The following is a 72,089-nucleotide window of genomic DNA, read 5'->3' on the forward strand; positions in this document are numbered from 1 at the left end:
GTTCAAGTCCCACTACTTAAAAATAAAATCTTTAAGGGGCACCTGCATGGCTCAGTCGGTTTAGCATCCAACTCTTGATTTCGGATCAGGTCATGATCTCTGGGTCGTGAGATGGGTTCTATACTGAGAATGGAGCCTACTTAAGATTCTCTCTCACTCTCTCCCTCTACCTCTCTCCTTGCTCAAACTCTCTCTCTCTCGCTCTTAATATTTTTTTTAAAAATTGGTTAGCCTGGGTGGATCAGCGGTTTCGTGCTGCCTTCAGAGGACGTGATCCTGGAGACCCAGGATCGAGTCCCACATCAGGCTCCCTGCATAGAGCCTGCTTCTCCCTCTGCCTGTGTCTCTGCCTCTCTCTCTCTCTCTCTCTCTCTCTCATGAATAAATAAATAAAATCTTTAAATTTTTTTAATTAAAAAATTAAAAATAAAACAAAATCTTTAAAAGGAAAACAGAAAGAAATCAAATCTTCCTGGCCTCATGGAACGTATTTGTTAGATCATAAATGCGATTCTCTTTATAAATGTAAAGCATTCTTCTTTGTTTCATTTAATGCTCTTTGCCTTGGCTTTAATCTTGTCTGACACTAAGTGAAGATTCATACTTTCTGTTAACTTACATTTGCCTAGCATGCCTTTTCCCAGGTTTTATGGTCAACCTCTATGAGCTAGTTTATTATAAACATATATCTTTAATCAACTGATAGTTAGGTTTCCCTTTGTAATCCAGCCATATTTTCAACACCTTGATAGGTAGCCCATTTACAGTTATTTTTTTTTATTTTTTATTTATTTATGATAGTCACAGAGAGAGAGAGAGAGGCAGAGACACAGGCAGAGGGAGAAGCAGGCTCCATGCACCGGGAGCCCGACGTGGGATTCGATCCCGGGTCTCCAGGATCGCTCCCTGGGCCAAAGGCAGGCGCCAAACCGCTGCGCCACCCAGGGATCCCCCATTTACGGTTATTGACACATGAGATATAATTAATCTGTTTCCTCTGTGATGATGAAAGTCTGGGCTTCTGAAGGCAAAGACCTGACTACAGAAGAGATGCACACCCCAGCAAAGATTTAGAATAAGCATGTAGTCAAGATGATTGCACTGATAAGATTTATAATGTGTAATACTCCTTGGAGCACATAACTTCTGGTATACTGAATATTTTAAAGATCGTTCTCATTTATTCACGGTTCCATCGCAGAATTCCCTGAAAGAAAACCACATAAGAAAAATAATTTAAAAACCACAGTGCTTTCCTTCCTCTTTTCTTTTTCCAACGTTCAAAGGAGCCCTCAGGCAATTAGAGCGGTGGGATTGTGTGCTTCTCACACACCAAGTGGCACCCCCATATTTCTCAGCCGCTGGCTGTCGAGCAGCTGGCCCCGATTTCCTGAAGTGGAGAATTCAGGCATGTAACAGTGGGGACTCAACTGCTGCCCAAAGCAATTGGAAAAACCTACTCCGATTTTATAGTCCTGCCACTCACGCTGCCAACAGGCAGAAAGGAATCATGAGAAAATTGCCTCCTTATCTCAGGCCTTCTGCTTCTTGGTCCTAAGTAGGGGAGATTAATAAGGGAGAGGATTGTCATTCCTCAATCCAATAACCCCTCTCCTATTATATCACGGACCCTGAATTCACTCCCTTTCCCCCTGTGCGGTCCAGGTCCCGTTTAGATAGAGAGGGGCAGGAATAAAGGGGGAATCTACTGCCAGGAAATATTGAGAAGGAACAGAAAAGCAGAGCATCTCTTTGGCAGGCTGTGGCTGGGATAATGGACTCCCCAGCTGAACTTCCAGGCACCTGGGATGGAAAGAAACATCACCTCTCCTTCCACTGAAGCTGAAGGGCTCAGAAGGATCAGGTCACCCTGATTCCAGCCAACCCAAGCTGGCGAGGACCCGAGGCTGTGTTTTCTCAGCCTTGGAGGCCAGCTGTGTTTTGTACAGCACAGCCCAGTGAGGCAGCGAGCCCAGTTACTTGAGCCTTGCTTAGGTCTCCTATTAGGTTCCAGTAGAATCTCCAGACCGACCAGAAGGCAGGGATTCAAGTTTTAGTTTTTCAAAAGCCCTTCCTTGGGTCTTAAGGAGTATATCTTTGGTGAACAGAATATGGGGTTTGAAGTCACACAGAAGTGGATTTGTTTTTGTTTTTGTTTTTGTTTTAATAAATTTATTTTTTATTGGTGTTCAATTTGCCAACATATAGAATAACATCCAGTGCTCATCCCATCAAGTGCCCCCCTCAGTGCCCGTCACCCAGTCATCCCCACCCCCCGCCCACCTCCCCTTCCACCACCCCTAGTTCATTTCCCAGAGTTAGGAGTCTTCATGTTCTGTCTCCTTTTCTGATATTTCCCACTCATTTTTTCTCCTTTCCCCTTTATTCCCTTTCACTACTTTTTATATTCCCCAAATGAATGAGACCATACAATGTTTGTTTGATTGGAGCTCCAGTGGCGCAATCAGTTAGTGCGCGGTACTTATACAGAGGTGGATTTGAATATTGTCTCTGCCACTGAGTAGCTTTATGAACTTGAATAGTGTTTTTAAGAACAAAGTGAGAGGGAAAAAAAAAAGAGCAAGGAGAGAAATGCATGGAATACCTACTGTGCCACTGTACTCATTGAGATTCTCCAGAGAGAGACCAATTTGTTTTAAAGAATTGGCTCACATATTTGTGGGGCTTGGTGAGGCCAGTTCAAGTTCAAAAACAATCGCCTGGTGAACCAGGGGGAGACATGTTGCAGAAGAAGTCCAAAGGCCATCTGCTGGCCGAGTTCCTTCTTGCTCCAGGGAGGTCAGCCTTTGGTTCTCTCCAGGTCTTCAACTGATTGGATGATGCCCACCACATCATGGAGAGCAGTCTGCTTTATTCAGAATTCTCTCCCACTCCTGCCTCTGATTCTTGGTCCAATAACTCTTATTTCTTCCAGATATCCTACTCCTTTTTCTCTGTCTGGGCCCTTTGTCCATTGAAAGACTCTGCACTGCTGAATGAAGAGCATGTCCCAGAGATGCTTGCTCATGGACTCTTCTGCGTGTGCTTCCCATTGTTGTCCACTGCTGTCCCGATGACCCCCTGTCCTTTACTGTACTCTGCTCCTCCGGGTTCTGCTGGCGTAGGCCCCCAGCAGACATGTATGTGTAGTTAAGGCCACCTGACTCACATTATGTACAGACCCTCCCCCCACATCATTTATCTCCTTCAGAGGAAATCAGGATGAGTAAAATAAGAATATTCACGTGCAACAAATAGCAAAGACTGAATGTAACATTTTCTTGACAACCACCCATTTCAGATATTCCTGAGTTCCATTTCTTTTATATTTGGCTTCCTGGTCTCTGTTATTGAGAAAATTGAACAATGGTATCCCCTCCTGATTCCTTTTCCCCTGTTCCTCCCCTCTTTGGCCAAATCAGTGGAGCTTCTTATGCAAAGCTTTTCAGGGACTTTTTAAAGTAGTTGGTGGAATAAATGGGGATTTGCTTACCAGCAGCTACTGACCAATTAACAGAAAAAGGGATTTGGGGAAGAGGGAAAAGTGTTTCTCAAAAGTATAAAACATGCAAAGATCTTTCTGCACAGATTAATTGATTTCTAAGAGATAAATCCTATGGCCATATTTACAATTTCTAAACTGGAGAAGGATCATTTCTTGAATGCACAGTTATTTTTTTAAAAAGATTTTATTTAATTATTCATGAGAGACACACAGAGAGAGGCAGAGACACAGGCGGAGGGAGAAGCAGGCTCCCTGTGGGGACTCTGATGTAAAACTTGATCCCAGGACCCAGGGATCACGACCTGAACCAAAGGCAGATGCTCAACCACTAAGCCACCCAGGTGCCCTTGAACGCACAGTTATACAGAGCCCCACCGTGGGAACCAGGAAGATGCCCCAAAGAGAAAGAAGGCCCGAGAAGCATAGATGCATGGAACCTGAGAAAATTTTAAGAACACCTTAAACCACCAACCAATGTATGACTAAAAGAGTGGGAAAAATGACAAATAAACACCCAGAACCTTGTTAGATGCCCCTCCTTCTCTTCCCGGAATATCTGATTCCTACCCCCGGATCAAATTCCTCCTCATTCCTTAAAGATCTCCCAAAGCACTCCAGCCTACATGCTATCACCTCGTCTCCAAACTCTTGGAGAAGTGTTCTGTAATGCCCTTCCTCTGGTGCAGCATTGTGCTAGCTGGTAAACTGGTGCAGCTTTGCTTTGCTATTGCTCAGCTTTTCCCCACTTGGTCTTTTTTATTCTCTTTGGACTGAAACATGCTTGAGGGTGTTGTGCGCCCAACTTCCTTCTCTATATCCCTCGCAGAACGTAACACAGTGATTCCAATGATCACTTAAGAAATATGGTTTGAGGAGCACCTAGGTGGCTCAGTTTGTTGAGCGACTAACTCTTGATTTTGGTTCAGGTCATGAGGCCAGAGTTGTGAGATCGAGCCCCTCACCAGGCTATGTGCTCACCATGGAGTCTGCTTGTCTCTCTCCCTCTGGTCCTCCCCTCATTTTCTCTCTGTCTCTGTCTCTTTCTCTCTCTTAAATAAATAAATGAACAAAATCATTTTAAAAAAAGAAATATGGATTGATTCATTAAGATGTGTCCTATTTCATTTACATCATCAGGAAATAATCAGAGAACACGCATGTACTTACTCAGCAAAGATAACAGGATTTTTATTTTTAAGATTTTATTTACTTATTTGACAGAGAGATAGACAGGGATATCAAGAGAGCATGAACGGAGAGGAGAGGGAGAGAAGCAGGCTCCCACTTGAGCAGGGCCCCAACTTGGGGCTGGATCCCAGGACTCCAGGATCATGATCTGAGCTGAAGGCAGATGCTTAACCAACTAGCCACCCAGGTATCCCTCAGCAAAGATAATAGTACTGCGGCTGGCAGGTACTTAGTGCTTATTCTGAGCTAAGATATATTTTCACCCACTTAATACTAAGCACTTACATTTTAATACCTCTAATAATTAGTAGCAAATACGTGAAATAAGCACTTTTATTATCCCCATATTACAGATGAAGAATCTCAGGCATGGTGAAGCCAGGTCTATAGTTAATAAGCGAGCCAGTTTTTGAACCCAAATTAACTGGCTCTAGAGCCAGTTAACCACTATGCTGTTTAGAAATAAACATAGCTGCCAAAAGCAGACAAATGTGTCTAAACCCTTCCAGGACACTTTAAGAACTAGTCTATGTGTCCGGCACACAGAATTATACATGTTAATGTGCCAAATTTGAAAAATGTGGATGTTTTTCCACTACATACAGCATAAAGTCTAAACACCTCCATCTTCCACCAATAACCCTTCAAGATTTTCCCCAACTTAGTCTAGATCCCTCCTCACCATCTTTCTTCCCATGCTGGACTACTCATAGGGTCCTGAACACTTTCCAAACTTTCCCTTGTGGCAACTTTGCCTAAATCTTACTGCTGGTGGACCCCGCTCCCCAGAGCTCTCTGCCCAAGTTGAGAATGCCTTTCAAGATTCAATTTTGATCTGTCCTATCCAAGAACTTCATTCAATCCCTTTCCTTCCCCAGCAGAATTTACCTCCCTCTTCCTATAATCAGATGGTATCTGTGATAACATTACCCTCATGCCTTGCATTCAAATAACCTTCCTTTGCACTGGTGAGAAAGGTGTGGGGTCAGAGCTGTCAAGCTGGTTGCCATACATCATCCTTCACTATCCATCTTACTTACGCCTCTGCCAGAATGAGGCAACCATGCCTTCTATTGGTCCATTGGGGTGTGAAAAAAGAGACCAAAAAAAAAAAAAAAAGTTATGAACTCAAAAGTTTCACACTCATCAATAATCCTAGAAAATTTATGAAGGATTATTCGAAAAATGTCTGAATCCACTGAAATTTACTTTTAAAATAACTCTTCCCCATTTATTACTTTATTAGTAGCAACAAATCGCTGATGACACCTTTCACAACTAATTGGACCCAGCAGAGCGTGTTAAGAGCAAAGCTGCAAATGCCTCCTCTGGTCTGAAAGGCTCTGGAAGGCACAGACTATGTCTTATTCATTTAAAGAGCCTTACCCTGTGCTTCAGTCATAGGAGAAACGTATTATCTGGAATGGCATTGACCTGGACTGCCTTCTCCAGACTCCATCGAAGGTTTGATTCAGGCTAGCTCCCAGGGTAGAAGACAGGGTACACAGAGAAATTGAAAAGTTGGTAAACAAGCCTTTACCACACCCCCTCTGGGCACAAAGTCCTGCAAGTTAGACACTCCAGATAATGCATAGTGAAGAAGGGGACCATGCCCACCCTTTAAGGAGGGCGTATGGGAGACAAGAGCAACAAATATGTAATCAGCATAAACACGCAGAGAAAAATACAGTAATTCCCAGAGTATGTTGGGGGGGAGGAATGAATGGGTTAGGTGGGAGAAATGAACCACAAGATCACTGGGAGAGAAGACACTGGTTGTTGCGTCTCTGCTTACCTAGTGATTAGTACCCAGAGAAGAAAACCCCAGAGAGCAGTCTGGAGTGGACCTGGGAGCCACATTTCCCACTGCTGGGAAGGGCTGGGGTCAGCAGAGCTGGGCTCCAGACCCGTTAGAGCTCACTGTGGAATGTGGGGCTGTCAATAGCCACCAGCCTCCCATGCATGGGTGGTCTCTCCTCTCTGTGAGCCCATGCTGGGCTCCCTCTATGGTTCTTTCTAGAACATTCACATGGTTGCCTACTCTTCTTGGAAGGAAGCACAGTTCCACATGGAATATTTCCTAGCTGTGGATGACTGTCCACCTCTTGAGCTCCTTGTTACCATCAGTTTTGATGGATAAATCATTGTGAGGAACATGGAGACCCAGCTGGCCACTTGCTGCCTCCCTAAGTCAGTGGTGGGTATCCCTCTCAGAGAAAGACACTCAATGACAAAGGAAGGTTAGAAGATGCCATGCTGGCTTCCCCCCAAGTTACAATAATTGGTGATTAGGTGAAAAAGGAACCTTTCTGCTAATAAGCTGTCTTCCCCCAAATCATTTATATCCACTATAAATCTCAGTAAATGTTATTTTATATGAAAGATTCTTATTAATTTCTTGCAATGTCATCTTAATGGACTGGGCAAATCAGCAGGCTTCCCCTTCTATATGAGACTATCCCAAGAATTCTCAAATGATACAACTTGGCAATGCTTCAGCATGGTCCAAAAAACTGGAAAAATCTGTTCTTAAAGCATTAAACCATTCCATCGAGCAGCTTTGCAAAAACTATGTAAAATCCCCTAAAGATCTAGGGTTGCTGTTTTTTAAAGTAATCTCGCGAATTACACTTGTGGGGGGCGTTGACTTGTAAATTCACATTTTCAATATCGTGCTATATCTGTTTTTATGAATTTCAGTGCTATAGGGCGAATGCTTGTGGCCCCATCCCCATATTCATATGTTAGATCCTAAGGCCGAATGTGATGGTAGTAGGAGGTGGAGCCTTTGGGAGATGATGAGGACATGAGGGGAGAGCCTCGTGAATGGGATTAGTGCTTTGTAAAAGCTTGCCCCCTCTGTCATGTGAGGACACAGCAAAAAGACAACCATCTATGACCAGGAAAGGGACCTCACTAGTCACTGAACCTGCCAGGGCCTTGATCTTGGATTTTCCAGCTTCCAGCACTGGGAGAAATAGTTTGTTGTTCACAAGCCACCCAGTCTATGGTATTCTGTTAGAGCAGCCCAATGCACTAAGATCATCAAACTTTTCTAGCATAGATTTGTTACTGTTTGATCAGCAACAATAGGATAGGATATAAATATCCCTAATATTTACAAAGAGATCCTGGATGGACCACTAGCCAGCTGTGCAGCGGGACATGAGTCTCATCAGCTCCTGGACTTTTTCTCCCACTTTCGGAAGGGAGGTAAAAGCAGTTCCCACACAGAATTGTTGAAGAGGTCTAATAGGAGAATGCCCATGGATCGCTTGTGATGGAAGAGATCTATCGATGTTCAGCATAGTACTGCTGCTGGTGTTTCTACCCTCCCTGTGATCACAGGGGTCTGGCCACCAGTTTGGAGAGGGTCATAAAAATCCAAATCTAGCGCAGCCCGGGTGGCTCAGCATTTAATGCCACCTTCGGCCCAGGGCATGATCCTGGAGACCCGGGATTGAGTCCCATGGCAGGCTCCCTGCATGGAGCCTATGGAGTCCCTATGCCTGTGTCTCTACCTCTCTGTCTCTCATGAATAAATAAATAAAATCTGTAAATCACCTTGTTATATTTTTAAAAAAATCCAAATCTAGGCTTCAACAAAATCCCACTGCTTTCATCAGAACATCAGAGTGTGGCATTTGATCATTGAGCTTTGAGCCTCAGAAATGTGCTTTGGTCAAACCAAAAAGGACAGAAGATTCTTGATTAATATGCATGCCGTCAGTTCTTCTTTTTATGAGTGTTTCTTTCTGTATCCAAGCAGCTAAACTTTTAAAAAATTCTTCCTTAAGGAATAAGGGCGAGTTGTCATCCACTCCCATGTTCATTTCTCCTTCTGACATCATGTGAGATTGGCACTTTTTCACACGTGTAGGATGGGCTCGGCTGCATCTGATCCAGAGAGAGTAAGAACATTACTCCAGAGGAGATGACAGTAAAGCTGTCATGTTCTCACCCTTATCCTTATATGTGACTGGGTAACCCACACAATCTGCCTAGTTCTGTTTTTTTTTATTTCACTCTAGAGTTAATACAATCAGTTCAGTGGCAATTCTATTAGCAAAAGCTAGTACAAAATAATGGTAGTGCATCAGCAGGAAGACTCAAGCTTCTAGGGCTTGTGTGGGTCCCCCGGGAGAACCCAGATTAATCTCTGTGCTGTGAAAGGAAGATGTATAAAGCTCTTAGGACAATACCTGGAATAGAGAAGCATCATGGACATTTATGTCTAGTGCCCTGGAATTCTAACTTTCAAAGCCCTTCCAAGGAAGTCTAGGGGTCCCCAAAGAGTGTCCCCTGCGGTACCCCTGGTGAGTCTCTTGGCCTCTATGTGGGACGTGTTTCTCAGGCGTCCTGCACAGACTCACCCAGCAACCTTCCAGACTTTGGACACACCCTTCAATACTAGGGTAAATACAGTATCATTTGCCAAATTAGGACCTGGCTGAATTACAGTAGGTCCCCACTGGGAGACAGTGCGGCACATAGAGCCAAGCTTTTGGAGTCAGACTGAGCCAGAATCAAACCCAGGCACAGCCACTTAGTACCTTTGTGACTCTGAGTAGGTTGATTGACCTTTCTGAGCCTTGTTTTCCTTATTATTCAGAGCCCCAAAGATTTTTTTTTATTTTATCAAGTACTTATACATAATTTTCTAAGTACTTATCAAATGTCAGCTTATTGAATTCTCTGAACAAGCCCATGAAAAAGGGGCTATATTATCCTCATTATATAGAAGAGGCCATCGAGGCACAGAGAGGTCAAGTAACTTGCTCAAGGTAACACAGCCAGTTAGTGGCAGAGACAGGATTCAAAGCCAGCTACTCTGGCTACTAAATCTTTATTCTTAACCACCAACCTATCTCCTCTTTAGTAGTCAAGCAACATTACACGGTTTGAAACAAAAAACCATTTTAATTCGTATTTCCCTTCGGTTGTAATTAAAAGAAATTGTCATTCTTTTTTTTATCTTGTTTACCTCGTTGGCTAAATTTAAATAATTGCCTTTGGTTTTCTTGCACCATCAAAAAGATAAGATGACGGGTCTTCATTTTAGTTCAGCACTTTTACAACGCCATCTTGGACATTACTTGGTGCAGCTGACTGAGTACTTTGACTTAATTCATTGAATTTTTCAGCAACCTTTTAAGACAGGCAGTGAGATTGTTATGATCCCATCTTAAAATGGTCAAATGAAGTTCCGAGAGCTTAAAGAAACTGCCCAAGTTCACACACCTCATAAGGGATGTCATATATCAAAATAAAATTTGAGTTTTACAGTTTTTAATTGATTTATTCCCTGGATAGCAATATAAGCGGAAAAAATAGCAGATTTTGGAATTCGACAGACTTCAGTACAAATCATTCTTCCTCATATGTACCACTTTACACAGGTGATTCTGAGCTTCGACTCCTCATCATTCAAATGGGCAAGTAATACTTATGTCACAGGTTTATTGCAATGATTATGTTTTAAATATTGCATCATTACATTTTAAATTATTACATTATTCAAAATATTATAAATATTTTGTATGTCATCTAGTATATACCCAATACATACACGTACAGAAGTGTGTGTGTCATCCAATACTGTGACTATCCCCCAGCAGGTGCCCATTAAACATAAGTTCTCCATTCCTAGATGGGAGCAATCAGAAGAAAAAGTTCCCTAAATACTTAATAGTCACCTGTAGTACTTCCAAATCTCCCCAAACCTTTCCAGGGAGAAGGTACTGACCTGAGTCCCCGGATGCTTTTATTCTTCCCCCAAATTGTTTACTTCTCTGGTTCCCTGTAGCCCCATCATCCAGAGAATGTCCCAGACTTGTTCTATTACATAATGAAACTTCCCTACTTTGGACTTGGCACATGGCCTGGTGCAGAGTTGGCATTCAATATATTTTTGTTGAATGGCTAAATGAATAAATGAGATTATCTAAGCATCTAGCAAAGTATATGAATTATTACATTTTGAAGAAATTTGTGAGAATTCTTTTCCATACATGTTCAAAGTCATTTCCACTGGTGCTAATAGTTTTTTCAAGTACTAGTACTTTGGAAACCCCTTTTATTATTATTTTTTTAAAGATTTTATTTCTTGATTTGACAGAGAGAGAGCACAACGGGGGGGGGGGCGGGCAGCAGAGAGAGAGAGAAGCAAGAAGCAGTCTCCCCGCTGAACAGGGACCGTGATGTGGGGCTCAATACCAGGACCCCAACACCATGACTTTAACTGACTGAGCCACCCAGGCACCCCTGGAAATCCATTTTAATGCACAGAGAGTGATAATATTGAATCCACAGATTCATCATGTTTTACAAGTAGATATTTTTTAAGTAAACGAGAAATTTACTATTTTAGTTTGTCTCTCATTCTCTTTATTCTCACTTTTTAAAAATAAAGAGTATGAAAATAAACATCAGCCTTTGTCTATCTACATAATTATAACTCTGAGTTAGTGAATTATATAAAGTTGTGTTGTGACTAATGCTTTACGTTGAAATTGGAATCCATTTCCGGGCCGAGATAAGAAGAACAAATGGTCCCCAACTTCCACTTGTAGGACCAGCCCACGGGCAGAGCATGTCACTTTGCAGAATGAACATGTGCAATGAACTCCTATAGATCTAGCTCTCAACTGCCTCCTTAGTTGAGCAATGACTGTTCCTTAAGCCTCTTCTTGGCCATCCTTCCCTAGTTTCTTCGCATAGTGTCCCATGGAAAGTGATGCTCCTCCAGCATCCTTCTGCCTATTCTTCCCTGAAGAAGGCTGCAGTCCCACAAAGCTTCAGTTCAGGGCATCTCCACTGATGGACTATCTCTGGGGAGAGGAAGGGGTACAGTTCAAGATAACAGTGGCCTCAAGGCACAAGGGTGCCCTGGAGTGGAGGGAAGGGGCGATGGGTGGCCTTCATGTTGGTAGCTGGCATGGTGAATTTGAATTAAGAAACCAAAATTCTAGGTGAGTTCTATCATTAACTGAAATCTTCCTCCTCTGTATTAAAAAAAAAAAAATCTAACCTCAGGGTTTTCTGTGACCTCAAATATCATCCTGTCTGACTCAGAGGGAATCACCACGGCCTAGTGCAATAGGTTTAAGTTTCTTAGGTTGAAATCTCTTGTTTCAATAGTCTGATAGTGACAGTTGGAGATAAAGGAAAATGACGTGAACCAGGCCTGGCCTAATTATTTCATGCTCAGAGCCTTCCTTCGTGTGCTGCATCAGAGGGGCATGTCCTGACTTTGCTTCTTTCAGAAAGATTGAGATTCCTGATGCGAAGTTGGCTACCATCGCTAGTGCTTTAAGATTCTGCGATTATTTTGATGGATTGGGGCCAATGGCTCTCGGTAATGGCAGGAGGCCAGAGCTGACCCTACAGCTAAGGCCCCCAGACTCTTCTTGCTCACTCTGCTACTGCAAAACAGGACGAAAACCTTCAGAGAGAAACCAAACCAGCAGGTACATTTGAGGAGTGGCTGGTAAGAATGGGTGCTGAGGCTTTGCAAGAAGCAGCCAGTGGAAATTCCCTGGGCATTTGTTGGCAAGAAACAGAAACGCACTCCAGCTAGCTTCCAGAGTGAGAAACGGATTTTAAGGTTGCACAGACGTTGCTTGCAAAGGGTTAAATATGATCCCCTTGAAAGGGAATAAAGGGGAAAGGAGAAAAAATGAGTGGGAAATATCAGAAAGGGAGACAGGACATGAGAGACTCCTACCTCTGGGAAATGAACTAGGGGTGGTGGAAGGGGAGGTAGGCAGGGGTGGGGGTGACCGGGTGACAGGCACTGAGGGGGCACTTGATGGGATGAGCACTGGGTGTTATTCTGTATGTTGGCAAAATGAACACCTATAAAAAATAAATTTATAAATAATCAAACAAACAGATAAATAAATAAATATGATCCCCCCACCCCCCCAACCCCCCACCCACCACAGGTCACTGGAGCTGAAGGCTGGAGTATCATCAGGGACTCAGGCAGCTTCTCTCCACACACCCCTCTCTGGGGCCACATGTTAGCTTGTCTCTGCTGCATGACCACCTCATTGTCCTTCCTCTACCCTGGCTCCAACTTCCGTACCCACTCATTCACTCACAGGGGGCGCCCCATGCCTCAGTTTCCAATTTCTTAATGTCTCTGAGATGACCCATCTAATTTAGCTGTCTGCCAACAGTCTGGACCCTATCAAAACGACCACATCACCCGGTGGTCTTCTCCCTTCTATGCACAGTCTCTGTGTTGTAACTCACTAATTTAAACCCTGCAATAGAGCAAACATACACATAAGCCAACTCAAGGCATTTTTAAAGTGTAGTTTATTACACAGGATATATGTTCACTTTGGAAAAATTAGAAAGCACAATGGAAGATATAAATAAACCATAATCTAGGAAATTCTATGTATCTCCTTTGTGTGTATAAACATAGATACTATTTTTACAACATGAAATTATATTACACTTACTATTTTGTGACCTCTTTTCACTCAATAACATATTATGAGTATCTTTCAATTTATCATCCTTTTCAACTAAAGAAAAGGAGACTTTGATCCGGGGTTGTTAACTAAGATTTACTGAACATCCAGCTTGTGTGTTTTTTTTTTTTTTTTATATCCTTTAGCTACATTTGCTTATTTAAACTTCACAACAACACGAGATAGGAACCATTATGAGCCCTATTTCGTAGATGGGAAACCAAGGCACAGAAAATTTAAGTGACATATCCAGAGCCATTCAGAGAGAGAGTGTTAGCACCATGCCATTGAGCAACAGAGCCATAGTCTTCCTGCTACATTATAGTGACTCCAGACTCCTCTTTCATCTCCCAGAGTTTTGGAGATGAGGAAGAGAGACAAGGCAAGAGCCAAGGAGGAGAGTACAAGACAGAGACACCAAGATTTGTGGTGGGAAACAGAAAAAGGGTGCAAGGAAGAAGCAATGTAAAAATGCAAAAGAATAACATAACAATAATAAAGATAACGACAACATGGTGGGGAAGTAAAATATTGAACTGAACTCCATTAAATTGCCATTTTTGTGAGTCAAAACCAATTGAGCACTGGTAATTTCATGGAACTCAGTTTATTAAATTCTATCACCAGAGGAGATGTGCCTCCACTAACCTCAGGGACATTTTATGTTCCTTTCCATCAATTATATATGTTTGGCTGATAAATGACCAAATAAAAGCATCCTTGTTTCTGGAGAAACTGGTGAATTTATCCACATCTGAGATATTCCAACTCCTGAACATACCCTGGAGCTCAAGGGTTTACTTGGAAAAAAAAAAGGAAGTCATCAAAGTTGAGTCTGTTGGTAAGACTATCGGAGAAATAGAATATATAACCTCCAAAGAGTTAAATACAGGGAATAAACAGATTAAAGAAAATTTACTTAACTTAAAGGTCAAAAATAAGGCAAGGAAAAGGGACAGAGAGCAAATAGAAAGTATAATAAACAGAAAAAATAGAATTCTAAACATTAGTCCAAATAGAGCTTAACAGAATAAAGGCACATGGATTACACCAGAAAAGTACTGATCAAAATAAAGATGCTCTAGCCACATAAATGTCAGATAAAATAGACTTGAAAAGATATTATTTAAGGACAAGGAAGGTTATCACATAATAAACCAGAAAAATATAAGAAAGCAGAGACGGTGAACATTAGCAACATAGCCTCAAAGTACCAGGCTGAGCCACATGAAATTGCCAATATTTGACTGACCTACAAAAGCAGTGATTTCATATAAAGTAGAAGTCAACAGAATTAGGAAAATTTGGACTTCTTTTTTTTTTCTTTTTTTTTTAAATTTGAACTTCTTAACGTATGATTTTAACATTCATCTATTACAAACTAATCAAGTGATCAAGATTAATAACAATGTTAGAAATTTGAATAACATGATTAAGATATTTGATAAAATCCACATGTTTAGAATTTTGTCTCAACTCCTTGATAATTCACATTCAAGTCTTCAGCGAATATTTCCAAAAGGTGGGCACATGCTAGGCCACAAAGGACATCTTGAATAATATCGAAGTACTTTTTAAAAGATTTTATTTATTTATTTATTTGAGAGAAAGGGAGGAAGGGGCAGAGGTTAGAGGGGAAGCAGAGTCCCCATTGAGCGAGTAACCTGACTCAGAGCTAGATCCCAGAACCCTGAGCTGAAGGCAGGCACCTAACTGACTGAGCCACCCAGGCCCCCCAATATCAAAGTATTGATAAAGCATACAGACTATATTCTCTGACCACAATATAATAAGAACTCAATTCTGCCCCCCTCACCCTCTTCCCCCTGCCAAAAAAAAAAAAAAAAAGCTAAAACTACCTTTGCATGTTTGGCAACTAAATAGATTCACACATGGTCATGCTGGTAAAACTAACACAGTAGATCTCAGGTACCAAGTAGCCTGGTTTTTAGTGGGAAAAAAAAAAACTATAAAGTCTTAAATGGTTTATTTATTTTATCCATTTGTCCACAGATCTTGTGTCTAGGTTTTATTTAGTATGTACTCCATTTCTTTCCCTGGGATTCATCTAAGAAGCCCCCCTTTCTTCACAGTTGAAAAACCTACAGGTGCATCACCTGTGTTGGGCACTTGTCATGTGACCCCAAAGCTGTCATCACCCAAAGCCCTACTGCCAACTGTGGGGATGGCTGAGAAAACACCCTTGGAAGTATTTACACAGACAACCAGATGACGTCTCAAAATACCAGCTGCTCTCACCCATCACAAATAGGCTTCCTATTCCATAATATCACTTCTGGATTAACCCCGACCGGCCACCTTGTTGAAATAAATAGGTATCTCCCCTGCTCAAGGATGTGGACAGATCTGATTGTGTCTCTTTAGAGCTCTAAGCACGTGGGGGCACGTGAACAGGCAATTGCTTTGAACAGCACATGCTTCCAAATCAGAGCCATACCCATGAGAGCAGGGGTATGTATTTTGCTTCAGAGCACATTTTCCAACCCAAGTAAAACACTGCCTTAAAATGTCACGAGCATCTGAAGACAAAAGGGAGAAAGCATGCAGAGGTAAGCAAAGCTCAAATCTCTTCCCTAGGACTCCCGTTAAAACAGGCCCAGGGATTCCATCTGCAAAATTCTTCCAGGAACATCATAATGTTGACATTCTAAAGGAGGCTAGAGCCCCCCCAAATCAGGGCCTATGATGCCAGAGAAAGGATGGAGAGGGATCCTTATGAATCCTGGGATTTTGTATAAGGGCAAAGGCTAAGGAGTAGGAAATAAAGTGTGAAATCCTACCAACACACTGTTGAATCTGGACACCTTCCTAAGAATGTCCCACTTCACTAATTGGAAGGTCTCCCAAGTAAGCAAAAGCTTGCTGCCGTATGACAACGTCAGGTAACCAGCTCATCTCTCTCTCTTCCTTTATGTCACCAGGGACAAGTTCTGGCTATGGGCACCACTGCCTTTCTTAAGCACAGGGTTTAGCCAGTCTATCTCCCAGTATTTTAACAATATGGATAAAGAAACCACAAAAAAGTAAATGTCTTAGCAATATGTAGAAGGGATATGGATATTTTTCTGTATTAACTTACTTCAATGTTATTATATTAAGATGATTTAATAAGTAAAAGTAATGACTGTATTAAGTTAAAGGCATTCACCCTCCCTAATGTGATTCAGCGGCTCTGGCACAAAGGTCCGATGGAAAGGATCAGTCTTGTGAGGACGTCAAGGACAGGGCATCAAAGTTACACAGAACACTCAGAGGCATTGAAAAAAAGAAGCTCATTGTAGGTCATCATTATTCTCTTACTTGAGCTCCCATCCCTCCTTAATGGCAGAGGGGGAAAAAAGTGCTGAATAAGATAACTTATTCGATTCCTGTCTGAAACACTTCACTTTGAGATGAACTCAGCCTCATTTGGGTAAACACTCTGTCAATTCAAAGGTGGCCACTTGTCTCACTTCTCCTCCTTCCGACATGGTATCTGGGTGCAGAGGGAAGATGACATGCCCTTGTGGCTGGCAGCCTTGGTGTCCTCAGCTACCAACCAGTCTTGTTCCTCAATGTCTTGGGTTGGTGTTTGTTTAGGTGTGGTTGATCTCATTCTCCATCGTGGGTGTCCTGCTGGCATCTGTTGCTGATGCCTCAGATCCCTGAGGGTCCCTCAGATTGCCAGGTGTGGGTGCTTTGTGGCCTCTAGCTTCTTTGCTCTGACCATAGGCTGATGCCAGGACACAGCCGCTCTCACTCCTGCACATCCTCTCACCAGGACAGACAGAAACCCTGGACCTCAAGGACCCCTCTAGACCATAGTGGACACAGTAGGAATGCACAGAGTAGGGGATGAGCCAAGATGAGTCTCCCTCAAACCATCTGGGGTTTCTGTGAGAGTTTCTAACACCTCATCACCCCAATTTTGCTGAAGCCTGGTGGGTTGGGCCACAGGGAAGCAAGGGAGGAGAGACAGCCATTTCTTAGGGACCAAGCCGTGGTACACATCAAGTCTTACCCTGTCTTCCTGCCTCTTATGGCAACCTTTCTACTTCCTCTTCCTGTCTGGTGGAAAGACTTCTGCTATAAGACTTCTGATCTTCTCCAAGACAGTGGAAGCTACCTCAACCAATAATTTATATTGTAGAAGAAATCAAAGTGGTTTTGCAAAGGTGTGGGAAAAGTATAGGGGAACTGCAAGGAACAGTGGAACCATTACCACCTCTGGACCCGAAACCTGATGACCTGAGGGAAGGACTACCAAACCCAGAAGGATAGAGTGTGGAAAGAGAACCTGTAACCTTCAGGAAGGGTCCTAGCAAGTCAAGGCTCCTTCCAAGGAAGGAGCCAGCCAGAGGAATAAATAGTGGCATCTTTATCCTCCCCTCTTTTGATCCTCTATGGGAGCATCCCATTGGCCAAACCTAACTGGACACCAGAGGCAAGATGGTCCATGGATATGGGAATAAGCAAAGGGTGGACTTGGCAGACAACAGAGGGTATCTACCTACAAAGCTTTTTCCTGAAAAGAGTGTGTGTGTGTGTGTGGGGGGGGGGGGTCAAGTACAAGCATGTATGAAAGAGAAAATCCCATTGGTATTTTTTAAAAATATTATTTTCCTGAAACATATGTTTTTCTTACCCACAGTCTGATTTCTGTTAGTATTCATCTAAGTTTGTATTTCCATTAGATGCCTACAGGGGCACCTGGTGACTCAGTAGTTGAGCATCTGGCTTCAGCTCAGGTCATGATCCTGGGGTCCTGGGATCTAGTTCTATAACAGGTTCCCTGGGGGGAGCCTTCTTCTTCCTCTGCCTGTGTCTCTGCCTCTCTCTGTGTGTCTCTCATGAACAATTAAATAAAGTCTTTAAAAAAAAATGCCCACAAATTTGCTAAGTGTCCTGATGATAACAATAACTAGCCCTAAGTATTTTTTGCAGGCCAAGCATTGTGAAAACTTTTTATTGATGTGATTTAATACTTAAAAGAAGCTTTCAGAGTAAATATTACTATCATCTCCAGTTTAAAGATGGGGAAACTGAGACTGAAAGAGTTAAAGAATTTGTCCAAGGGGCGCCTGGGTGGGGCGGTCAGTTAACTCCTTGGTTCATCTCAGGTCATAATCTTTGGGTCTCAGAACTGAGCCCCAAGTTGGTCTCCGCAATCATTTGAAGGCCACTTGGAATTCTCTCTCCCCTTGCTCTTCCCACTCACTCTGTCTCTCTCAAATAAATAATAAATCTTTAGGAAAAAAAGAAAAAAGAAAAAAAGAATTTGCCCAAGGTCATACAAGCTAGTTGAGAGTCCATATAAGATCCAAGACCAGACTGTCTAGGAGGGACAGAGAGCTGGGAAGGGACAGTGGGGAACTGGGAAAGGCATCTCCTATTACAGCATCAGCTGCTTCTAAGTCACGGTTGACAATCACCGTCTGGAACAGTGGAGGCCCCAGGTCACCAGCCCTGTCTTCTTAGGAGAAGCTTGTGACCCACAATGCATAGGAAAGACCCCCACTTTTAAATGTAACTGTTCAATTAGAATTTTTCATCCAATTTCGCAAGGTTGGCAGACTTTGCTAGACTGTGACAGAGAAACTCCAGCCAGCACCCCAGCACCCCTCCACCCATACGGTAATGCTTGTCAACAGCCTTTACAGGCTACCAACAGTGTTTGTTTCCCATCAAACTGACAACCAGTGTGTTGGTAAGTTTAATAAGAATGATAGGATGGGCCGTTTGTGGTCACCAGCATGAATTAAGTATTACTCTAGGAACTTCGCTTGTGTCACATCACTTAAACTCCACAACAACCCTGCAATTTGCACATATATCATTACCTACTTTACAGATGAAAACATTGGGTCCGGAGACATTAGGTCACAAGCTTAAAGTCATGAAATAAAACAAACAAACAAACAAAACAAACAAACAAAAAAAACAGTAAGGCTAAGGGATAGAGTCAGACCTCTCTAGTTTCCAAACTCAGACTTCTTCTACCCAATGACTTTCCCCTGTACAACTCTGAGATTGTAGATACACAAACCAGAAATCCACAGGGACAATCTTACTCTTCCAAGTCAGGTGCCAGTGAGAACCTCCCGATAATGCATTTTGCATTGCAGGCTGCTCCCCCACCCTCCAAATAGTATGCTTCCTAAAAGCGCCATCCAGAAAAGAAAAGGAGATAAGCAAACAGAAAAGGAGATAAGCAAAGTAGAGAGCGGGACAGCGTGTACTCAGAAGTGGGCAGACTGGCGGAAAAACAAACAGAATCTGCTGAAAATTAATAGGAAGGCAGAGACGCAGCTGAAGAAATGCTACGAGGTGCCTCGGTTCATGTTTTCTCATACTCGATTCAAAGAGAAAATGTCACTTGTAGAGTTGCTTAAAAAAAAATGAATTCCACTCCCTGGAACTCAAAGGACAATATTAAATAGGTAGATTGTATCATCCCGTAGGCAGGCCTTCCCAGCCCCGAGAACTTCTCTCTCTCTCTCCATCATGATTCTCATCCTCCTTTCTGGATGTTTCCATGATCCCTCTCAGCACCAGCAGCTCTTGGACTCCCTGCACACACACACACCCACACCCACCACCACCACCACCACCTAGTGTTTTTATTCCAGAACAGGAATAAAGTCTGATCAAATAAGAAGTGGCAGAGGAGAAAACCCATGGTTGCATATTTCCACAGGTTGTGCCACCCACAAGATTTATTGTCCACCCTTGACCATCCCTAAATTCCCCAACTCGAGTTGTCTCAAGTTCCACGGCATGTTCTTCCAAATGTTTCTGTCTTTACTTCTAAAGTTACAACAACAAATGACAAGCTTCACCCTTTTGAGAGACTGATTGCCGAGCGACTTCTTCATTTCTACCTGGAGCTTAGAAATTGTGTCCCCAGTTCATATGTTCAGAACGGGTTTCCGGTCCCTACCTTTCCACCAACAGCCATGGCTCCAATAGGACTGCCCCTTCTCGTAAGGAGCACCGGCATCCACCTGCTGCTCAGGTCAGAACACCAGTGGGTCTCTGGGTCTTCCTGTCCCCTGCCCTCTCTAGCAGGGGGGTCTTGCCAAGTCTCCTCCTGAAGCCTCTCCATCCCTCCCCTTCTCTCCACCTCCATCAACACACCTCCCACCCAGGCTGATGCAACCACCTCTCATCCTCCCCCTCAATCTTCCCAATCTCTTCTTCACAGATTGACCAACCTAATCCTCATGAAATGCAAATCCAAGCATGGCATGTTCTCCTGGCTTTCCAGTCGCTCCTGGAATAAAATCTAAAATCCTGAACATTTCCCATGGGGCCCTGCCTGACCCGACTCTGGCCTCTCTCCAGCTGCATCTCACGCCACTTTCACATTCTCTATCCTCTCCAGCCACACTGGCTTGCTTTCTCTCCCTTAAATATTTTGATCCTGGAATGACTCAAAGCCTCTATGGTGACTGTTTTCTCTGCCCAGATGTTCATCCCCTAGTTTCTCTTTGAATACAGCTTTTCTTACCTTCGGGTCTCAGCTCCTAATTCTTTTGCCCAGAGGCTCTACCGACCACCCATTCCAAGGGGTGGTCTTTGACAGTTACTGGCTTGCTTCCTAATGTCTCTTCTGGCACCTTTCACAAACTACAATGACTTCACTTATATATTTACTTACTATCTGGTTTCCACTCTACTTCCAACACCTAACACAAATACAACAGCAACAAAACCCAAGCGTTGAATGAGTAGAACCCACAGGCATCCTCCCGCAGCTTCAATAAAGCGGAGAGTCAAAGTGAAAGAAGAGATATCGCTGCCTGTGTGTGAAAGCAAACAGCCAGCTAAACTTATATAAATATGCTTTTTAAGTGTAAGTTAAGATCCCAAAGGGTATTTTCTCACTGACGATGTGGACCTGCAGAATGAGATGCAAAGATAATAAACGCATTTAATTTGAAGCAGATGGAAATCTGGTTACTGGTCACTTGACTTGGGGCCCTTTAAAAAAAGTATTCTCGTCAACATTTTGTGAGTATAATTTTTAAGTGCTCTCTTGGAGGACATCCCCAGCTCCCTGATGGTCACCCGATGACAAGGCAAGGCTTAATTGAGTCCTATGGGCCCATGCTCATTTGCATATCTGCCTGGGTCTGGTCGATGGGAAGGCCCAGCTACAACTTTATAAACAAGCATCCTAAAGTGAGTGGAGCACGTTAAGGTCCTTGAGTAGGGCACTAGGGACGTGTATAATAACATATTTATTGAGTGTAGATTTCCTTAATGTGCCAAAATATGCCTTAGGGTTGTCAGTACAAATGTTACAACTTGCTAGAAAAGTTGGAGGTATCTAGTGATCAAACACAGAGCTAATGTTCTTTTAAGCTTAAGAATCTTGTTTTCTTAAAAAGAAAAAAAAGCCTTGCCAGCTACTTCCAACTAGACAGCATACAAATGGACTAAGTGGATCTTTTGAGAGGAGCAAGAGAAACGTCCTAAATGAATAGAAACTTCAAGACTGCAACTTCGGACACCAAGTTTAGATTCGTAAAAGAAAAATGATGCACTTTTTAAAAAATTGCATGGCATGGAGAAACGTTTAGGTTTCTGTCCAATATCAGTGAGGGTAGTTCAATGACTGGTCCTAACCCGAGGCTCCAAGCAGAGACCTGATGTTTCTATATCCTTAACCATTCTCTCCTAATTATCACCTGTAGGAGGCCAGTTTTCAGATTAAATTTCTTTGGCTTTCAGAGAAAAATATTAAATCCACCAGAGATGTTACCATTTAGTGCTAACCACAAAATGCCAAAGCAAAAATCACGTCCTGCTTTCTGAGTCCTTGCCGTAGTTGGACACTCTTGATGAATCCCAGATGCAACCCTGTGGACTTTCTGCTCCTAACTCTGGTCATCACTGCGGATCTGAGGTTGATTACGCATCCCCCCTCCAACATTCCCTTCCACATAGTAATATTCTGAATCTACTGTCTTTTGTTCTACTCTACATTTACCCAACACTTTCTCATCCATTCATCCTCCCAACCATCCTCTCATCCATCCATGCTATCCCATCCATCCATCCATCTACCCATCCAATATGGATTAAGGATCTGCCTCTTACTAGATATGCTGCTATGTGTTAAGGAGACATTGGTGAACAAGAAGGAGTCTATGATTTCATAGAACATAAAAATCTAACAGTGGACATAAGTATGGAAACAGACCATTTATTGCACTAAAATGGAGATACTTGAAAGATGCCAGAGGGGCACCTGGGTGGCTCAGCCAGTCAAATGTCTGCCGTTGTCTTAGGTCATGATAGCAGGTTCTAGGGATTGAGCCCTGCATCATTGAGGCTCCCTGCTCAGTGGGGAGTCTGTTTCTCCTTCTCTCTCTGCTCCTTCCCTCCACTCCTACTCTCTCATGCACATGTGCACACGTTTTCTCTCAAATAAATAAATAAAATCTTAAGAAAAATAAAGATGCCAAAGACCAGAGCGAAGGTAGTCTACAGCTCAGGGTGGGGCAGGTGTCATGAACAGCAAGCACCATAGAAGAAGTGATGAGAAGGAGTTCCCCAGGAGGATGAGCATTCAGGGGAAGGAAGGAGGGAAAATATTATATTCAGGCAGAGAGAGGGAGACAAGCCAACCCCAGAAGCCCAAGAGCCAGCAGCATTTTGAGGGCACAGGGATGGTTCTCCTGTTGAAAGGACACTGGGGTAGGCAGGGAGGGGGCAGGAGCAGATTGAGTAGAACAGCAGAGGGAGAAAGAAGCAAGATCAGGAAGGACCTTGTGGGTCTTGTCCAGTGGGATGACTTGGATGTTTGAAAATCACTGAAGGGCCACCTGGATGGCTCAGTTGGTTAAGCGTCTGACTCTTGGTTTTGGCTCAGGTCATGATCTCAGGGTCCTGGGATCAAGCCCCACTGTGGGCTCCACACTGAGTGCAGAGTCTGCTTGAGATTATCCTTCCTGCTCATTTTCTCTCTCTCTCTCTCTCTCTAAAATAAAATCTTAAAAAAAAAAAAGAAAATCACTGAAGAACTGCTTAATATTCCCCCAATACAGAATTGATACAATGTGAAATGGGGCGGGGATGGGTGGAGAAACAGAAAACACAATTTGGTATGCAATATATTAACCCTACCCCATAAAAATTAAATAGTGTGGTGACACCTGGTACATTGTGGTGAGCACAGCATCAAGTGTAGACAAGTCAAATCACTATGTGGTACACCCGAAAGTAAGGTCACATTGTGTGTCAATCATACTCAAATGTAAAAGAATTTAAAAAGAAAATTGCTTGATATTAAATATATATATATACCAGCTCTTAGATGCTTCCTGAACTCTAGTGTCTCATCTCTGTAAGAACTGTTTTCTTTGTAATATATATGTGTGTGTATGTGTGTAATTCTTTAGTGGCACCACTGGAAGTGTTGCATGAGGGACACCTGTTCTCAGGCTGTTCTACTACTTGGGAGATCTTCCCACCCTTCTCTCATTACTGCCACATGCAAATATGCAAGAATAAGCTGACAGCATCGATTTATTTTCTTTCCAGATTGAATGATTTTTCACGAAGTTGAAAGTTCCAGTTCAGTAACCTCCTCTCATGACCACATGCCGGACCTCTCATTTGGAAGTTACTGGGTCACTCAGAATGTCGTACCTGATGGTGGATTTTTTTAATCCCTAGAGTTCCCCGTGAGAGGAAGAAGGAGAACAAGAAGCAAGAGGATCTGCCTGAAGACCAGCCCTTGCCTGGTGGGCAGATGCTGCAGAAGGAAGGTGCCCACATCTCCAAGTACAAAGCAAAAGACACAGAAGATGGCAAGGCTACTAAGGAAGGCCCGTCTCTTGGCAGAACAGAACCTCGGAAAGATGCCAAGGGTAAGGCCAGCCCAAGGCTACAGGCCGACCCAGTCCCCATGCATTTGCAGATCCCCTGTGGGTTTATAAAATGGGGTCCCAGGGCTGGAGCCTTTCGCTCAGGGGCAGAACTGCTGGGGTAGGAAAAACATTGTGGTTGCAAAGAGCAAGTCTGTGGAGCTACTGCTCTTTGTAACTGAACTTCTAGCTCAAAGGCTCTAATTTCATTACTCAGGTGTTATCTGGGGCTGTGCCAGGAAGGACCACAGCGATGGGATGAAAGGCCGTGCATGCCAATTGCCTCAGAGGCCACATTCTGTGTCGTGAGCCCCAGAGTCAGCCTCACCTTCTCAGTGACAACCTCTGATACTTGGGAGGAAAAGCAGAGCACACATTTTTCTGGGGGATGGCTTTGTTCTGGCCAAGGGACTCCAATGATCACTTTTGCTTCTGCGGAGTTGGGCTCTTCCATGCGGGGCTGCCTCTAAGCCCAGCAAAGCCCAGGCCTGAGCCCCAGACATGTCCCACCAAGGCAGGGAACAGCCACTGGCCAACATGGTCTCCCTTCAAGTATGAGGAACAAGTCACTGAGGGTCAGTGGCAGGTGTCTTCAGAGCAGGAGCAGCAACCCCAGAACTGATCCATGGGTTGGCAGCTACACCAGCTGGAAGATTGTCTCCTTGTTTCCCCTTTTGTAAATTCCCCCCCACCTTTTCTCCTCCCTCACCTACCTATTCCCCAAGGGATGACTTACCATTGCCTGTGTCTCTCAAGCTCTAATTTACCAACCCTGAGTTAAACACATGGAGCAGCCGGCGGCGTCTGCGCCCAGAAGGCCGGGGGGCGAATCATCCCTGCATCTCCATCCTTCTCTAGCTAAAGAAGTCAAGCCTTCTGCAAATATATCCACACGGCATTTCCCCTGTGTGTGCCCCACTGACAGGGGAGAGGAAAGCAAGGGGGGGCAGGTGAAAACTTCTCTTTAAGCCTCATTTGTTAAGTGGAAAATGCAGCTTCTTCTGGTCAGTAACGTGGAGCTATCACTTACTCCGCGTGCTAAGCACAAAGGCAAATGAGAGTGGCCAGAAGGGGATCCATAAATTCTCCTAATTACCTCCAGAGCCCCATCCGGGCTGAATCAGAAGGGCCTTTCGTTACACCGCCAGGGCTCACTTCTTGAAAATTGTGGTTTCGCCTCCCTAAAAGTCTTCTGGATGCTAGTCACATTCGGGCCGAGGAGGGCCCTGACGACCAGGACCAGATAAGAGAGGGCTTGGAAAGTGGGTTTTTGGTTTTTTTTTTTTTTTTTTTTTGCAAAGCTCGGTCTTATTCCCCTTCTACTGAAACTAGTAATTAAGGAGAATTGCAGGGTAAGGAAAGAGAAGAGAAGAGATGTAGCAAAAGTTGGAGAGAGAGAGAGAGAAAAGGAGAGAGAGAGAGAGGAGCCCCTTTATTTTGGGATAAAGGCCTCAGCCTGGAAGCCAAGCAAGTGCAAAACCTTCACTGCAGACCGAGTGGAGGATGAGCTAGAACCTTGACAGGCAGGTGGGGGAAAGCTCTGGCCTCCTCCCGCCTCCCAGCTCAGCTGCTTGCTGCGGGCACGCAGGAAGCCCGGGGCTTTTCCAGACACCTCCTTGGAGCAGAATGGTATTCCCCCCCTCTCTTCCGACCTTCCCAGTTTCCATTCCTTTCCAGTTCCATGTAGGGATCCAAGTCCCCCTTTGCTTTTCGATCTGAGTCTCACAGATCGGGCCGTTTCATGCCAAGCCAGATAAGCAACAGGGACTTGAGGGAGCACAGAGGATTCGTTCTGTGACTCTGCGCATCTTTGTTGAGCACCCACCCTGTGGCAGGTTCTTTTCCAAGTGCTGAAAATACCTCGGTGAATAAAATGGACAAAGATAATCAAAGACACTAATGCCCCAAGGGGACCTGGTGTGTTCTCTGGCTCACCCCCGGCCTAACAGGAGAGCATCATTGGCGGAGCCTGCGTGTGAGCAGCCCTCCTGCCCACTTAGGGGCCAGTCTGGGCCCCATCAGTTATCTCAGGAGAATGCCAGGGTTTGCTCCAGAAGAAAGCAGTGCTTTGGGAAGCTTTGGAGACATTGATCCTGAGAGCCTGAAGGTCATCGGAGTCCACAGGCTCCACCCTTGGGAGCACTTCTGTTTCTTATTTTCCTCCCACTTGAAAGTAATTAGGCTTTTTCTTCCATGTAGGGGTTTCTACCCACTTCTGACCCCAAAAGGCTCGGGAAATTACAAAGCAAGCTTTCCAACAGATGCTTTTACCAGCGTCAGACAGTCCTACACGGCTGCCAATTTGCTCTCACTACCACTCGCAAGCCTGACGCATTAAGAAGAGAGAGAGGCCCGAGGCGAGTGGGCCTGCTTGCTTGTGGAATGCCCGGCTGCAGAAGCGAGGTGGTCTTTCCCCGGCTGCGGGGGTGCTCCTCGCCCCACGGAGGATCCGCCAGGCAAGGGATCCTGGCAGGAAACACTGACGAGTGTAGGATGTAAAGATCCATCAACAGTGGAGTGGTGGAGTGTGCGTGTGTGTGCACACGCGTGCATAGGGAAAGAGAGAAAGACTGAGTCAGAGAGAAGGATGGATAAAGGGAGGGAGGGAGAGTCATAAACATTTAAGAAATGGGTGAAATGGGCTCGCTTGGAAATGTGCGGTTTCCACAGCAATTTTTGGAATCTCGGGGCATAGCAGAGCAGGGGTGACTGCCTCAGAAGCATCTGCAGCCACTCCCCAGTCCGAAAGCCATGTGTTGTATGAAATCCGAACCACATCCCTCGCCTATGACCCGCCTCCCCTGGAGGGGGGGGCGGGGGGGATCTGGGGGAGATTTGGAAGACTGTAGATCAAAAGGAGAGCTTGCTCCAATTTGTCAGAGTCAGGAAAACACATCATTCAGACCAGTATTGGGTAACTGCACATCCTGTCTGAACATGCTCACCAAGCCTTGATGGTTTAGCAGAGCATGACTTGGTTTTTTTCTCTGAAAGCAACAGATAATGGAAAAAGAAAGGAGAGGAGACAGGGCAGGGGCGCAGAGACGACGAAGGGTCTCCGTGCGACTCGTCCCGGATTTGATTTGGGTGCTTTGGTTCTCCCTTGTGCAAAATGGGGAGTGCGTCATGCTCAGAGCACCCAAGAATCACCAGGAGGGAAGAGATCTTCAAGGTCGCAGGCTGTATGAGTTCCAGCAATCTTGGGGTGGAGACTTTTGGGTTTTCTATGTAGAGTATCATGTCATCGGCGAAGAGGGAGAGTTTGACTTCTTCTTTGCCAATCTGAATGCCTTTAATGTCTTTTTGTTGTCTGATTGCTGAGGCTAGGACTTCCAGTACTATGTTGAACAGCAGTGGTGAGAGTGGACATCCCTGTCTTGTTCCTGATCTTAGGGGAAAGGCTCCCAGTGCTTCCCCATTGAGAATGATATTTGCTGTGGGCTTTTCATAGATGGCTTTTAAGATGTCGAAGAATGTTCCCTCTATCCCTACACTCTGAAGAGTTTTGATCAGGAATGGATGCTGTATTTTGTCAAATGCTTTCTCTGCATCCAATGAGAGGATCATATGGTTCTTGGTTTTTCTCTTGCTGATATGATGAATCACATCGATTGTTTTACGGGTGTTGAACCAGCCTTGTGTCCCAGGGATAAATCCTACTTGGTCATGGTGAATAATTTTCTTAATGTACTGTTGGATCCTATTGGCCAGTATCTTGTTGAGAATTTTTGCATCCATGTTCATCAGGGATATTGGTCTGTAATTCTCCTTTTTGGTGGGGTCTTTGTCTGGCTTTGGAATTAAGGTGATGCTGGCCTCATAGAACGAATTTGGAAGTACTCCATCTCTTTCTATCTTTCCAAACAGCTTTAGGAGAATAGGTATGGTTTCTTCTTTAAACGTTTGATAAAATTCCCCTGGGAAGCCATCTGGCCCTGGACTCTTGTGTCTTGGGAGGTTTTTGATGACTGCTTCAATTTCCTCCCTGGTTATTGGCCTGTTCAGGTTTTCTATTTCTTCCTGTTCCAGTTTTGGTAGTTTGTGGCTTTCCAGGAATGCGTCCATTTCTTCCAGATTGCCTAATTTATTGGCGTATAGCTGTTCATAATATGTTTTTAAAATCGTTTGTATTTCCTTGGTGTTGGTAGTGATCTCTCCGTTCTCATTCATTTGGGGAATATAAATAATAGTGAAAGGGAATATAAGGGAAGGGGGAAGAAATGTGTGGGAAATATCAGAAAGGGAGACAGAACATAAAGACTGCTAACTCTGGGAAACGAACTAGGGGTGGTGGAAGGGGAGGAGGGCGGGGGGTGGGAGTGAATGGGTGACGGGCACTGGGGGTTATTCTGTATGTTAGTAAATTGAACACCAATAAAAAATAAATTAAAAAAAAAAGTCGCAGGCTGACCACGAAGAGCCTGACACACAGTAGACCTAAGTAACCCCAATCCGTCAGTGGTCACCGAGGGAAGGAGCGAACGTGTGAACGCTGGGATCCCTATATGCCCTCTCTGCAAGCAGTAGGTCAATCTGAAATGCCAGCAGTCACGTGGCCATCTACTGAGGTGGGCCGCTCTGTCTTTGGCAGCTGCCGCTGTGAGCATCATAAGCAAATCTGAATCCAGAGCCGCCTTCTAGAAGCTTCCATCACTGGTTCCAATTCCACCCATTGGGGCTGGGTGACATGGGTCGGATCATTCCCCTGCGTGGCAGTCTTTCCTAACTGCCATGTCTCCCACTGGGTTCACTCTTCTTCGGGCTAGTATTCTCACCTCCTTCATCCAGGCCCCAAATAACACAGAGAGTTTTAGGATCTTAGCGTCTGCACCATTGTCATCGTTGTCTTCTGTACGAGAGACAGTTTGTGAGATGCTCCTGAGCTGAGTTCAGTGGTTCAGCTGTGATTGGGCCAGGGAGGGAAAAGTGGGTCTGTCCCCTTCTTGGGGCAGATCCCATGTCTAATGATGCAGGCAGTGGCCTCACTGGCGTATGCAGTGGCTACAGCCCACTCCTCTTACCCCAAACCTGAATGTACCCAAATAGAGGCTCAGTTAAGTGTTGCTAAAAGACAAAGAGTAACTCCTTCTTGGCTCTTCTTTGCCTCAGACAAAGTTAAAGCACATCAGGGCTGATGAGTGATTGATTCATTACTGTGATCAAATTCTCTTTCAACCACCCTATTCCCCATCTCACACCATCAGGCATATTTCCCACGAGCCAGTAATGAAGGAGAGAGGCATCCCTGAATCCCCCTCACCCTGATTATAACTCCTGAAAAGGATCTTTAAATTACAATAAAGATGTCGAATTATTCCTCGCACATGTTAACACTGGACAGTTTACCAAGTATTTTTCAAATAGTTGAGATATGTACTTTATTTTTTAGATTTTTTAAAAAAGATTTTATTTTATTTATTCTTGAGAGACACACAGAGAGAGGCAGAGAGAGAAGCAGGCTCTCTGTGGGGAGCCCGATGCAGGACTCACTCCCAGGACTCCGGGACCATGCCCTGAACCCAAAGCAGATGCTCAACCACTGAGCTACTCAGGCGTTCCTATATGTTAGATTTTATATCAGACAGAAGTGCATTTTCCCTGAGGGGATTCGAAGAAAAGAGTTCCACCAACAGAAAGATGAATGCATTTCCCCCATGTGACAAGATGTCCAGAGGAAGGATGGTAGGGGTGTCCATGATGGCATCAGAGACCCAAGCTATTCATAGCTTCCTCCTCCTCCTCCTCCTTCTTCTTCTTCTTCTCCTCCTCCTCCTCCTCCTCCTCAAGATAAGTCTTCATGCTCACAAAATGACTGCTCAGCTCTGTGCATCACATCCACCTCCCAGGCAGAAAGAAGAAAGGTGAATAAAAAGAAAAGAGGAAGATACTGGAAGAAAACAGTAACTTTCCAAGATACCCCTTCTCCACCAACAAACTTTTGCACATGCACACACACACACACACACACACACACACACACACTGGAAGAGCTGGATTAAAATGTACTTTACTACTACTAGAAGCAAGGATTAGCTTTTATTCAGGGATGGACAACCCTAATAATCATGATGGCCTCAACTCTGGATCCAATCAGAAAAGTAGGTCGGCATTCTCTCAACAGAAGCAAAACAGATGGATGTCACCATGTGCCCCTGGCCATGTCTCTTTTTTTCTTGAGGTTTCTTTGATGTTCGGTAAATTGGCTCTCGTGCTCCCATTCCTTTTTTTTTTTTTTTTTTTTCTCCCATTCCTTTTTAAAAGAGTCTTCCTCAGTCCTTCTCTTGGAAGTGCATGACTTCCAAACGTGTCTACATGTGGGGCCAGCTGCGAGCGTGACTCTGAAAAGACACCCTCTCCATGCCTGTTGCTCCGATCCCCACTGTGTGGAGAAACCATGTGTGGCTGAATCAGGACCCAGTGTGGTGCCTATTATAGGGAACTCTGATAGAAGGCAAACAGAAATCGCTAACTGCAACAAGGCGGAAATAAGTACAACGGTTTTGAAAAACCAAAAGAAGCTGATGCAACTAAAAGATCATGGAGAAAGAAGGATATTAGATATAATAAAGTGGAGAACATATGTTCTTTTTCTGTTATTGTGTGTTAGGGTCCCAAAAGTCTGATAGCGTTTGGATGGTTCAGATTAAAGTATTTTAGGAAAGTCAATGTGGTGAAAGATCTAAGATGGACTTGATTTCAAATATATATATAAATATATATAATAAATATATATAATATATAAATATAATGTGTAAATATATATTATATATTATCAATATAATATGTAAATATAATATAATAAATATATATATATCTGCAATAACCTAGTTAGGAGAAGATGGGAGTCTAGACTGGCAATGGAACTAAAAAGGAGAACAGCATAAAAAGACCTTCCAGGGGCTGGATGGCTCAGTGGTTGAGCATCTGCCTTTGGCTCAGATGGTGATCCTGGGGTCCTGGGATCAAGTCTCATATCAGGCTCCCCACAGGAAGCCTGCTTCTCCCTCTGCCTGTGTCTCTGCCTCTCTCTGTGTCTCTCATGAGCAAATAAATAAAATCTCAAAAAAAAAAAAAAGAAAGATCTTTCAAAGAGGCAATTGACAAACCTCAGGAACGTTCATGATACAGAAGATGACTGATGGCAAAATCCAAGTCAATTCTAAAATTTTTAACTAACAGAGAGATGAATTATTAGGTCCAACAATTTGAAAAAAAAAGAAAGAAAGAAAAGAAAGAAAGAAAGAAAGAAAGAAAGAAAGAAAGAAAGAAGAAAGAAAGAAAGAAAGAAAGAAAGAAAGAAAGAAAGAAAGAAAGAAAGAAAAGAAAGAAAGAAAGAAAAGAAAGAAAGAAAGAAGAAAAGGAAAAGGAAAAGAAAAAGAAAAAAGAAAAGAAATTCCTCTGGGAGGAATATGTATACAGAATTTTGATGTCAGAATCAAGTTTATTTCAACCACCACAACCCCCCCCTCAAAAAAAGAAACCATGTGGGACATACGCTGACATCTCCTGCTTCTGGTTCTACTTTGCTTCACAAAGTAGCAGGCTCTGATATCAGCCTTGGTTTTGCCCTATTTATAGTTTACAGAAGATCAGTGAACTGATGCACATGAGCCTTATTTCTCAAACTGATGGTAGTTGTCAGTGCCAAACAACAGGGAGTCAGAAATGTCAGGGGTCCACTCACATTCCTGATGTGGACTCTTGGCCAAGCCCTATAACTTCTCTACATCATTATTCCTTCACTAGTGTATTAGTTTTCTATTGCCGGGTAACAGAATTACCACAAATTTAGCAGTTTACAGCCATGCCTGCCCATATCTCAGTTTCCATAGGTTACGAGTCCTAGCTGGGTCCTCTGCTCAGGTCTTATCTGAGACTCAGGGTCCTGCCAGAGTCCATTTGCTTGCAGCTTTAGAAATCTTGGTGGCATGTTGGGGTGCCTGGGTGACACAGTTGGCTGAGGGTCGGACTCTTGATTTCAGCTGGGGTCATGATCTCAGGGTCGTGAGCTTGAGCCCCAAGTCAGGCTCCGCGCTCAGTGTGGAGTCTGCTTAGGATTCTCTTTCTCCCTCTGCCCCTCCTGCTCATGCACACTCTCTCCCTCTCCCTCTCTCTCTCTCAAATAAATAATTTTTTAAAAAGAAAAAGAAAAAGAAAAAGAAATCATGGTGGCATGCTTCTGTACGGCCAGCATGACTTGAGTCTCGAGCCTCTTGAACTTCTTTTAAGGGGCTCACCTAATTAGGTCAGGCCCACCCAAGATAAACTCCCTTTTAATTAATGATCAGGGGCCCTAATTCCATCTTCAAAATCCTTTCATCTTTGCCACAATGTAACATCCTCATGGGCTACATCCCATATATTCACACTCAAGCAGATGGCAGAGTCTGAGGCCATCTTAGAAGTCGGCCTCACCCTATAAAATGCAGATACAAATAGGACCTGTCTTATATGGTGGCTCTGAAGATAAGTGAGATGGTGAATATAACAGGAAGCACCCAGCAAGCAGCAGCTGCTATAACTATTCCAGCATTTCTGAGCAGCTACTACATGGCAGGCCCCATGCAAGGAGCTGGGGATTCAGAAAAATATTAATGCAAATCTTGCTCTAAAAAAAATCATGACATTCCTCTAACACTAAATACTCCCCCCACCCCCAACTCCCATTCAAAAGCTGGCAAGAAGCAATAAAGCTTTAAAGCCCAACTAAGTGACTTTTTGATACAAAGTCTCAGGGTGGGTTTTTTTTTTTTTTTTTTCAGTTATTGAAGCCACTCTCAAAAATAAGAAGTGCTGACTCCAATTGAACACTGTAATCCGCAAGATTATTATTTCCACCCTTAAAATCCCCCCCTGGCCTGGCCGCTAACTTGCAGTCAGAGGAGCGGCTGTCTGGTAATAATACCGTGTCAGCACAGGTGAACTCAACTCTCCCCCAGTGGTTCTTAGCCTGGGCTGCACAGGGTCAAATCCCCCCGGAAGGGCCTGTCCAGGGTCCCACCTGCCCAAACACAGGTCCATTTGGCCTGGGGTGCAGCCTTGCTTTGGAATTTTTAAACCCCCCACCCCCGCCCAAGATGCTCCAACACACCACTAGGGATGAGAATTCCTGCTGGAGCCAAAGTCTGATAGTTCCCCACAGTCTGGAAGCCAAATTCCCCTTAAAGAGAAACTGCTGAAGACAAGACGGGCCAGACACCAGAGCAGCAATAAAGGATTTTTCCATTTACTTGCAGCAAAGAGATGGAAATTCAACACATTTCGCACCTTTTCAAGCCACTCTCCCAGGTCTGGACCGCTGTTCCTTTGCACAGACAGCCCGCCCTGGGTGGGGAGAAGCTGGGATCCTGCTGAGCACAGGATACGTTACCCAGAAAGCTGCAGATGCTCAGCACGTCTTCCTCTTGCTCATTCAGTCTTTATTGACTCTGTCACCTGCGTGTACGGAGCACCTGCTGTACCCCGAGCTTCAGGTTGAATGCTGGGGCTTCAAAGACCCACAGACCCCAAACTGTGCCTTTAAGAGCTCAGAGTCTAGTGCCAAGATGCAAAGAAGCCCTTCCTATACCAGGCAAGAAGTGCTTTCTGGATTGAGGGTGTGGAGCTAGTTTTTATGTTGTAAATAATCTTTTTAAAAACCTTCCCAGTCTTCTAGGACTATGTGTATTTCTCTCCAGGGTTTAATCACTCCCAGAGGGCAAACTCTTTCCAACTTCCCCTCCATCTCCGGGGCGACTGTTCCCTCCCCACCCCACCCCCAACCCCCCAAAATTGCCAAGGATAAGAACATAAAAATGTCTTAAATGTCATAATTATTCCATAAGGAAAAAGAGCAACATGAAATCCCAGTTTTCTCTCCTCCCATCCCTCCTATAACCCTCCAAAGTTTTTCTCCCGGACAAAGGGGCGCGCGTCGCAGCCTGGGAACACATCCTGAGCTCAGTGGGGGCTGGCTGTGTCCACCTGCCGAACAGTCCCTGCTTCCAGCAGAACTGATTGCCAGCGCAGCAGAAAGCAGACACTTATTGACCGAGGAAGCTTTGGCAAAGCCCATGGGAGCTGCATTCCTTTTTTTTTTTTTTTTTTTTTTTTAGAGAGGGAAGGGAGGGGCAGAGGGAGAGAGAGAATCTTAAGCAGGCTCCATGCCACAACCCTGAGATCATGACCTGAGCCAAAATCAAGAGTCGGATGCTGACCCAACTGAGCCACCCAGGCGCCCCTGGATTCCTCTTTTAAGATAACACTGAGCCAGTGGCAGCTGTTTGAGACAGAGCAAAGTGTAGCCTGGTGGTGTAAAATTAGGGCAGGATTTGGTTGGCCTGGTCTGGGGGGGACCTTTCCTCCCAGAATAACACATGCTCTTCCACGGAACTAAGAAGTAGTTCAGCTGGCAGATCAGGGCCCCCCAAGCCCCTTCCCCCTTTCATTTGTCTTATTATCACTTGCTGAGAATCTACTGAGTACATGATCCTGGGCTAGGCTCTGCTAGCCCACCACCACCCTACTTCCACCAATGAAAGTTTTTAAAATATCAGAACCTTCCCATGGTCTCAAAAATTAAGTATTCCAGCAGATGCAGAAAGAATCATTCCGAATTTTTTTTTTCCTACTCTGGCATCCTGGGGAAATTGCTACGTCAAGTTTGCTTCATTCTCTAGTTTGAAATTCTGTTGGAAGAGCAATGTTTCATTCCGGGCTGCTGACAGCTTTCAGGAGCCACATGGGCAAATACCACCCAGACCCAGGTCTCCCACGCTGGCTGTCCTTACAACTTCAGCTCTTAAAATCTAGAGAAAAGGACACAAGCAACACTCAATACCATGGCTGCCTCGGTAGAGGAAAACCTAGAGACGGTGTTACGTCTTTGGTGTATGGGGTGGGGTGAGGGGAGGGTATGGGGATAAACAATCCTGTCCAACACCATTAGGAAGTTAGGTTACACAGAGGCAGAACTGCATCACAGGCCTCCAAGTTGCCCGTGTGAAAATTAGTGATTAAGGGTCACCATGATGAGATCATTTACTCCAGGACTCCAGAGGCTTGTATCTCTAAATGAGCCTCGTATCCCTAAATTGGTTTAAATGTGGTCACGCATCAAGTCTAGAATAGGACCTGGATGGCTTCAAGGTCCCTGGGAACCCTCGATTTTGTCATTGAATTAGACCAGCCAGCCTAGGCTTGGTTTGCTTAAGGCTTGGTCATGGGCCAGACGCCTGTCTTGTATAGCGATTTTGAAATTGCTGAGAAAACTTCAGAATACTCATTTCTATTTTGGAAATTAGCACTTGTCTCCTTGCAACAGGGGGTGTATCCAAGCATCCACTAATCAGGGGTTGGCAAACTACAGCCCATTAGGCCAAATTTGTCCTGCCATCTGTTTTGTAGGACTTGCAAACTAAGAATGGTTTTGCCATTTTTAAATGGCTGAAAAAAAAATCCAAAGGATAATATTTTGTGATACAGGAAAATGATAGGAAAGTTAAATTTGTTGCCCATCAATAAAAGTTTTATTGAACCACAGCCGCACCTACTTATTTACTTGTTATCTATGGCTACTTCTGTGCCACAACAGCCATGTCGTGTAGTTGCTACAGGGGCCATGCGGCCCACAAAACCTAATAGATGTTTACCATCCGGCCCATCCAGAGAAAGTTTTCCGACTTCTGCACTAATATATAAAAAAATAATAATAATTCCGCATAAGTAAAAAAAGTGGGAAAGATGACATAATTCATTATTTAATTAACCTAATTAAATGACCAACGTGTAGCCCATAACGATCTTCTCTACTCAACCCAGAGCAATAATTAACTCTTGAGGCATCAGCAAAAACAATTTACCATTAATGCACCCAGCAAAGGGAATTGCCCACCGTGCTTATCATATTCCAGAAAGCAAATCACATGGGTTCGATGTGTCTCTCCCAATGAGGGCTTTCATTCTTGGTTCTGGGTTGAGGGTCTGCTTCCTTTGCTGCGGCGCGAACCTTCTTTGCTCTTCTGTGGGTGGGACCAAACACAAAGAAAGTAATCCTGGTCTGGGAGGGAAAGAAGCCAGCACTGTGCATGGACCCTGCAGCATGGCATTTCTCTCCTCCCTTCCCTGGAACAGACTGGAAGCTGCTGATCCCCCTGGGACCTGTCTACCCACCGTTAATCTCGAGTCTGAGCACCAGCAAAGCTGTGAGACAACACTGGGACTTGTCTCCTCCAATAGCAAAGAGCTTACGAATACATGACGTGAGTCTTCCAAGGATCCCTTTTTGCCTTATCCTTTGTGCACTGAGAAATGAGAGTGTGCCCCACACAGGGGTAAGCTCAGCACGCCAAGTGCTGACAAAGACCAAAGGAGCCGGTGTCAGTGGTTTCTCTTCCCTGATGTCCCCAGCCCACCCCCCATCACCTTCTGTCACCACATGGGACCAGTGCAGGGGAAGAAACAAAGCCCTGAACCAATCCCTCCATGATTCAACCTCATCAGGGCTCCCCTAAAAGACAAAAGAAGAAATCCTCAAAACCAGATAGTTTTCCAGTGCTCTGAATGGTCTTTTCCACCCCAGGACACCTCTGCTTCTTCTCCTGGCCCTGAATTTGTCACACCTCCAAGGCCTAAGATGTGAGGTTTCATCCCCTAACACCCTACCTTGTGGCTCACAGGTTCATTTTGCTTTGTGAGACAGACATGTTTGAGAAGTTTGGTGGTCATCTAACCCTGTTGTCCTAAAACCCAGAAATGGCTTTCTTCTAAACTGAATCGCTCGCTCATGTGACAAATGTCTGTGGAGCGCTCCCCCCTGCAGGACATGTAATCATGTAGGTGGACGATCCGTGCGGATGGAAAAACAGAGGCCCTGTGCTCACGGACCTTAGCGTCTAGCTGAGACATGGGCAAGGAGAGAGACACTCACAGGGAGTCGAGAGGGGGACCGAGACCCCCGGAGTAAATGGTATGGAAGCCCGAAGGTGGAGGATCCCACTCTGGCTGGGGAGCTAGGGCGTCACTGACTCTGGTGGAGGTGGCCCTTCACTGGGAGCCAAAAATCAGAGCCCTGAAGTACAAATAAGAGTGAGGCAGGGGAAGGCAGGGCAGGGACAGAGGGGGAAGAGACCAAGGCAAAAAAGGAGGCACGTGTTGATTGTGTTAAAAAATGTGATGATGGTGCTGGTGATGCTGGTTCTCCCAGAGAAAGGCGACCTGGCAAGTCAGGAAAAGGAGGAGGTCGGCCTGGAGGGAGGCCAGGCTGGAGGCCTCTCATGGTGCACTGCAGATTTGCTTTGCCCTCTGGGGGCTCTGGCCCCTTCCAGAGCACTCGGGGGGCCCCAGCCCCATCTATGCTCCAGCAGCTTCATGCCATTGCTCTTCAAGGTGGGCTCTGAACACCACCTTCCTTGGAACGGAGTCACCACCCAGAAGCAATGCAGTGAATTTATACGTGATGCCAGAGAAGGTACGGGAGAGACCTCAGGAAAGTCCTCCCACCTGGCTGGGTCTCAGTTTCTCCACCCAGGAAGTGGGATGTTTGATCCCTGGAATCCCTCGTGGTCCCTGGTCTTGGTCAGCCCCTTCGCCCGCCTCCAGAGCTGCTGTCACAGTGTCCTTGTGGCTCCTTATGGTCAGTGCTGGAAAGCAGCAGAACAACATGCATCTTTGTTTCCTGCTGTGTGGGAGGCAGGAAACGGCCCAAGCCCCTAATTGGGATGAGATTCCTGCGGCGTGTCCAGCCGCCCACTCGCTGGCAGCCCCCCACCCTCCCAGGTGTGTCAGCCAGGAAGGAGGGCATGCCAGCAGCAGGAACCCATCCCCTACTCACGTTCCTAACCGTGTCCCTGCCTCTGGGGGGTGTAAACGAATCACGATGTGGATAGAGACCGTGTTTGCTGAGCCTCCTCAGCAAACAGCACCAGGCATGCCTGGGGTGGCCCCGGGGTCAGAATCTAGGCTGGACACTGCTCTCCCACTGGCCACACGGGCAGGGCCAGAGGAGGAACCAGCTCCTTGGAGAAACTGATGTACAAACAGAATTAGATGCTCTGTAGTCAGCCCAAGGGGGTTAGGGCAGGAGAGGGATCTGAGTGAGGGTGAGATGGGCAGGATCCGGGAAGGCCAGGCGAGAGCAAGCATCACAGCAGTCGGAAGGCAGTGCCTGGCACTGCTCAGGCAGTGGGCACCCCACAGGACCCCCCAATAGACAGCTGGGTCTGGGCAGGGCAGTGAAGGGGAACACTCTGGCTGGGGAAATCCACGGCACGCTTCCAGTGGAATGTGAGCGGGGCTCCTTTGCTCCTCTGTTTCAAGTAGAAGTGAGATTAGAATCGCAAGATAAGACCCTCTGACATACGTTGCACCCCGCCTCCGGTCCCTTGCCTCCAAGAAGGATGGCCTTCAAGCCCTGGCATTCTTGACATTCCAGTTTCATATCAACCGTGCCATTTCAAGGCCGGAAAAAGGCGTAAATAATCCACTATACGAGGTGGGGGTGGGGGTGGGGGTAGGGGGGTGAGTCAAGGCCCTGGAGCAAGTAGCAAGCTCTTAACTAGAACTCAGCGCCCTGACCCCCGGTCTGGTGTGCCAGACTCCCAGCAACAAACAGAAGGGTTGTACCCTTGAGCCATCTCCCAAGGCCACAGAAAATTAAGAAAGGTAAGTGGACGTCCGACTAATAAATGAGAGGCATGGACAAGAGCTGCCTTGTCTTGGTGTGAGCACGTGGCACTTGGTAACCAGGTGCTACCCCGGCTCCTCACTGCGGGGGCATGTGGCCTGTCTGCCCCAGCAGGGCCCCTTCCAGCACTTTCTGGACATGAAGGCAGAGAAGAGACTGGCCGGCCAGAAGGAGCGCCGCAGTCGCTTTGGGGACATCGCCGTGCACAAGCGCTACCAGTTTGGGCAGTTCTTCTCCCCTTTCCAGGCTCTCTCCACAACGGTGAGCAAGCTGCTTCTCCTTGGGAAAGGGTTTTTAAGTCTTTTAGTGAGAACTCTGACAAACCGCAATTCTTTCCCCTTTCAAGAAATGTATTAGTCAGTTCTGGCCGCAAAAATGCTGTGTAACAAAACTAGCCTAAAATTTACTGGCTTGCCACTGCAGCCACCCAAGTTTCTCACTCGCTAGCCTGCAGAGAAATGCACTTGTTCCATTTCTGCTGACTGCGGGTTTGTAGGGTAAGAGGGAGCAGAGAACTGAGAACAGTAAACCCGGCTACACCGAGAGACTAAACATGGCCTAGTGCCTAAGAGACGGTAACCTTAGGGTTAGGGGGAGATTGGAAGGCAAATGGTTGCAGCTGTGGTGTTCGGAGATAGGATAGCTAGCTAGCTGTGGTCTCCTCATTTCAAGAGGAGAGAGAGGTCTGGGGAAAAGGGAAGTTTTTGTGATAAGGGAAGATGGTTCTGGCTCCTATCCCTCTACCCCACCTGTGAACTTCTGGACTCAGTCCAAGTGGGACCATTCCAAAATGCATTTCCTTCAAACCATTACGGTGATGTCTTTCTAGACATACATTCCTATGATTCTAATATTTATGTGTACATATGAATAGATTCCCCGGGCTTGTAGTGATTTCAGTTCAAAACGTTTGGGGGAGGTCTTGGAATTCCCTTTGGTAACAAATTTCCTGTCCACCACGTTCATGCATCGGCACTTGGGCACTCCTTCCCAACCTTGTTCACTTCATCAGTTGGCAGGGTGACCAACTCGTCCTTGTTTTGCCATGGATTGGGAACAGCAGCACCCATGTGTTGAGTTTGTGCCATGTGCCAAGTATAGCGCTAAAGACTTTACCAATCCTTAATCTCCATGACCTCCATGTTAACATCATTCCCACATTATCGATGAAGCAGGAAAGGCTGCTTCCTTAACATGAACTTGCTCAAGATTATCACTGCTCAGTGCAGAGCCAGGCTATGAACCTGCTATGCTGGGGCAGGTGCTCCTTTCTCTCCACATTCTATGTCATTGCCATTATTCTCCACCTTGTAGGAGATGAAAAGACTGGTGTCTCCCCGGGACCTGCCCCTGAATTCGCACCTGCAGAAAATGAGCATTCCATGCACTGCTGAAGGGAGCCTCCAGGATTTATCCTTGTCTTCCACAGAGCTGGGTGTGAGAAACAATGACAGCAACCATGAGAAAGAAAAGTCAATGAGTCACACTAAAACGCCTTTATTCCCCCCAATAGTTAAAGCAACAAAATCGAAAGACATGAAATAATAAAAATTTTAAAACTGCATTCTGGCACCTTATTACAGGGTTTTGCATTAAGACAGTTAGAGCCCAGGGCAGCCCGGGTGGCTCAGTGGTTTAGTGCCACCTTCAGTCCAGGGCCTGATCCTGGAGACCCGGGATCGAGTCCCACATCGGGTTCTCTGCATGGAGCCTGCTTCTCCCCCTGCCTGTGTCTCTGCCTCTCTCTGTCTCTGTGTGTCTCTCATGAATAAATAAATTAAAAATCTTAAAAAAAAAAAAAAAAGAGAGAGACAGAGCCCAGAGACTCAGGAATGCTGAGGCATTCTCAAACCTGACTTAACATTTAGATAGCTTGAGAGCCACAAACATACCTCCATGTGAGTATTTTGGGGAAAGTGAAACAATCAGAAGCTGTGATACTTAACTAGACTTAATCCTCAATAGATTTTTCTCAGAAGTCTAAAGATGGGGAAGGGGGTGGTTTCAGTGAAATGAATCAAGGACCCCACTCTTTCCATCCTCCTGGTCTACCATCACCAGAATGTTGGATGGCAACCTTGGGATTCACTTCTCATGGTGACAAAGTGGTTGCCAATGCACCAAACACCACATCCTCACATAAGCACATCAAACACTGGAAGGCCAAAATTTCTCCTCATGCTACGAATGCATGCATATGTTTGCATGCACGCACACACACGCACACACACACACACACAGAATCTTTCCTGGGAGCCACTCAACAGATTTTTCAGCAATTCTCCTTGGCCAGAATGGGACAGCTTGCCCATGCCATAACCATGAGGTAAGCTGGTAAGGCACATATGGGGGTGTTTACTGGGAAGCAATTTCTATCATCACTAAAAGAAAGTAATAAAATGGCTAATGGGGGAGCAATCAATGTCTGCCACAATGGCTACCCACCAGTTTGCAGGTCAGACCAGTAGAGTGAGAAATTTCTATTTGCGCTGGATAAAATCTATATTCTTACACTTTTTAAGCATCCATCCCAAGGTCGCTTCTTAGCCTCCTCCACCTTGCCATTATTGATAATGGCGGGATGCCTTTGGGCCTAGATCTCTCTCTCTTGTTTCGGCTGGGTTGTCATTTGCCATTGTTGCTTGACACCTCTTGACAGGCCACCTGGTCCACTTCCAGGTCCCTCCCTGTGTTGCCATGGTTACCGAAGCCATGCTTCGGTCTGTTTCGTTACAGTGCTGTCTCCAGGAAGGTGCTCTATCCTCTCCTTGCTTCCATCTTTTGAAAATACTAAACAACCCCCCAAAACAGAAACAAAACTTATTCTTTGTTTAAAAAAAATCATTAACATTTTTCACAAATTCATGGAGGGCTTTATCTTTTTGTTAATGCCATCATTTAGCTATAGACCTTCATGTATTTCTGAACTGTATGCTACGGAGAAGACACTACAGTTCCTCCTCTTTGGGGCTGGTGTCCTCTTTCTTTTATCCTTGTTTTTTTTTTTTCCTTAGAGTTTCTTTTTCAAGTTAATTTAATTTTAAATTCTAGGATAGTTAACATATAGTGTTATATTAGTTTCGGGTGTACAACAGAGTGATTCAACACTTGCATTCAACACCTGGTGCTCATCACGGTGCACGCCTTCATCCCCATCACCTGTTTTACCCAGCCACCCCCCCCCACCCCGCCTCACTGCACTCCCCTCTGGTACCCAACAGTTTGTTCTCTATACTTAAGAGTCTGTTTCTCGGGATGCCTGGGTGGCTCAGCAGCTGAGCATCTGCCTTCAGCTCAGGGTGTGATCCTTGAGTCTCAGGATCGAGTCCTGCAGGGAGCCTGCTTCGCCCTCTGCTTGTACCTCTCATGCTTAAATAAATTTTTAAAAAATAGAGTCTGTTTCTCTGTTTGTCTCTCCTCGACTTTCCACAACTGTACCATGAATGAACTCTGTGTGGTTTCCTCTACCTTCTTGGAGATGAAATTCCCTGCAAAGGAAGTGAAGAACTCATCCAGTTCCTTTTCTAGAAGGATCTCTGGTAGAGCGCCATCTAATGCTGTCCCAACACTGCTCTACCTGCCTGCAGGCTAACTGACCATGTGTGTTAAGAATCCATCCTGAGTATCTTGTGCATAACCTGGCAGTTTGTGTTTAAGCTTCTTTCTTCCCTTTTTTTTTTTTTTTCTTTTTTCTGCGAGCCACTCCTTCGCACCTGCTGCTTCTTTCAGGGCGAGGATTCCACACCAAAGGCCAAGCTCTGTATGGGTGCCAGCGAGAGCTTAACATCCATGCTACCCAACCTGGGCGTGTTTTCTTTTAAACAAGGCGTAGCCTTCCGCCCAGACCCAAGCAGAGAAAAAGCTCTGCACAATCACGATGGAAGCCAATAAAAGCATGAGACCCACAGAAATCTCCGACACTTAGACCCCGGGCTCTGGCAGTAAAAGCAGAACGATTAATTTAATTCACACCTGGCAATAAATCTGATTTATCTACAGCTTTGCAGGAACCCATTAATACGCAAAGCGAGATCTACACAGACAAAGCTTTCTTCCACTACGGCTTTGAGCAGGGCAAGATTCATAGGTGAGAAGTAATAATGATTACATCAGCCAGCATATCCTGAGTAATCACCTTGTTCCAGGCACCGTGTGTTAAAAGCTTTTTGTGGAGTTACCTCATTTAATCCACACTATTGTTCCAGTATAATAATCCACTGTTATTAAGTTTCAGGAAATCCTAACAGGCCATCACATCTCTGCCTCCAATCTCATGTGGGCATTTGATGAGCGCTCTCTAATGGCCTGGACATGCCCTCCCCAGCTCGCCCTTTGCCCAGCAGCCCCAAACGAGCCGTAATTTATATTCCACACTTGCTCAGAACCAGCACACGCAGCCTCACCCCATTCTCACGCACTGCAGTTTATTTGCTCTTTGCTCTTCCCTATCTTGATAGGGACCCCGCGCCTCTGCGACAAATGCTGGGGGATTCATCTGCCACAGTGTGTAGCTAACATCTTTGCATTTTAGCTACTGCCCTCCGGGGCTCAGATGTAAGGTGAGGGTACCAAGCTGGGGGCAGCCGAGCGGGGCAGGTGCATGAGAAATATTTTTCCTTGGGGCTTGGGCGGCGTGCAGCTCCCTAAGTGGGGACCTTAGGAGGGGCGCAGGGCAACAGACAGACGGCTCCCGATTCCGCTAGAAGCTTGAGGTCGGTTTGAGGACGAGCTCTGCTGCTCACACCTGTGGCCTTGGGCAAGACGGCATGGCTCCAGGTTAGGAACCCATGTGTGACCTTTCCGGGCCTGACCACAGACAGGGAGTTGCAGTCAGAGTCGGGGCCCTGGGCCTCATGCTGTTCTCACGTTCGGGGCCCTCGCTGGGTGCCTTCATTTCTGGGTCTGTTACCCGAGGGCTTGGGTAGACCGGGTTCTTCATCCTCAGAGCCTCTGTTGGGCAGAAGGAGGGGGGAAATCATGACTTTCCCCACCCCCCAGGACTCGGTCCCCAAGACTTCTCCACCCCCAGCCTTCCTCCTCTTCCCCCCTGGCCTTAGGGTCCCTAAAACCGTGGGACCTTCTGTTGGGGCTCCCTCAGTGCCGAGACCACCTGCCCCTCGCAAAACGTGCCCTCAGCCTCTCTCAGGCGAGGAGGGGAGACCAGGGCCAGCCTCTCACCAAGGTGATGTGTAGGAAGGACCAAGGAGATGCCTGGCACCGCACGAGGACGTAGTGGTAGCCGTCTATTTCCTTATCTTCTCCAAGGCTCGATTCTAAATCTCAAATCCAGGCTCATGTGCATGCGTGTGCATGAGTGTGTGCATGTGTACACGAGTGTGTGTAGGTAGCCACACCTGCTTGTGGGTGGGTGGGTGCGGTGTGTATGCACGTGTAATGCACGTGTGCATGTGCAGGCATGTGTGCCTGTGTGCATGTGTGGTGAATTTGAGAGTGAGGGGGTGGTGAGGGCTAGGACTGGGGCTGCAAAATCCAACACAGAAGCCCCTTAGCCTACAATCGCTCCCTCACACCAACCTGGGAACTCTTCTCCCTGAAAGTGAAGAACTGCTCCCGCTGTGAGGAGCAGAGCCCCCAGCCCTCGCCACCGCCCCAGCAGGTGCCCAGAGCCTGGACTGGGAGACACTGGGATGGACAGAGGTTGGCACCACTGCCAGGTAAAGGGAAGCTGCTGCATTTAGCTATTTACAAGGAGGAAGCAAGCCTGGAAATCCCAAAGAAATGCGATTGGCTCCATTTTTAAGTTTCAGAAGTGCCTTTCATTTGAGACTCTAGAAATTATAGTTTTTATTGTCTGTGAATTAAACTTTTCCATCTGCTTTGTCATTGTGACCTCCAAGGTATCACTGGATAGAATAAGGATGGGGTGCCTTCAAAAACCCTCCCAAGTGTTTCAGCGTGGCAGGAAGGAGAGGAAATCTGCGAGGCTGGTTGGACTGGGCCTGCCTGGGCTGGGCAGGGCGTGTGGCCACAGCTGGTAAATCCGGAGAGAGGCCCTTTCCTGTCCCTTGGGGTTTACATATGCACTGATTCTGGGCCCTGAGGGTGACAGGGAGGGGAGGGAGGCAGCAGGATCAAGGAGTGAGGAAGAACTAGGACAGAGCACTCTGAGCTCAGGCCCCGCACCCATCTCCTGAGTGTCTCCCACAGGCCGGGCCTGTGGCAGGCCCTGGGCACTGACAGTGAGCATGACAACATCCCTATGCACAGAGTCCTGGGTCTACCTCCCCATTACCCCTACACAGCTCATTGCCTGCATCCCCCCCACTGTGCTCTGAGGTCCAGAAAGTGGCAGTCACATTGTGGGGTAAGGAGCTCCGAGTGCCTCTTCCACAGGGATGATGTCACATTGGCTGACAAGTATCTATACCTCCAGCACATTCATTCTTTTAACAAATGTTGGGGTGGGGAGTCTCTCCAGTACACCAGGCGCTGTACAGGTATTAGGAGTACCCAACGGAACTAGATAGATGTGGTGTCTACTCCCCACCCAGAGGGGCCTGAAGGTTAGTGGGAAGGACAGACCAGCAAGGAGTTGCAACAAAGGGTGCTACATGAGTGATCTCCACCAGGAAACGCGGGATCCTATGTGGCATACTGGGGCGGGGGAGGGGCTAGACTTTACCTAGAAAACCAGGGAATTTTTCTTTGAAGAAGTGACATTTAAACTGAGACAAAGAGGAGTCAACCATAGCAGAGGCATCTTCCTGGCATGGGAACTGTTTGTATGAAGTCCTGATGGTGAGTGAGCACCATGCGTTCAAGAAACTGAAGGGGGGACCCATGTGGCTGGAGTGGAGACAGAGAAGGGGGAAGCATGGTGTCAGGTGAAGGGGAAGAAGCATCAGGTGCTGGGAGGGGTCTCAGAAGCACAGCAAAGGCTCAACCACACCTCAAGGGCACTGGGGAATCCATAGAAGGGTTTCAACCACAAGAGCGCCATGCGATTTTTGCCCATTAAAAGGATGATGCTGGTTACCATACGGGGAGAACCAGAAAATCAGAGACAAGAGACTCTAGTTAGGGGATCAAGGCCATGGTCCAGGCTAGGGATATGATACGATGGCCTGGCCCAAGGTAGAGGCAAAAGAGAGAGAGTCATAGGTCAGAGGCCTGGGTTGGGGTACACTGACAATACTTGATGTTTGAGTAGATGTCACAGGTGAAGGAGCAAAAGGTTTCCAGAATAGCTTCTAGATATCTGGCTTCAGCAACTGGATGGATGGTGGTGCTGTTTGCTGGAATAGGTTTATTTGCCCAGGCTGGTCTCGAGACCTATAGACCACCACCTCCACGCAAATTCCAAAACACAGCTCTAACAACAGCCACCAAAACAAGGCCCACATAAAAATTGCAAATATCCTGCACTTTTATCCTTTTTATTAATACCAGATATTTTCAAACAAGGCTGTTCCTTATAAGCACTCCTGGGTCCCAGATAATCCACATCCTTGAGAAGCAAAACAAAACAGGAAAACAAAACAAAAGCCTCACGGTTTTTGTTATGTTTTGTTCCTATTTCTTGCTGACTAGAAGTAACTGCTGCCATATGCTCAGAAAATGTCCAACGTTTGCATGTTTCTTTTTTATTTAGTTTTATCTGGTTGAGCCACAGAGCCTTTAACTAAGTAACCCTATAATCTGCATGTCGTGAATAGCCATGTAACCGAGCAATTGCAGGAATCTCTGAGGATTGCTGTGTGGACAGTAGGCTTTGGGGTTTTTTCCAACATTTGTTTTTCTGGAATGCCAGGAAAGGGAACACGTGAGCTGAATCTTAGGGGCCCAGTGTCCTTCAGAATCTGCAGCCTTCCTCAAGGAATAATTAAGATGAGGAAATAGGGCTTTGGTAAGCATAATGAAACGCCACACCTAGCTCAGGAGCCAGAAAGATCTTCTGGATTTTTTTTTTTTTTTTGAGAATTTTGGGAATAACTAAATTTGCACAGAGCCCACTTGAGTGCTCAGCAGGGTCTTTTTAGAACTCTGCACCATGCTGATTACGGTGTTTGCAGAGGGTCTCCCGTGTCTTGGCACATCACCACGGCCCTGTAGATCCATATATCAACACTACGGGTAGATGTTAGCATCCTCCACCTTTCAGATGTGCGAGCAGGCTGGGAGCCATGGGTGAGCTTGCATAAGGTCAGGCTGTGAGTAAATTACAGTGACAGACTCCAACCCAAGTCGATCCGATGCTCAAGAAGATAAAGCTTCCCAATTTACCTTAAAGTGGTCATCTGTGAGTCAAATGCAGAGCTCTACAGCCCTGAAACAACACCCTTTGTAGCCTCATCCCTCCTTCTATGAATTCCAGCCTTGCCTGGGTGTGTCCATTTCTGCATGTCCCAGCCCAAAACATCACATTCCCTCCAACATCTTTATTCCCTCCCACATTCTCCACCTCATTTAATAAAGTGGCCAAGCTGTTGGAATTGGAAATCTTGGAGTCGAGCTTAACATCTGTGCATGTGTGTGTGTGTGTGTGTGTGGCCCACCTATGGCTCCAACCATCTAAGCATCTTTCAAACTAATTATGTCCTTCATCTCCAGCTTCCTTCTACTGTCTTAGCTTTTCGCTCATCATCCCTTCTCTTCACGTACAATAGCCCGATAGCCATTCTCTCATCAGAAAGATTTTTCTGAGACACGAATATGATTCTGTCTCCCCATTCTGTAAACGGCTCCCTGTTGTCCATATACAAGAGCCCAGATCCTCAGCATCCCCCCCACCCACACCCTTCTGCACCTGTTCCAGCCTCACCTCCCATTTTCTCCCCCACCTCCTTTGAGTTCCATGCTCCTCCCCTCACACCAAGCTGCACCTCACCGCTGGATATTCTGGACTCTTCCACTCTTCGGCACCAGTGCACACAGATTCACTCTGCCACCACTGTCCTTCCTCTCCTCTTCTCTTGGGTCACTCCCGCTTATCCTTAAGACTCACCTGGAAAATCACCTTCTCGGTGAAGCTGCCCTCCTCACTTATGGTGGAATTAGTTCCTCTCTATTTTGCTCCACTGTTGTGGTATTTATCACAGTGAATTGTGGTTGTCTGTTGTCTGTCTTGAGGGCTCTGCTTTGCTAAAGAGTGGTGATTGCATGTTATGCACCACTGTATTCCCCCATGCCTGGTCCAATGCCTGGTACTCAAAGGCTACTCATTAAATGTCCAGCGAAGAAGTGGAGGAATGAAAATAAAACATGGCGCCCAAGCTTTGAACACCAAGTGTGGTTTTCCACTGATGCAACAGCTGTTGCCAAGGACTACTGATGATGCTAGTGAGCACACAAGGTGACTCTGAGATGAACATGCCTGTGACAGAGGGCAGACAGGAGATTTGAAAGCTCCATAAACAAAAAGTAGTTGTCAGCAGACTCTCCTGCAATTGGCAGGCATTTCCCTTAGGTAGCACTGTGTGTTTTGAGTAATTGAGGCACTTCCGCCCATCTTGTAAATCAGTCTGAAAACAGCCACGTTGCAGCAGTCCTGCAGGGAAATGGGAGGAGGGCTTGGTTTGTAGGTCCTCCTCTGCCAGGGTGGGAAGACCAGCTCCCAGGTCTCGTTCAATTTTAACACGAATATATTGTACACCTATTGGGTACCTAGCCTTTGGCTCTACAATCTGATGAAAAAAATTTTCAAGATGGTCTCCTTTCACTCAGGAGCTTGCAGTCTCCCTGGAAAAGCTAATATGTACACCTGGCATTATTAAAAAGTCACAAGGCTGTGTAAGATCGATTTTAGATTGTGTAAAATTAGTTGCAAGAAGAGGCAACTAAAGAATGGATAAATGAATGGATGGATGCATGGATGGATGGATGGATGGATGGATGAATGGATGGAGATGGCTGGATGGACAGCTGAATATTCTCTGGACTTGGAACTGCTTCAAGCTAATTAGATGCATGAGATAATTATAATGCTTCAAGGTGCCAATCTTTCAACCCTCCCAGTAACACAATGATTTAGCCCAATTTAAGATACTCAGTATTACTTTAAGCAATGATACTGGTGAGTGAGAGGTGAAGATTTTTGCAAGGTTACAGATATGGATTATTTTGGTCTGCAAATGACACCTCCTTTGCCTGCATAAAATACTAGTCCTGGCTGGAAGTACCAGCAACTCCTCACCACTTAGGAATGAAAATAAGAGGCAAACAGGAAACCATGTTTATTTTTTACCACAAGTCAGCCAAACTCCCACACCTATGCTGTGTGTTTCCTCTGTTGGGTGTCATAAAGTGCAGTAAAAAAATGACCCCTCCCTTTGTCCCAAGAAGCTTACCATCACCCTGATGGATACAGAGTGTGTGCAAGACAGCAGGGAAGCACAGCTAGGGAAAGGTGTCGGGAAAAAATGCCACATTCTCCATCGGGGACTCCCCAAGAGAGTGGTTCTGAAGCTCCCCACATGGGGGACGATGTAGCATTTAGCTATGCTAGCAGAGACAAGGTAGCATTTGATACAAAGCTCTAACAGAACGTGACTGAGTCACAGGGTAGACCAAGCTGCTGCTGAAAATTGCTCTGCACTGAAATGACTTGAAAGAAAACAATACAGCCCTTGAATCCCTGGGATGAGCTACCTATTTCTAAACCTTACTCACCACAGCTGGTCAAGTTCACCTTCCAAAGATTATTTTCCTCATTATTCCTTCAGTGAATTTTCTTCACCCCATGGAGACTCTTCTTGAGAGGAGTTGAAATATGAGTACCTGTTCTAATTTAGACTGCTCTTTTAACTTCATTTAAATTACTGTTATCATGCCCTGTCTTCATAATGATGTGCCTTGGTCAGCCAAAATGTCTCTGAGGTGCAGGTCTTTAATGAGGATCTGAGTCCAAGGGATATAATTTGACCAGTCTACCATGAAGCATTCACCAGCTCAGCTGGGCCTTGTCTACACTTGCACTGAACTTCTCTTGCCCTCTTCGAATGTGCCCTGCTTGGTTCTTTCCCATTTTCTCATGCCACAGGCACCTGATGGTGTCTTTCTGCTTGGATCTGTCTATTCTTCATGTAACAATAGCACCATTGGAGAGGTATCCTGATTCATACTCACATGGGTAAAATATATCATCATAAAGTTGTCCAGTGGAGAACAAAGCTAGTTTAAAATGAAGTTGTTCTCCACCTCACACCCATTAGTTTAGCTACTATTAGGAAACAAAACAAAACCAGAAGATAGCAAGAGCTGACAAGGATGTAAAGACACTGGAACCTTCATGCACTTCTGGAAGGAATGTAAAATGATACAACCATTGTGGAAACAGTAGGGTAGTTCTTCAAAAAAATTAAAAATAGAACTAAAAATGAGTGAAATAGGTAAAGGGGATTAAGAGTATACTATCATGGTGAGCACTGAGTAATGTCAGAAATACTGAATCATTATATTGTGCACCTGAAACTGATATAACACTATGTTAATTATACTTTTATAAAAAAAATTATAATTCCCAGGTAAGTCACCAGTTTTACTTTTGAATATTTAAGAAAATGAAAACACTAATTCAAAAATATATATACACCTCCTTGCTCATTGCAGCATTATTTACAATAGCCAAGCTATGGAAACAACCTAAGTGTCCATTGATGGACAAATGAATAAATATGCAACAAATGAATAAATATGCATTATATATACTATATACATATATATACACACACTATGGAATACTATTCGGCCATAAAAAAGAATGAACTCTTCGGGTTCCTAGGTGGCTCAGTGGGTTAAGCATCCAAATCTTGATTTCAGCTGAGGTCATGATCTCAAGGTTGTGAGATCAAGCCCTGTATTGGGCTGAGCATGGAGATTCTCTTTCTCCCTCTCCCTCTGCTCCTACTCCCCCACTGCTTGTGCTCTGTTTCTCTAGAAAAGAATGAAATCTTGCTATTTGCAACAACATGAATGAACCTTGAGGGCATTATGCTAAGAGAAATGTCCCATAGAGAAAAACAAATACCATATGATCTCACTTACATGTGGAATTTTTGAAAAACCAACAAAAAACCCCAAGCTCATAGGTACAGAAAACAGATTGGTGGTTGCCAGACGCAAGGGATGAGGGATGGAAGAAATAGATGAAGGAAGTAAAAAGACACAAACTTCCAGTTATAAAATAATTAAGTCATGGGGATCTCATGTACAGCATAATGACTATAGTTAATAATAATGTATTGCAGATTTTAAAGTTGCTAAGAGAGTAGGTCTCAACACTCATCATCACAAGAAAATAATTGTAACTATATGTGGTGACAGATGTTAACTAGACTTATTGTAGTGATCTCTTTACAATATATACAAATTCCGAACATACGTTGCACACTTGAAACTCATGTTATATGTCAATTATACCTCAATAAAATAAATAAGGAAAAAAAGAATTAATTAACTTTAAAAAGGCAGTCTGGGACCTCCAAACTCTGGAAATACTTTCACGGCCTGGGAGCACTGCACAGAAAGGTGTTCTAGATTCCCATAGCCATCGTGCCATGTATAAAGATGTCAAGCCCTGCCACAGAAGCTGGAATGGAGAAGTGCCAACATGTGCATCATTGTTATTCCCTCACCCAGCTGGTTTGCTTCCAACTGGGATGATTCTCTCTGGGCTCTTTTTAAGGTAGAGAAGTTAGCATCTGGAAAATGAAGAATCACGGCCTGCAGGAAGGTTTGCCAGCTGTTCTTTTTCAGTTTATCAAAATCATATTGCCCCTAGCCCTTTTCTTTCTGGACTAGCCCATCTTTCTTTCTTTCTTCGTGCCCACTGAGGTTGCAAACACCATCCTTCCAGAAGCCAACTAACAGACCAGCAAGCTGTGATGACTGAATAAGAAATAAAGCAGTTTACTTGAGAGTGAAGGGAAGTCAATGTGGGATCAGTTTGGCAACATTTAAAAATGAAAGCAGGCAAAGAGGGGTGGAGGGCTTATCCTTTCTCTCATTGGTCCACTTTTCATTCTTACACTGTCCTGTCCAGAGATTAAATACACAGTTAGTTGAGACGACGTTCACCCCAGAATAAAATCTCTTGGGAGTTGTTTGCTGTTTGTCTTTTGATCTCCAAAATGCCAATCTTGTGTCTCAATCCAGAAGACAATGACAAGGCAGGGCTTGAACTGTAACTGCTGTTTCCTCAGGCTGGATGGCTCTATCCTTAACCCCACTGCCCTACCATTTGGTAGGTCACTGCTGTCATGGCTTTGCTGGCATCCGGCCCTTGTCTGGTCTTGATTTAAGAGAAGCAAATATGGTGTGTGTGTGTGTGTGTGTGTGTGTGTGTGTGTGTGTGTGTATTCCATATACATATAATGGAATATTAGCCATTAAAAAGAATGAAATCTTGCCATTTGTAATGACGTGGATGGAACTAGAGGGTATTATGTTAAGTGAAATAAGTCAATCAGAGAAAGACAAATATCATATGACTTCACTCACATGTGGAATTTAAGAAACAAAACAGATAAATTTGGGGGAAGGGAAAGAAAAATAAAATAAGATAAAAAACACAGAGAGAGGTAAATTTTAAGAGATTCTTAATCATAGGAAACAAACTGAGGGCTCCTGGAGGGGAAGTCGGTGGGGGATGGGGTAACTGGATGATGAACATTAAGGAGGGGACGTGATGTAATGAGCACTGGGTGTTATATGTAACTGATGAATCACTGAACTCTACCCTGAACCTAATAATGCAGTATATGTTAACTAACTGAATTTAAATTTAAAACATTTTTTAAAAGAAAAATAAGTCCTAAATCCTTATGGGCAAAGATAATTGCAATGGGACATATTTTTCCTAACCAGTCTTTTCCTCATTACTCTTGGATTTAAGAGGACTCCACCTCCCAAGTCTCAGCCACAGCTGTTTCCCCAGAGTGGGCGTCTGTGTCCTTGCCCTCTTGGCTTTTAATGTGGCCATTAGCTAATCTTTGAATTCCTCTTCTTCCACCTCCCACTAGATATTTCCTGGGGCTTAAAAGACATTTTCCTTTAGAGCAACAACTCTAAATTGTCCAATGAAGAATTGTATACTTGCCTTTTTGAAGTCTGTTTCAATTCGTAAGTTGATGACTAAAATGGTCTATTATTTTTACATATACTTATGCTGTGAGCTGGCCTAAGGGTCTTGCATGACTTCTAAGTTCCTTTTGTAGGTGATGATAAATGCTAAAGTTTAGAGTGGGGAAGGTTTAGCTGTTCTCTTACAACCTTCCTGCTAGGTCATAGGGCAAGAAAATGTGAGACCAGATTCTTCCTACTGCATGGACAACAACACTTATTGGCAAGCAGACACAAAACAGTTCATGCAATCTGTTCTGTGGACTCAGATGAAGTCCCAGTTCTCTGTCTTTTGGGAGCTATGAACACCACCTTAATTGGAAAAGATTTGGCCAAGACCATCACCATAAGCATTCCAGAAACACTATTCAGCTACTCTCAGTTAGATTCAGGCACCCAGAAATGTTCAAGAGTCAGAAGCTCAACACAGGATTATTCAAGGACCCAGCCTCAGATGCTCACTCTAAGAGAGTGGGCTGCCACCTTGTAAGCTTTTCATACCCTACTCATGGTAAGAGGTGTCTCCAAAACATGTTGGCCAATACAAGAAAACCCAAAGACTTTCCTTTCTCCAGTGAGAGCTCATTTGCAACAGTTGACAAGCTATTATTTTTACCAATAAAAGTAGTTCTAACATCACTATGTTATCTAGCAATTTCTATTGTTTTCAGCCATCCAGCTTGTAGGAACTTGGTATAGAAGCCCTAGGAAATGAAAGCATCAAAGGGGAGCAACTCAGTTAGTTGGCTAGGATCTGGAGCTCAGAAGACGAATATACGCACTACAAATTCACAAAAATAGAAGTAATGGAAGGAAAAAGGATGAGGTCCCCTGGGAAGGAATATGTAGTGAGTCAGAGGGTTGGAACTGCCAGCAAGACCAGCACTTCTGATCTGGGGAAGAGTGGCCTGCGAATAACAAGCATTTGGAAGAGTTGGAAGAGCAAAGAGAGGAAGGAATATCCTTAAAATTGTTACACTAGCTCCAAGAGGGAATCTGCTTTTGGAAGCTTGCAAAACGGAAGTGATAAAATCTGAATTTGGGAGACTAGAGATGAATTTAGGAAATTAGGGAGAGCAGAGTAGGGTTGAGACTGGGAAGTTTGCAAGGCTGTATGAAGAGAGTCAGATCAGGGCCTGGGTATGATGTAGGGAGAACCGTAGAAAGAATGGAGAGTTCAGGATGCTGAGGTGTGCGGTGTATGGTGAAAGTGACATATGGAGAAGGAGAGAGAGAGAGAGAGAGAGAGAGAGAGCGCGCTGACAATCAAACATGACAGCAGCACTCTGTTAGGGGGATGGAATCATAGCCAGCCTGCATCCACAGGACGTGGACCCGAACAGCAAATCAGAGCAAGCCTGAGGCATTCAAAATGTCATACTTTGCCAAAGCAGATCTTAAGGGAGTGAAGGATGCCCTAAAATTACAGCTGTTTATGGACTTGGCAGGAAAAGCCCCACTTCTGATATGCCCTCACTTCCTTTCAAAATGAAATTGTTTTGAATTGACCAAATTTAATTCACTGGGGTCAGCATCAGCTGTATTAATAAGCCCATAGCAATCTGGGAGTTTCACCTTATTTGATTACAGCCTACAAAACACTAATAAACCCAGATCTTCCTACAATCCCCTCACTACTCCAGGGGGGAAAAAAAGGAAAAGAAAAAGAAAAATCCCCCTGCAAACAATCCTCTTTGCATTTTGATGATGATCCCAAAATTTTCCCTCCGGTAGCCAAAAGTAATTACACTCAGTCGGGGCAAAGAAATCTTTGTTTTTCAATTATGGAGCAGATGTTTTACAGAAGCAATTACCCCGATGCCACCAGTAAAAACTAATCTCACAAGTTGATCTTTGATTCAGGAAACAGCTGTGTCATTCTGCCAGCAATGTACGTACCCTACAAAAAAAAAAGAAAAAAGAAAAAAGAAAGAGTTGCCATTTTATATGGGCGAAATGCATTTCAGAGCCGCTTTCCCCTATTTCCTAGAATCCTGAGACTCCAGGAATCGGGAGCAAGTGCCTGTCACTGCTCCTTTTGCCAAAGGCAGGGATGGGAGGAAATGCCATACAGTATCTTGGCAGGAGAGGAATGTGATGAGCTTACTTGTGTTGGATCTCAGGATGTGGGTACAACTCAAGCGATGTCTACCCCGTGTAGGTACTGATAACGTCCTACACGGTGGCTCTGATGAGTCGAACGTTTACTGTGGGCAAGCACCCACCTTCTCAGACACAGTAAACAACCCTGCTCAAAACCTTCAGTGGATGCCCTACTGCTGACTTTCCCTGGGGGATGGAGACAGTCGGTGGGTGCCCCTGAGGCCCTCTCCAGACCAGTTCCTGCTCCTCTAAGCTCCCACCAGGCTAGACCACTCACTTTTTCCCTAGCTCATTCAGCTTTCCTGCCTTTACAGCCTCCCAACCCCTGGTGGACCTTCTCAGCCAGAGGCAGTCCCATTCTGCACAAGGAAGGTGTTTCTTCGATTCATCTATCTTAGGAGCAATTATCCTGCAGGAACATCTACAGAGTTTGGAGTCTATGTTCTCTGAACACATAGAGCTACAAGCAAAATTGTTCTTTCAGATGGGTAGCTGTTTTTCCATGTTCCCTCATTATTTTGTCCAATTACAGAGTTTTTGTGAGCCTAAGGTGCACCCACTTATTTTGTTTATTCTCAACATTAGCTCTAATGTCTTGCAGAAAGAATTCTTCTAAATTACCCTTATTGTGTATGATAACCACTGCGCTGTCACCTTCGGAGCATTTTACCACATCTAACATTGCGTTGTTTTTTGTTTTTTTTTAAGGCACATTTTTCAGTATTGGGCATAGCATAAGCACATAATAAAAGTTTAGAGAATAGTTACATAACACGGAAAGATTTTAAATTATTAATAATGGTAAATATTAAAATAATAGCATCATAATTGCCACAATCATTCATAGAATTTCCCAATCGTACAAGCAACAGATTGGTTTTTGGAATAATTACAGTAATGATACAGAAGAGTGAGTAATTGGTTTTACCCGTAAAAGAGGCATCGACATTTAGTAATAATTTGAACACAATTTACCATCCATTCAGCCCTACTCATTTAGAGATTATACAACAAGCTGGGTTTGTAATTTGGGTAATAAGAATAATTCCAAATTTTGTACCATAAATTGGACTTTACTAACATCATATTTTCAAATCCCTATAATTCAAGTTCACACAAAATAAAATAACTTTGAAATTTTCTCCCACTACATTCTCCCCTTCTTCTCCCAACAATTTCTACCTGTTAGAATATTACCAATGTTTAAGGACTAGATCAAATAATACCTCTTCTAAAAAATAAAACAAATTTTTCTCGATCTTCCCAACATAATTTGGTCTACTTTTTGCTTAAATCCAGTAGCATTTGAACGGTTATTACAGGACTGTTTTGTGTAGCTATGTCTGCTCTTCTTATGTTTTCCTATCCTGTCTTAGATTGTTCCTGAGGGAAGTGAACTGTGTCTTACCTTTACAGCCCCTTTGTGCATCCAATCCAGCACTTGATAGAGCAAGTGTCAAATAAAAGTTTGTTTTTAATTAAATCAAATTGTAAATCAGTCTTTATCACTTGTCTCCAATGACCTGCCCTCAAAGCTGATTCCTCTGGTTCAACCACCCATGACTAAAAAATCAACAACTTTCCAAGAAAGTAAATTTAGCCCTGTATTCTTTTCCTGAGGTTGCCGTACCAAAGCACCAAACACTGGGTAGCTTGGAATAACAGAAATGTATTCTTTCACAGTTCTGGAAGCCAGGAGACTAAGATCAAGGTTGTCAGGGTTGGCTCCTTCTGAGGGCTTGGAGAGACAATGCATTTCATACTTCTCTATTAGCTTCTGGTGGTCTGCTGGCAATTTTTGCCAATTCTTTGCTTCCGTGCATCACTCTGATCTCTGCCTTCATCTTCACATGGCCTTCTCCATATGTGTGGGTTCCACTCCAGTGTGACCTCAACCTAAGTAACTATATTTGCAATGACCCTATTTCTAAATAAGGTCACATTCTGAGATTCTGGAGGTTGAGACTTTAACCTTTGAATTTTGTGGATGGGTAGGATACCATTCAACTTCTAATAGGCACCTCTCTATGAAAGAGCCAAAGGGAAAAACCTGAGATCACTTTTGTACCACTTATCACTAGCCTGGGAAAAGATAAAAATTCAAAGTTTGGAGTATAGTCTCTACTGAATGTGTATTGCTTCTACGCCATTGTAAAGTCAAAAAATCATTAAGTCGAACCAACGTAAATAGGGGGCTGTCTATACATTGGCATTGAGAAATAGAATCCTTTATAAATGAACTAATTTGTTGAGCCTGGACTGAATTATCAGAAGTAAAAGATCTAGAAGTCTCCTCTCCTCTTGACAAACAGAGCACCCATTTGTCTTTTTTTTTTTTTTTAACGCAAGGCCCAATTAAGCCTTGATGTAGAGATGACAGGATAAAATATTATGATTCCATCCATCGTGCGCATAATTCCTTTCACACATTTGCATCTCTAAAGAACCAGATCAAACAAACTCCTGGCATTTTCTCAAATTCTGCTCTCTCTGGCATCTATCTCTTAATAATTCCCAGAGGACATGATGGTGAAAAAGGAAGCAGTGGTTCATTCTGGGTCGGCTTCCACGGCAACTGACTCATGTTAGCATTGGAATCTTTCTTCTGATGGTGCCTTCAGAGAAGAGAGACTTGTAGGCGTGTTATGCATAATCCCCATTTATTCTGAAAGGATACAAGACACTCAACAGTGAAATTTCAAAATCTAGTGCTTTTGGGTTTTCTTTTCTTTCTTTTCTTGGCTTTGCTGGTTCTGTTTTATTAGAATGTCTCTGGCTTGTTTCATTGAAGTAAACGTCCAAGGCGTCTTTGGAATAATAGGACCCAAAAGTTTATTTTGTAGCACCTCTTGTTATAAAACTAGAAATAGTGGCACTAGAGAATCATTTGCCACACCAGAGGTTTTGTTCTCACAGCTCTGGTTGTCCAGTTGTCACCTTATTTACAAATGAGGGACTAGCCTACAGGAAGAGCAAAGGCCTGGTTTTTAAAAAGTGCAGATTCTAGGGCTAGCCCTCAAACCAAAAAATGAAATTTTAGATGTGGGACCTAGGAACCTGCATGTGGCCTCTGACAATTGATGGTTCCCAGTTTTAAGAATCCAGGCTATTGTGATTTCTCCTGGAAGCAAACAAAAACAAGGCCTAAAGAATAATCCAAAGGCAAAGTCTGTTGAAATTGGCTAGGTTTAGGGCTCCATATAAAACCTAATAGTCTTCTTGGGGAATATGCAAGAGAAAAAGCTACCACACTTGCCACCATTTATTGAGGAAATCAGGCCTGTTCACACAGTAAGATGTTTCAGGAGACAGAACAATGGAAGAAAGAAAATCAGCCATAATGCTGAAGATTTGAGTGGTAAAAGAATTATCAGAGTTGAAATGGGACTGTTCCTTGCAAGAAAAGTAGCTTGGTTTTGATACTGGGAAACTGCACATCTGCTTACATAATACTGATTGGGTGACAGTTATATATGAGAATCAATTTTTTTCAGCCCAGAAACAGAAGTATGAATATGTGAGCATATTGTATATGATGTACCATTTTTTAAAGTGGAGGGAAAAAGAAACAATATTTAATAATTGTGTTGAGACTTTCTGTTTTGAAAAAATGAGTTAGATCCCTCCCTCATGCCATACACAAAAACAAATTCCAGATGGACTAAATACCTAAAGATAAACCACAAAACTACAAAAGCATTAGAAAAAAACAAAGATATTTTTATTGATTTAAGGTTAAGAAAGCCTGCCTAAGCAAGTTATAAAACCGAGAAGGTATAATAGAACAGATCTGACAGATTTGACAACACAAAAATAGAAAATCCACATTACAACTGGCACCAAAAACAAGGTTAAAAAAAAAAAAACTGCAACATCCTGAAGAAAATATTTTCAGCAAATATAGTGGATGAAGAAATAATACCCAAAATACAGAGTTACTACAAATCAATAAGAAATGGGCAAACATCTCAACAGAAAACAAAACTAAGGTGAAGGGTAAGAACAGACTATAGGAAAAGAAATACAAACAGGAAGCAGGATGAGCAAACTGGAAAACAGTAAATGCTACGCCTCATTTAAACTGTAAAGAGATAAAAATTATTATAGCAAACGTTTAACAAATGTTGATAACACCCAATGTGAGCAAGAAAGCAAGACCAAACACACTCATATACTGCTGCTATAATTGTAAACCCATAAATATTAGTTAATTAGCTGATTAATTAATGCCCATATACCTGGAATCAGAAATTCCATTTCTAAGAATCTAGCCTCAGAAAATACCAGAAATAGTACTACAAAGACATGGGCAAGAAAAAGAAGAAGAAGAGGAAGAAGAGGAAGAAGAAGAAGAAGAAGAAGAAGAAGAAGAAGAAGAGAAGAAGAAGAAGAAGAAGAAGAAGAGAAGAAGAAGAAGAAGAAGAAGAAGAAGAAGGAGGAGGAGGAGGAGGAGGAGGAGGAGGAGGAGGAGGAGGAGGAGGAGGAGGAGGAGGAGGAGGAGGGGGAGGAGGAGGAGGAGGAGGAGGAGGAGAAGGAGAAGGAGAAGGAGAAGGAGAAGAAGAAGGAGGAGGAGGAGGAGGAGGAGGAGGAGGGAGGAGGAGGAGGAAAAAAGGAGAAGGAGGAGGAGAAGGAAGAAAAGAAGAACAAGAACAAGAACAAGAACAAGACCAAGACCAAGACCAAGACCAAGAAGTGGTTGCTTGTAATGGCAAAAAAATTAGAAACATCTTAAAGTTGAATTCTTGGTCAAACGGTAGAAAATTTTCAAGTTTCCTTTCTCTCTGGTCTATTTCAAAATACTCTACATTTTCTAAGTAGGATTTAGGATAAAATTAATTGAACTGCCTCACAACTATTTGCTCAACAATATTCTAGGTCTGCTGCTGCTGTTCTATAAACTACCCGAGGGCAGGGCCCATATGCCTAGCCTGCACCAAACAGACTTTATCGATTGAATATCGATTGAATGAAACTCCCCAAGCCTCAATCAGACACCAGCAATTAATCTGCTGAAACAAATGCCTAGAGCTATTGATGAGTACGAAACTCCTAAAAGGACCCGGCTCTGCCTGGTGAACATGACATCAGGCTAGGAAATTGCACCCCTAACTCCCATCACCTTGGTCTCCAAGGTGACCCCCCCACCCCCCTGCCCTGAGCTCCAGTGAACATGTTTGCAGAAAAGATAATGATGCCTGCCCTTCTACCGTGAGGATTATGGAAATAACCTGGGAATTCAAGCTTTAGCTCCGTGTAGACCTGGAGTATTATCAAGAGTGAATATTTCGTGAATAAAATGAAAATTGAAAGATATCCCTGACAGCTAATTGCTTACTTCAGCAACCAGTTTCTTCGGGTTCTTAGAAACACGTACCATTTTACCCTGGCCCAGATACTTCAGCAGGGTCAAGGGTAACCAGCCTGGGGTAACTCATTCTGAGCTTTCAGGAAACAGGGTTATGATGCTTCAGGCAAGGAAACAAATGCCCATTTTGTTTCATCTCAAACATGGTGCTGGGGTTTTAACATAAATCAAATCTTCATCTCCTGAGGATATGTGGTGGACACTTCACAGAGTGTAGGTTCCAATATTTCATGATCCTGTATCTGAGCTGGGAACCCTTGGAAGCCATTTTCCATGAGGTGACCTCTCTCCCTGGCCCAGATGATCAGTCTAGAAAGGGGCAGCTTGCCCAAGCTGGTCCAATCAGAGTGTGTCTTCTTTTATTTTTTTTATTTTTTTTTATGGTGAAAAAATGTATATTTAGATTTATAGCCAGCTGTACTCAGTATAGATGATCCCAGTCTGATCAAGGCGTTGACTTTGGCCACATCAATGTCATAGAGCTTCTTCACAGCCTGTTTGATCTGGTGCTTATTGGCCTTGACATCCACAATGAACACAAGTGTATTGTCTTCTGTTTTCTTCATGGCTGACTCAGTAGTCAGGGGGAACTTGATGATGGCATAGTGATCAAGCTTGTTTCTCCTGGGGGCACTCTTTCGAGGACATTTGGGCTGCCTTCGGAGATGCAGGGTCTTGAGTCGTCAGAATGTAGGTGACGTACGGATCTTCTTTTTTATTATTATTATTCCTTTTTTATTTTATTTATTTTATTTTGATTATTTTTTTAAAATATTTTTTATTGGAGTTCAATTTGCCAGCATATAGCATAACACCCAATGCTCATCCCACCAAGTGTCCCCCTCAGTGCCCATCACCCAGTCATCCCAACCCCCTGCCCACCTCCCTTTCTACTATCCCTTGTTCGTTTCCCAGAGTTAGGTGTCTCTCATGTTTTGTCACCCTCACTGATATTTTCACTCATTTTCTCTCCTTTCCCTTTTATTCCCTTTCACTATTTTTTATATTCCCCAAATGAATGAGACCATATAATGTTTGTCCTTCTCCGATTGACTTACATCACTCAGCATAACACCCTCCAGTTCCATCCACATCGAAGCAAATGGTGGGTATTCATCATTTCTAATGGCTGAGGAATATTCCATTGTATACATAGACCACATCTTCTTTATCCACTCATCTTTCGATGGACACCGAGGGATCTTTTTTTGTGACTGTGCAACGCCTTTCAGCACCGCTTTCTTAGCTTTCAAAGCTTTTGCTTTGGCTTTGGCTTTGGGAGGGGCAGGGGCTTCCTTCTTCACCTTCGGCACCATCTTCGTGAAAGGCCAGAATGTGTCTTCTTGCAACTTGGAAAGGGCCAGCCTCTCTGTGGATTGAAGCTGTCAATTTTAACTGTGAAATGTATGACAATCTTCTTTATTGATATTAAAAGTGGGAATTTTGCATTTCATGAACTCCTGTCCTGACTCACAGGATAGAATTTGTCAGTACAGGTACGATGAAAATCAAGACCTGTTAGTATTTCTGTCTGGCTTTAGTTCTCTCTCCCTCCCCCGTCCCCTCTGGTCAATCTCTTTGTAATCACGCACATAAACAATGTTTATGAATGTTGTTTATAAACATGAATTCACAAATCGCTGGTCCTCGTCATGAACAATTTTTCCCCCACTGTTGTGCAAGTTTAAAAAAAAAAATGTGGGCTTTCTCATCCACTCCCCACCCCCCACTCTTCACCAGCTGTTGAAATTTTACAAGCCAACAAAGCAAGCTTGTGGCCGGACAAAACAGCATGCAGAAGACAGGGACAAATCACATCCTAGGCCAGCAGCTCCCTTGGTTGCGATGGAAAACACAGTGTGGCTTTTTCTGTGCACTTGGGGCAGGATTTCGCAGCAGCCAAGACAAGATGCATTAACTGTGGGATGTGTGGCACTTCAGTCAATACAAGAAACAATTCTAAAGACCTCTGTCACCAGTATGGAAAGTCCCCAAACAAGTATTTTAAAATAATGACTTTCACAGCCAAGTTTATACAGATATCCTTCTACCGCACCCCCTCTCCCATGAGTAGCTCAGAAGCCAGCCTGGAGGGTGGGATGGAAGAATGAAGACATGAGAAAGAGAAAAGTAAGAAAAGAAAGGAAAATCATTGTCTCTGGTTTTCTCAGGGCTTTCTGCTCCTCCTTCCTTTTCTTCTTAAGTTATTGGACGCTCTGGCAACCTTCAAATAAATTCTCCTGGGTTGTGCTCAAGTTGGCTTGAGTGAGGTTCTGATGTTTCTAACAAAAGAAGCCTGGATAGTATTGATAGTTGCTACTACCCACCTTTTTTCAAAGAGGACACTGAGAGTCAGCGAAGGTAAAGTAACTTGTCCAAGGTCAAATGGTTCTCTTCCCACGTTTATCTAACTCTGAAGCCCATGTTCCTTCCGTTGGGCTGTTGAGGACAGGATGTGTCTGAGCCCAGGGCACCCCGAATTAGCAGGGTGGACGGTCTTGCAGATCTCCTTCTTGGCTCTGGGGGAAAAGTTATCTAATGAGACAATCCCGATCATTGCCTGCTCCTATGCTCCCTTATGATTCATTTGCCTTCCCATTTTTCTGCTCAGGACCAGAACCCCATTCCCAGTCACAGCCCTGAAATCTCTAGGTCATGGCAGGTCAGTGAGAGAGGAAATTTGGGAATGAGAACCTTTGGTAAGTCTCTTCTTAGACTCAAGGCTGAAAAGGGTGCCTGCTGTTTACTTTTGTATTATTTATGTACTTAAAGATTGAAACACAAGTGGTGAATTTCAGCTCTTCCTGTCTGCCAAAAGTCAACACACTCAATCTTCCCTCCTTGCCTCACCAACAGACATTTCTGAAATGCGGGAAGTGGGCCCTGCCATTGAGCACAATCGATGCATTTGAATTTCCTTTGTTTTGGTTTAAAAAAAAAAGGAGAATGAAAGTATCTTTCACCCCAAATCCTACCATTCTAGCACTACCAGTGTTAAGAATTTGCTACCTTTTGGGACACCTGGGTGGCTCAGCGGTTGAGTGTCTTGCCTTCGGCTCAGGGCATGATCCCAGAGTCCCTCTCTCTGTGTCTCTCATGAATAAACAAATAAATAAATCTTTAAAAAAAAAAAAAACAAAAAAGAATTTGCTACATTTTTCCCATCTTTTCTCTTATTCACCTGTTTCATATACAGTTGTTATGAAGATGTCTATCTAATTTTGTAAAATGCTTCTTTTTTTTTAAATGCTTCTTTTTTTTACTTAACATTGTATCACTAGCGTTTCCCTGTTGTTGCATGTTTTTTATAATCATAAATTTAAGGAGAGGCAGATTTACAGATGTAGCATGATTATGGCAAACATTTGCAGGGGGTTCTTTGATATCCTGCCTGTAGCTTTCTTCTCTCTGAGGGTTAATATGTTCATTATTAGGAGCTGAGTCAAATATTCCCTCTCCCTACTTCCTGGAAGCCAATGTGCGGGAACAGCTATAGATAGGCTCAGCCATACAACGCTGTACGCCTTGTGAGCAAAATGCAAAGAACTAATGAGGACCTATAATGTGTCTGTTTTGACAGACCTGTATTTTCAGTGAGAGTAGGTAGCTCATAGCAAGCAGAGGTAATACAGGCTCTCCATCCTGGACTAGGATTTTTATGTGGTTCAACCATTTAGAACTCTGTAAGCACCTCTCTTCAATTATTTACATCACCAAATTTGGTCCAACATTAACTATAACAGTGATGATTTGGAAACAACCTTATTTCCCATTAAATTTATGCTAGAATTCCACTAAAAAGTTAAGCTCCATATATGAACAGTGATTTTTAAAAAAATGATTCCTACTACTATATTTCTATAACCTCATTCTCCCATGGTTTATTTAGAGGTGTACTTCTTAATATTTTTGTTATTGATTTTTTCTTTTTAAATTAATTTCATTTAGGTATAATTACATACAATAAAACAGACACATTTTAATATACAGTTGAGTGAGTTTTGAAAAATAGAAACACATAACCACCACTACAATAAGGTATAGAACATTCTCTTCACTCCAAATGTTCTCCATTACTACCCTCTGCCCTAGACAACCACTAAACTGTTTTGTCACTACCGACTGGTTTTGTCCGCCAAAGAATTTCACATTGATAAAAATCATATACTATTGACCTTCTGTCATGCTACCATAATGTTTTCCAGATCCAGTTGTGTTGTTACATGTATCAGTAGCTTGTTTCTTTTTATTGCTGAAGGATTATTTTATTGAATGGGTATGTCACAATTTGCCCATTCACTGATGAACAACTGGGTTGCTTCCAGTTTTTCATTCTTATAAATAAAATTACAATAAACATTTCTGTGTGCAGATGGTCCCAGACTTAATGATGGTTCAACTTACAGTTTTTAGACTTTACCGTGGTGCAAAAATGGTACGTATTCAGTAGAAACTCTACTTTGAATTTTGAATTTGGATCTTTTCCCATGTTAGCAATATGTGATATGATCCTCTCTCATGATGCTGAGCACTGGCAGTAAGCTGCAGCTCTTCTTACCCAGCAATCAGGAGGGTAAACAACTGATATATGGACAACTATTCTATACCCATAGGATCATTCTGTTTTTCATTTCCGGTACAGAATTCACTAAGTTACATGAGAGAAGGTAGGCTTTGTGTTAGATGATTTTGCCCAACCGTAGGCTAAAGGAAGTGTTCTGAGCACATTTAGGGCAGGCTAGGCGAAGCTATGATATTCAGTAGGTTAGCTGTATTAAATGCTTTTTTGACGTAATGACATTTTCAACTTACAATGACTTTATTGGGATATAACTCCATCATAAGTCAAGGAAGAGCTACAATTCTTTCTGTAGATGTATGTTTTCACTTCTTTTATGTACATACCTAGGAATGAAACTTCTGAGTCATATGATAAATGTACAAGCATTATAAGAAACTTAGTATCCAAAATATGTAAAGAACTTATACAACTCAGCACACATACAAAAACCTGATTAAAAAATAGGCAGAGGATCTAAATAGACATTTTTCCAAAGCAGACTTAGAGATGGCCAACAGATACATGAAAAGATATTCAACATCACTAATCATTGGGGAAATGCAAATGAAAGCCACAATGAGATGCCACTTTATATCTGTCAGAATGACTAAAATGAAAAACACAAGAAATAAGTGCTGTCAAGGACATGGAGGAAAAAAGAATTCTTGTGCACTGTTGGTGGGGATGCAAATTGGTGTAGCCACTTTGGAAAACAGTCTGGAGGGTCCTCAAAAAATTAAAAGTAGAATTACCAAATGATACACTAATTCTACTACTGGATATTTACACTCAAAAAACAAAACCATGAGGGGGACCTGGGTGCCTCAGTGGTTAAGCATCTGCCTTCGACTCAGGGTGTAATCCCGGGTCTGGGGATTGAGTCCCACATCGGGCTCCCTGTGAGGAGTCTGCTTCTCCTTCTGTCTCTGTCTCTGCCTCTCTCTCTGTATGTCTCATGAATAAATAAAAATAAAATCTTAAAAAAGACACGAATTCAGAAATACATTTGCACCCCTATGTTTGTTGTAACATTATTTATAATAGCCAAGATATGGAAGCAAACCAAGTGTCCACCATAGAAGAATGAATCCCGAAGATGTGGGATATATATACAATGGATTATTACTCAGCCATAAAAAAAAGAATGAGATCTTGCCATTTGTGACAACATGGGTGGATCTAGAGGGTATAATACTACATAAATAAGTCAGCCAGAGAAAGACAAAGACCACATGATTTCACTCATATGTGGAATTTAAGAAACAAAACAAATGGACAAATTTAAAAAGAAACAATCAAAAAACAGAGTTTTAAATACAGAGAACAAATTGGTCGTTGCCAGAAGAGTGGTGGGTGGGAGGGAGGGGTGAAAAGACAAAGGGAAAACTTTCAATTATAAAAAGAACAAAAAAGAAAAGAAACTGCCCAACTTCTTTCTAAAGAGTTTCTACATTTTTACATTCCCAGCAGTAATACATTAAATTCTAATTTTTCCACACCCCACCAGCATTTGCTATTGTCAGCCATTTTAATTTTAGCCATCCTAGTGGTTTTAATTTGCATTTATCTTATGACTAATGATGTTCAACATCACTTCATTGCTTTTTTTTTTTTTACCATTAAACTACCTTATTTTATAAAGTATCCATTCAAGTCTTTTGCGTATTTTTATTGGGTTATTGCCCCTTTACCTATAAGCTATAAAAAATCCTTTATTCTCAACACGAATCATTTGTCATATATATATGTATTGCAAATATTTTCTCTGAGTCTATGGTCTGGCTCTCCATTTTCTTAACATTGTCTTTTGAAGTAAAAGTTTTAAATTTTGATGAAGTCCAATATATTAACTTATTTTATGATCAGTGCCTGTTTTTATCCTAAGAAACCTTTGCTTACCTTAAGGCCATGAGGATTTTCTCCGATGGAATCTTCTAGAATTTCATAGTTTTAGTTTTTACCTTTAGGTCTAAGATCTACTTTGAGTTAATTTTTATGTTTGAGGTGATGTACAAGGTGGGGCTCACTTTTTTATATGCATGTCTAGTTATTCTGGCATCATTTGTTGTTGATTTTCAACTTTATTGAATTTTGTTTAGAAGTCTAACATTGATTTGCACTCTTGAATTTGATGAGACTTCCTTTATGTTTCCACATACAATTTTTATTGTGTGCTTGGAACAAATGTGTGTTCTTTAGTTGCCTACACGTTCCCTACATGTCCTTAGATCAAATTTATTGATTGTGTTACTCAAACTTTGTAGATTTTAACTGGTTTTCTTTATTCACTTATTTTATCAGCCACTAAGACAGATGTGCTAAAATCTTCCCATACTATTGTGGTTCTGTCCATATTTGCCTTATAGTTTTTTTCAACTGCAGTATCTTTTATTTTTTATCATGAAAATTGTACTGCTTTATGTATTTTGATGACATATTATTGAATACATACTTAGAATTCTTATATTGTCTTGGTGAATTGAACTTTCTTTATTATGAAATGTTCTCTATCTCAAATAATATTTTTGCCATAAAATCAATATCTTTTAATCTTTTCATAGCTATACCAAATTTTCTTTTGGCTAAAGTTTGCTTGGTATATGTTTTTTTCACACTTTAATCTCTCCGTATTTTTTTTTTTTTGAGAGAGAGAGAGAGCAAGGGGGCGGGGCTGGGTAGAGGGATAGAGAAAATTTCAAGCAGGCTCCATGCCCAGTGCAGAGCCCAACGTGGACTCCATCTCCTGACCCTGAAATCAAGAATCGGATATTTAACCAACTGAGCCACCCAGGTGCCCTATATTCTCTTATTTTTGATACAGAAAGGTAATTAAGGTTAAACAAAGTCATGTGTCTCTTGTAACCAGTGTATAGATGGGTCTTCTTTAACTCTAACTTAACAGTCTACATCTTTTCATTGGAGCATATACTTCATTTATATTTAATGTAAAAAATGATATATCTAGATAGTTGTATTGGTTTACCAGGGCTGTCAGAACAAAGTACCACAGATTAGATTGTTTAAAGAACAGAAATGTATTTTCTGACAGTTCTGGAAGCTAGAAGTCCAAGATCAAGGTGTTAGAAGAGTCTATTTCTTCTGAGAACTGCCGTTCCTTGGCTTATGGATAGATATCCTCCTTCTGTCTCTGTGTATGTCTGAATCCTAATCTCCTCTTCTTTCAGTAGACCAGTCATATTGGATTAGAGCCCACTTTGACCTTAATTACCTCTTTAAGACCCTATCTCCAAATACAGTCACATTCTTAGATTTTGGGGGTAGAACTTCAACATATAAATTTTGCAGAGAAAGAATTCAGCCTATAACAATAGCAAGTATACTGTCATCTAGATAAAACTACCAGCATTTACCACCATATGCTTTCTATTTGTCCTATCTGGTCCTTGTTCTTTTTTTTTTTTTTTTTTTTTTTTTTTTTTTTTTTTTTGGTCTTTCCTTACTTTGTTTTAAGTGGCTTTTTCCTAATTAACATGTTAACATGGAAGCTGTACACAAATTAGCCATTCTTTTAGTATATCCCAGAAATTACAATACTCATCCTTGACTTATCAAAGAATAATGTTAATTGATGCCCTTACCCTCTTTTCTGGATAATACAAAAAACTTAGAAACTAGAACTCCATTTATCTCATTCCTACTTATATTGTTATTGTTCTTTATTTTAATTCTAAATGTATTTTAAACCCCCCAATGTAGTAATAGTAGTAGTAGTGGTGGTATTTATACAATCAATATGAATTAAAATTTATTCACACATTTGCTCAGAAACAAAATTCCCTGCATCATTCTTCCCCCGTGCATCCTTTACAACATACAAAGACAGGTATGTTTGTCTTCTAGTTAGATCAGTGGAGGCAGGACAAGAAATCTAAATTTTTTCTGGAGTCCTCAGAGAGGAAACAACAGAAGTCAGAGGAAACCTTAAATCAAGAAGTAATTTTGAAAAGAGGTAAATTTTATTATACTACTACACAAAGATATGACTTTTGTCATACCAGATGATATTGGTCTATTTCTATGATGTTTATTTTGTTTTGTCGAAGAACAGGCTAGAAAGAAAAAAACAAAGGTGGAAGAAAGGATGAGAGGAACATATAAATGGTGGAGGAGGGTCTATACATGGGAAGAGCAGCTCCATGGAGACATCCCAAGAGATCAGCGGGATGACATAATAGCAACCAATCTCTGTTGGAGCTCAGAGGTTGATAAATGTTTGTCATTTCCAAGCTTAGGCTCCTGGAAAAAAGGAGTCCACAAATTCGGAGTAGAGGCCCAGAAACCATGCTAGTGGCAACCGACCAAGATTTATCTATATTTATGAACCCTGTAATGATAAGACTCAGGTTAGAGCACTAGAAATTTTACCGGTCCCTGCACATGAGCTTTCAGAAACCTGCCTAGAACTTTGCAGTTTGTAAATATTCAGCTTCAATTAATGTAAATGGGCTGCGTGTTTAGGGTGAAAATATCTTTTCCTTTGCCAACTACAACCCATATGTCTTACTTTTTGGATATGATTTCAGCTGTGATTCCACAAGTATGACCTAACCCAGTCTTCCCACAAGCATTTGGGAATACTTCACAAGTTGCGTCAAGTCTTGTATATTGAAACCAGGGCCATAGGTTTTCTAAATCAACATGCTCAAAATGAAGTGTGTTAGCACCATAATTTCTATGGCAGGACGAATGATGGTAAATCTACATCAGTGACTATGCCTACTTACAGGCCTTTAGCATAGTTAAATAGAGATCTTGTCCCTCTTAGGTTTTTTCCATCTTCATAAATAAGAATCAAACAAAGGACCTTCTGGAAGATAACTAAAAGGAGGAAATTTTCAGAAAACCAACCCAATTTGTATGATTATATGATGTTGCCGTTTATTCCGTGCTTGCAAAAGGCTGGGCATTCATTACAAGTTCCTAGCATGCATTACAGAACCTCATTCAAACAGTCCTACCATATACTCCTATTATCCCCATTTGAAAAAATTGGCAAGGTTTGGAGAAGTTTGTCCAAAGTCAACGATCTAGGAAGTGCCAGAGCCAGAAGGCAAATGTAGGTTTTTTCACTCCAAAGCCAATATCCTTAACCACCATCCTATAATACACAGTAAAGCAAACTTGCTGCTAGTATTATCTCAATCACTGATTAATTACCATTAGTTTATCTCCTCTAACTACAAACTCACATAGGATAGGCCAATCTGTATAAGCCACATTTTCCAAGTTATGACCCTGTAAAATTCTCAGGTGTGCTCTATTATCCTCCTTCCTTCTCCAACTCTTGGATCCCCCTCCAAGTGGGACTCCATACCTCTTCATCAGACAATGGGTGAAGGTGAAAAGAGAGGGACAAATATGAGGACTAGCTTTTAGAGGAATGATGGTACCATTAAAACACGTACAGGGTGGGAAAAGAGTAAAAAAACAAAACAAAACAAAACACACACACACCTAGATCTACACAAATTGCATGACATTCAGTAGGGCATTACATTTTGTAGTAAGGTCATCTATTTCAAATATTAACCTCTGCTCTCTCTTTTTTGGCCCTTCTTCCATTTTTTTCACAGCAAAATTACTTTATGCTTATTGGTTCAGGGGATGATGTAAACAAAGAGAAGTTGAGGGAAAAAAAATCATCTTTTCCTGGCTCCAATGTTTTAAAAGCTTAGGCCTAGAAAGGACTCTCAGCTTAGATAAAATATTTGTTGGAAATCTTGAATACAAGTAAAGCCATGGAAGAGACATACAGATGGAAACAAGGAAGTCTCTATGGTGACATGCTCAGGCCAATGAGGGAGGACCAGAATGCGTGGCAGATGTCTCATCCAACACTCTTATAAAAAGAGTACATTAAAGAGTAGCTAAGATCATCAGTCATCTAGTTCCCCAAATTTATTTTTTAAGGTTTTATTTATTTATTCATGAAAGACACAGAAAGAGAGAGAGAGAGAGAGAGAGAGAGAGAGAGAGAGAGGTACAGACACAGGCAGAGGGCGAAGCAGGCTCCGTGCAGGGAGCCCGACGTGTGACTCGATCCCCGGTCTCCAGGATCACGCCCTGGGCTGAAGTGGTGCTAAACGACTGAGCCACCGGGGCTGCCCAAGTTCCCCCAAATTTAAATACAATCCTAGAGTGGGAAGAAATCCCAAGTTACCTCAATCAAATGTTTCCCACCCTGGTGAAATGGGGGCTTGAAATGGAAATTAGACTGAATTTCAAAAATATAAGTTGTTTTTCTCATACACTGAGGCTTCTGGGCTGAGAGTTACACCTAGGACAATTTCTACAATTGATTGCAAACCAGGAGAGCGTTACTGGCAGACTCCAGTCTCAAAGCAAACCTTGGGAAAAAAATCAAAAGGAAGAGGTCACAGGCCACAAGTTTAGGAGATTTCTGGACAGCAAGAGAGACAGGCCATGCTTTCCTGCCAAGTCAGCTCATATGAAAGGACAATTTGTCTCTTTATAGACATCCCAGAGCAGGGACGTCAAACAATTTCGAAACTCTTCTACTTAGGAAAAGGGCCAAAATGTTACATAAAGTTAAAAACCAGTTTGCAGCCCAAGACCAAGGCTGAACCCTCTCCAAATGTATTAGGAACCTTCTTTCCCTAAAAAGAGGACCATGTCTTTGTGCCCTATGGATCTGAGGCCATTGTTTGGTTTCTCTTGGGAGACTCTAAATATGTTTCCTTTTTAGCCAACAAATGAAGGAATGGAGAATCCATAGACACATATGTGCTGAATCTGGATCCCCTCCTATTGCCAAATATCCTGTTTCACTGCCATGAATTTGTATCCAACTTCATGCACATGATGACCTCAGCTGATGCCATGGAGACAGTGGAAGAAAGGACAAGAACCATGCCTCCTGCAAAAACAAAAGATTCTTTCTATTCGAAGTATGGTCTAAGAACCTGCAGGAACAAGATCGCCTGGGAGCTTGTTAGAAATGCTGGATCTTGGGCCCCACCTCAAGGCAGAACAAAGATCTCCTGAGACGATTTTGAAGATAGTGAAAATAGCCTGTATAATATTATAATGAGGGGTACGCATCATTACACATTTGTCCAAACCCATAAACACACAACACCAACAGTGAACCCTAAGGTAAATTGTGCATTCTGGGTGATGATGATGTGTCTGTGTGGGTTCATCAGGTGTAACACACATACCTCTCAAGGGAGTGATGTGGAGAGGCCATGCATTGGGGGAGCGGCAGGGGATATATACGAA

The 72,089-nt window shown here is 43.5% G+C and overlaps 1 protein-coding gene across 1 annotated transcript; it reads left to right on the forward strand.

Moving 5' to 3' along the window:
• The first annotated feature begins 18,816 nt into the window (after positions 1 to 18,816).
• On the forward strand, positions 18,817 to 40,282 carry LOC112653003 (uncharacterized). The gene is made up of 6 exons (XM_049113762.1): positions 18,817 to 18,886; positions 19,993 to 20,194; positions 23,866 to 24,059; positions 36,168 to 36,295; positions 38,833 to 38,979; positions 40,033 to 40,282. The coding sequence occupies exons 1-6, from the start codon at positions 18,817 to 18,819 to the stop codon at positions 40,261 to 40,263; spliced, it is 972 nt and encodes a 323-aa protein (XP_048969719.1). The 3' UTR covers positions 40,264 to 40,282.
• Positions 40,283 to 72,089: the final 31,807 nt, after the last annotated feature.

Source organism: Canis lupus, chromosome 9 (assembly GCF_003254725.2).
Source record: "Canis lupus dingo isolate Sandy chromosome 9, ASM325472v2, whole genome shotgun sequence".
Taxonomy (NCBI): Eukaryota; Metazoa; Chordata; class Mammalia; order Carnivora; family Canidae; genus Canis; species Canis lupus.

Bases quoted from the DNA above. Each gene is read 5' to 3' on its own strand.
- LOC112653003 (XM_049113762.1), top strand. From the start codon at position 18,817: ATGCTTGTCAACAGCCTTTACAGGCTACCAACAGTGTTTGTTTCCCAT. The intron at 20,195-23,865 runs GTCAGAACACCA...TTTAATCCCTAG, and splicing joins GGCATCCACCTGCTGCTCAG to AGTTCCCCGTGAGAGGAAGA. The intron at 36,296-38,832 runs GTGAGTCTTCCA...CTGCCCCAGCAG, and splicing joins AGAGCTTACGAATACATGAC to GGCCCCTTCCAGCACTTTCT.